At 42.5% G+C, this 70,777-nt stretch overlaps 4 protein-coding genes across 4 annotated transcripts; 2 read left to right on the top strand and 2 right to left on the bottom strand.

Moving 5' to 3' along the window:
* Positions 1-11,311: 11,311 nt before the first annotated feature.
* cpsf2 (cleavage and polyadenylation specific factor 2) lies at positions 11,312-22,493 on the bottom strand. The gene is made up of 15 exons (XM_084001200.1): positions 22,346-22,493; positions 21,800-21,967; positions 20,313-20,472; positions 20,103-20,208; positions 19,874-20,003; positions 19,661-19,776; positions 19,081-19,268; positions 18,675-18,965; positions 18,496-18,596; positions 17,942-18,145; positions 16,989-17,141; positions 16,411-16,633; positions 15,952-16,266; positions 12,984-13,118; positions 11,312-11,590 (listed from the first exon to the last, which is right to left on the bottom strand). Exons 2-15 carry the CDS (start codon positions 21,946-21,948, stop codon positions 11,498-11,500), a joined length of 2,364 nt encoding a protein of 787 aa, XP_083857326.1. The 5' UTR covers positions 21,949-21,967; positions 22,346-22,493; the 3' UTR covers positions 11,312-11,497.
* A 197-nt stretch (positions 22,494-22,690) lies between these two features.
* On the top strand, positions 22,691-25,276 carry ndufb1 (NADH:ubiquinone oxidoreductase subunit B1). The gene is made up of 3 exons (XM_084001208.1): positions 22,691-22,783; positions 24,633-24,780; positions 25,062-25,276. The coding sequence occupies exons 2-3, from the start codon at positions 24,638-24,640 to the stop codon at positions 25,096-25,098; spliced, it is 180 nt and encodes a 59-aa protein (XP_083857334.1). The 5' UTR covers positions 22,691-22,783; positions 24,633-24,637; the 3' UTR covers positions 25,099-25,276.
* A 115-nt stretch (positions 25,277-25,391) lies between these two features.
* On the bottom strand, positions 25,392-31,058 carry riox1 (ribosomal oxygenase 1). Its single transcript, XM_084001205.1, has 15 exons — positions 30,938-31,058; positions 30,658-30,792; positions 30,393-30,559; positions 30,044-30,143; positions 29,526-29,639; positions 29,021-29,127; positions 28,830-28,937; positions 28,580-28,614; positions 27,810-27,988; positions 26,793-26,897; positions 26,546-26,687; positions 26,291-26,411; positions 26,037-26,136; positions 25,860-25,946; positions 25,392-25,560 (listed from the first exon to the last, which is right to left on the bottom strand). The coding sequence occupies exons 1-15, from the start codon at positions 31,022-31,024 to the stop codon at positions 25,501-25,503; spliced, it is 1,647 nt and encodes a 548-aa protein (XP_083857331.1). The 5' UTR covers positions 31,025-31,058; the 3' UTR covers positions 25,392-25,500.
* A 1,039-nt stretch (positions 31,059-32,097) lies between these two features.
* Positions 32,098-68,185, top strand: extl3 (exostosin-like glycosyltransferase 3). Its single transcript, XM_084001199.1, has 6 exons — positions 32,098-32,331; positions 57,117-59,798; positions 61,023-61,150; positions 62,191-62,335; positions 63,379-63,507; positions 65,090-68,185. The coding sequence occupies exons 2-6, from the start codon at positions 57,648-57,650 to the stop codon at positions 65,297-65,299; spliced, it is 2,763 nt and encodes a 920-aa protein (XP_083857325.1). The 5' UTR covers positions 32,098-32,331; positions 57,117-57,647; the 3' UTR covers positions 65,300-68,185.
* The last annotated feature ends 2,592 nt before the right edge of the window (positions 68,186-70,777 follow it).

The following is a 70,777-nucleotide window of genomic DNA, read 5'->3' as shown; positions in this document are numbered from 1 at the left end:
GCCTCCAGGCCTGTCGAGGGTCACCTTAGCTGCCAAGATAACAGAACAGGAGTTCTGCCACCGTCTATACAAACAGGTTGACAAGACAAGGCTGAAACAGCATGTCGACTTTTTTTTTCTTTTTTTTTTTCTGTTGACCGCCACCACTGCGGCTGCTGCTGCTGCCCACTTAAGCAAAAAACTGAGCAGCCTGCAAAGGTCAAAGGCCTCAGACTCCAGCGCAATCTCCAGCAGAGCAAGGTTACGTAAGAACGGGACTGTCCCTGTCGGTACAGTACGAGGCAGAGCTCCAAAATCATTTGCTCCATCATCTCCATGAAGCATCAACGACGTCAAGCGGAGGCTGCTAAGCAAGTACGGAAGGCGTCGCAGGTTATTAGTCAGGGCTTTCTGAATCTGTCATCAGGTCTTGTGTACTGTATATCCTGTGGCTTGGGTCTTCTGCATGCGCTCACACATACACATACACATCAACATGTGTGACCCGTGCCCATGCCAAGGGATTAGTCCCCTCCGGGCCCCTGCCCACACAGCAGGCAGGCAATCGGGGAGCATTGCCAGGGCCTGCTTACAGAGATTTATCCACTGCTTTACACTCCCTGGCTTGGTCAAACATACACACATGGCCTCCTTTGCCTTCTGCAGGACCCAGTGAATGGCTGCAGATCTGCAGCAAAGATAATAATGTGCGTGAAATGTGGTTTTTAGCTGTAGGGAGACGGCGAGAGGTTGGGGCTTTGTGGGAGATTTTACTGTGGGCAGATGTCAAAAGGAGCAGCCAGTGTAACATAAATGTGTTGTTTGATACAAATGCCAAGTATGTGTCATGTCCTTGCACTCGCAGATCAATAATGACTTGATGTCAACGGTGTTAACAATGAACTGCGTGTTACACAACAATTGCCGTTTGACTCAGCGCTGCTCATTTCAACTTCCAACTCCAATTATTGCCATGATGATTCATGTGGTTTATTCACTGGTTTAGCGCAGTAATTAAGACGCAGTCTTTAAGGGCAGTGCGACAGAACCACGACATGGCTTACATAATGTTTTCAAGACTGTGTTGTCATTTTTTTCAATGTGAAGTTTACTACGTGGGCTTTTGAATCAGGCATTGAGAGTTTTCTGCCAAACAATGCAGTGTAAATATATATTTTGATGTAATTTGTATGAAATGGTTATGTACACAGTGAAGCAGATCATGAATGAGCCTTGTAACGTCCTCTCATGATTAAAACATGTAATAATTCAATTTAGTTCACTTTGCTTGTACATTTCTTAGCATCGCAAGAGGAAAAATAAAGAATAAACCCACCTTACGTTAACAGCTGTTGTCCTGCTTCTGGTCCAGTTCCAACTACTCTCATTGGGGCTGCCTGATGATGAGGTCTGAAAAATAATGAATGAAAAATAACCATGAAAAGAATTGATGCAGCATGCCATCTACATTTCCCACAATACAATTTCACAGGACGGTGCGTTATGCTAATAGCAGCTAATAAAGCCTTGAGGTGTTAGCCTCAAGCAGAGATGATGAGTGGGCTACACAGGTCTTTCTTTCAAACCGTGATCCTGATTCAAGTCACATCACTTGAGGTGATTTACTAGATATAAAGTAGCTCCCTCTGGAGCCATGAAAGCCTTCACACAACTTTTTCCCCCCCTCTTTTCTTAAATCTGCAGCAGCACTCCCCAAGACTTGCAAGCAGACGGTTCACGTGAAACATTGGTGCAAAAACTGCTGGTGTTTTCCTTTACTGTGCCCTTTTACTGTAATTACCATTTGTGGTCACAGGGTTTGCTGCTCAGTAAAGGTTACGCAGTCTTGTCTTAAGGACTAAAAATGGAAATTTGAGTACTCACAGTTCACTGACAACCGGGTAAACTACGTACATCTTCTACCTGAACCACTGAATGGATTTTGTGGTTTAACCAAGGATATCAAATATTAAAATCACATTTTCATTTGCAATGCGTTGATGTATCTCATGAATAAGTGGGGATTATGCTGCTGAGGCTTGTGTGTGTGTATTTGTGTGCACGGCGTGGAAAGATCACTATAGGTAACACCACGCCAAAGAAATAAGTGTGACACCTTCCTTTAATGCACTGCTGGCTAATATTCAACTAATTATCTGAGGGAAGTAAGCAGATGGAGGGATGAATACCTCCAGATCTGAACCCCCCTTTTTTCCCCTTCATCCTGCCAACTATCATCCTGCTGAGCCCACTTCAGCCAATGGTTGTTACTAACAGTACAATACAAGCTTGAAGCGCACACACACACATACACACACACATTCACACACACAGGAGATGTCTCTGGAGATCTGGTGATTTTACTCCTTGCAAAAGCTCCTCAGTCAGCTGCAGGGAAAATAAAATATTCATCATGAGTGTTGAGCATTCAGTGGCAGCACCGCAGGTTTATTTGTATGCCTGCTCAGGTGTGAAGAGTAAACAGGGCAGAGAGGAATGAACAGAAAGTCTAATCTGTGTATTCTGAAGGCAGCACTCATCTCCTGTACTGTTCTCTCTTCATCTCCCCCGACATGAAAACTCACCCGTACAGATGTCGACAACATAAGGCAACTCGGTCAACCTCAGTGAGTCAACGATAGCGCAGAACATTAGGAATCGCACGGTGCTTTTTTACCGTGTGTGTGTGAACTACAGGTTTATATGCTCCAGAAAACAACAAATTGATCAATTACGTGTGTTTCATGCCTGCTGACTCTGGTTTATTTCTTTATCTCTCAAAAAAGCCTGTTACATAACTCATGGTAAGTGCCAGAGTGGCATACAATCAGCGCTACAACTGCTTTTCATTATCATTTAATCTACAGATTACGTCAATTTATCATTTTGTTCATAGAATAGTCATAAAATAGTGGATAAACAAACTTCCAGGTAACATCGAAACCCCAAATTCTAAAAGTTTTTAGTTTTAACAAGCTGGTATTGGCAAATGTTTTGGAGTCTTTTCTTAAATTATGACTTGAACTATGGTTAATGGTTAATTTTATGTTTTATTTATCAAGGGGTTTCAACTCTACTACATACAAGACATAGCTTCTCACATCTAGAACTGACTCCTTAGGGGATAAAACCTGGTCTTTATTTACTGTACATACTCGTATAGGCTACTGCAAAATTCAGTCTAATACCATAGCCTTGCATGTTTGATTTAGTCAGATATTGTTTTTGTCAGATTCTTTATGAATTTCCGTGGTAAAATTTGAGGCCTCAGCAGACGGTGTATAGCTCCTCTGCCAAACTCGAGGAAAAAGGTTGGTTTTATCTGAGAGAGTCTTATCCTTTTGTAATGAGCTGCACATACAGAACTTCATTATTCTCCTGTCTGCAGAGCAGAGCAGTAAAGAAAGGGTCGGCCCTTGCGGAAAACAGTGGAGTGGAGAGTCCCATTTAGACTGACCACAGAGGTTATAGCTGCAGAAGCATGCAGCCAATTCATTCTGGAGAGATAGCATCAGAGTTGCAGAGACAGGCTGCAAAGTCTATATTAATACAGCCAGTGCTTTTTCTGAAACAGAGGACAAGTGAGGGTGAGTTCTTCATTCAAGTGGAGGTGGAGGTGGAGGGGAGGAGGGAGCAGTAAAGTCAGTGAGCCAGTAGCTTTCTCTGCTGACTGATTTCATCACCCTCTACACCTCCATACTGGAGACACAAGTTGTAGGCACTGCGTCGTAGGAGGGTGAGGAGGAGTTGTTAATGTCAATGGGATTATTATTCAAGGATTATTATTCAAAAGCAGGCACAATGATTGAAATATATATTTTTTATGGAAGAGTTTGAGTTTCTTTTAAAAGAGCATTTACACACAAAGACAAATCATAGTGGCCCTGAAGGGAGGTTTTTGTTTTGTTTTGTTGTCTTTTGTTTTTTTCAACTAAGGAGGTCTGATAATTAAATCTGATATGGGATTTATGCTATTTCACATTGGGCTTGACATTAAAATTTTAACAGGAAGACTCACTTTTGAACTTGGGGATAAAGTTTGAAAAACATGGGCATTTTTCAGGCAGGAAGACTTAACCCCCAAAAAAGCTGTAGGAATTATAGGATCCAGTGTTCTGGGAGTTTTTTTAAGACTAAAAGGCAAATCAAATAATGCTACAGTGCTGACCATTCTTATCTAAAGCTTTCTTTTGAGAATTAAACTTCATAAAAGTAAAACACTAAATCACTGGAGCCCCCCCTTAAAGACTTAAGTCATCTGAGAAAGGCCCAACCCATGTCTAAAGTGGTCTCGATCCCTGAGGGCAAATCCAAGTACCGGTAAGATCACAAGTCTTCATGATCTCTGAATGATTAGAGCTGTTATTAGCACGTGTGACGAGGTAATCTCAACTCAGACCTCTTGTGATTTTGTAAACCTTTTAGTCACAGTACTTTGTGACTGTGCTGAGGGTCAGGTGTCGCCGGTCGCCGGTGACTAATGAAGTTACAACAAACAAAGGACTAACTAAAAATTAACATATTGCATAGAATGGGTTATTGTGGGTCCACTTCATGTGACAATATATTACTCCTGGTCCATCTGCTGATGAGACTGCGAGCTGTAATTTAAAGATCTGAAGGAATCCAGTGGTCCTTTGAATTGAAATGATGAAGAAATGACACTAGTGTTAAAGTCCCTAAACTCATATATTACCATTTTCTGTATTACAATAGAGCTTGTTTGAATTATTTGAAAAAAGGTTAAGATAATATTACAGGTTTCATTATAATTTGGCACACAACAAGTAAAAGTAATAATATTTCCTATGGAAAGGTAGCGGAGTACAAGTACAATAGGGATATCACTGGTGTATTGGAGTCAATGTTATTGGTTGGTTTTTCACTGGATTTTTGCTTTTAAATGTCAGGTCAAGTTTTAGGCGGTAAAATCTTAAGCAGGTCAAGCCTAATAGCAGCCAGGTCAAAATCAAGTCTCAAACCCTAATTTCTGCGATTTAAGTCTGGCTCAAAAAACTGGAATTAACAGCTCTTAATATTCTGCATTAGACATGTGATTGCTAGAAATAATCTCAACAGATAAGAAGAGTGACAGCAAGTTTGACGAACACTATCCGTCAGGAAAATCGACTGAATTTGTCAGATGCATCAAATCATCCTTATTCTGTGCTACAAGTTAAAGCAAGCAGAATAATTTGGACGTTCTGTTTGACTGAGGTCTGCAGGGCACCACTCAGAGGACCGGACTGCACGAACATAAACGGTTGTTGTAGTGCTGAGTCACTTCCCCGGGTCCAAAACTCCTCGGCCAGCTTTCACATCAACATCATTCATTTCCAATGATGATTCATCCTTATTACATGGCCTGTGTCATGCTAGGTAGTCGCCCTGAGTTTAGGAGAGACGTCTGCAGGGGTAAACACAGGGAGCTTATCCTCATCATGTTTTCCGTGCTCGAATTAATCATCGGCAGGGTCTTCTCACAGCTCTCAAGGTGGTGTCAGCCGTGTCACATCAGATACGGCCGCTTCCCTCTGATGTGCTGAGCGGAAAAAGCAGGCCAGCCAGGTTGCATTTTGCTGACTGGCTGGAAGCACATGTCGGCCTGAATGCAGTTTTGCTAAGAGGCTAATACTGCCCTCATCCAGGAGCATGTTTCCTGATCCTTTTGCCTGCATGGCCTCAAGTTACGGACAACCAACTGGTCAGGTTTGTTTTACTGGGAGCGGAGAAGAATGTGCTGTTTGTACTCAGGCCAAGCAAAACAATCTCATGTGATCTGTCCTAAATATTCAGTCACATACGCATGATCGCTAAGTCATCCACATGGCTCTGTTATAGGGAGCCAGCCAGGATCAGCGCCTGGCATGAATACACCCCAACAAAACGCATTGTTTTATCAAAAAGACAACATTGCAGCTGCAGTATTGTGGACTGTGGATAATCTGGCAGCGAGCGCCTTCGTGGATTTGCGCTCGTGAGCATTCCCGCTTTGTGGACGGGGTGTGAAGAGCAGGTTGCATAAGAGGATCACCTCTGTTATGGTGTAATTCAGGATTCCTGCTCGACGCAGCCTTTCTATGTGTATCTTAAAGAGTGGGTGGGCATAAGTGGATCCTTTACAGAAGGACCATAGCCATGGGAAGATGCTGGCACGTTGAATTTGGGATTACCCAAAGAAGGGGGAATTAGGGAAGGGATGGAAAAAAGGAGGAAGGCCTAGAGGGGAACTGTGAAGTGTAGAGTGAGAAGTTTCTCCCCTAGAATAATAACAACCTATAACAAACCAGCTACAAACTTATATTCTAACTATTGTGTAAAAGTGCACTACTCCACAGGCTGACTTTTGAATAAACACTTTGACATTTTGAGAAATTATCTTTTCGCTGCTGGCTGAGTTGGATCAGAAAATCACTCTCATATATCTGTTCACTATGGAGCTGGAGCCACAACATTAGCTTAGCATAAATAATGGCAGCTAACCTGGTTTTCTCCTTAAAAAACAACAACTCTAATAAACACATTGTATCTGCAGTTTAAAGGGATAGTTCAACATTTTGGCAAATTGGCCCATTGTCATAATCCCTATAGTTTTAGGAGTAGCTACGTTTGTTACCTTACCTCCACCAGAGCGTTTTGGAGTTGTTGGATTGTGTATTTGATGAGTTTGATGAGGGAAACCAAGAAATCTCAGGGCGCATGACGTCTGTCCGACTACCCATTTCTCCGACCATACATTTCTTTATTTTTGCGTCCATTAGTCTGACCTCCCATTTCTCCGACTTAAGTAGCCCTAACTCTTAACCTTACCCTAAGCCTAACCTTAACACTGTAGAATGGGTAGTCAGAGAAATGAGCCGTCGGACTTTTGGGCAGTCGGACTGACGTATGCTCCCCGAAATCTCATTAGCCTCCGTAGCGTAGCTCTGAGCAGCTCGCGGCTCTGCTCCGCTGTCCTAAAGGTAATGAACCTACTGCTAAAACTATAGGGATTATGGCAATGGGACAATTTGCCAAATTGCCAAAATGTTGAACTATCCCTTTAATCTGTATACAGTCTAAGCTGTGGGTTAAATATAAGTGACATGCTTTAGTTTTACAGGGTGATGCCACAGAAAGTGAAGCTAATGTTTACTTTAATTTGACACCAGACCAATGATTTATTATAAGAATAAAAAAAAGAAAAGAAAAAAGATCCATGCACCAGACATTAGCTGTAAGGCAGCTAGCAACAAACACAAATCACCTGTGAGTTGGTTGTGTTTTTAACTCACCTGAACCTCCAGGTCTTCCTGGTTGTTCCCTCCAGTCTCTCTCTCCTCTCTCTTCTGTGTGTCTGAGCGACAACAAAGCAGATTTACAGCTGACAAAGCGACCGATCCAGGCAACATTTTCTTTCATCATGTCAGGTTGAGCTGCTTCCTCCTTGGGCCCACTAATATCTTCAAAAAATTTGCTTCAGATATAAAACAAAACAACTCACCAAATTATTGTGGCTTGGCTTTATACATTTGTCCACTAACTAAATAAATGAAAAATTTGGTCTAAATATTATTTTTTAATAATATTTTTTAAATAATAATAATAATATATTTTTAATTATCTAATGTTAATTCTTCAGGTTAAGTAAATTCAACTAAGCTAAGCTAATGAATGCTTAGCTTAGTTTAGCACAGACTTTATGTGATTATTAGGGTTTCTAAGTTGTAAACCTGAGACATTTTAACTAAATCTCACTCGGTAAGGTAAAGCAGGTAAAGTCAATCAGATTGTTTGGCACTTCTAGGATGTTTGTGGTGATTATTAACCTACGTTACTGCCAAAGTCCAAAACTCACACACAGGTTGATTGACAGCTCCTTCATGTTGGTGTTTAGAGAGACTGGTGATGATCATGTGCTCATCTGTCTGATTAACTCTGTGAAATGTGACTGATGTTGAGGTTGTGGGTTTAATTCCCATGTTGACAGAGGTGACACCCTGACAGCGTCCCCTTTGCAGTGCCAAAAGTGGTTTGGATTAACTACTTTAACCTGCATTAAAACTGTTATCTGATATCAGCTTGACAAATTTTATTTAAAAATTAAACAGTGAACATAAATATTGATAAGTTTTGGGGAATTTAGCATTATAATTTAATTTTTTCAGCATTTTCTCATAGGTTGTGATAATATCATGGTGTAATGTTTATTGTAAAGTAAGGAGGCATGAGTAGTTATTGTCTAGGACTGTAATAGATCTGCAGACATTTAAGTGTGATGTCCATTTGGACATGATCATGTGCCATTTTTAGATCTGGATATCGTGGGATTTTTTTCTTTGCCTTATGCTATGTTTGAATATTCCGAGGTTTCATAGAAATTCGTCCCCTTTTCACATTATTACATTGATGTCATTGGCATTAAGTGGTCTGCTTAGTGAGGAGACCGGGAATTCAAAAGGGATTAAATTCATTCATCCTCCAATCCACACAGATGAATGGATACGCACCACAACCAAGATGCTGCCTTTTCGACTGCAGCCTCGTGCCAAACGAGTACAGTGTGGAAGGCAGAGGGGTGCTCGCCCTGCAGCCAGGTTATGGGTTTATGAATTGACGTGGTGTGACAGATTGGCAGGGGGCACTTGTTGAGCGGAGAGCAGATCTGCCGGTGGCCTCCAGGGGGCAGAGCGGCCTCTGTGCTGCCCCAGGGCGACTCTGCCCTGTGCTCTGGGCTTAGCTGCTCGTTACATTAAAACAGGGGCTTCTGTGACAGAGTCAGCATTATGAAAGCTAAGAGGATTAGCTGATGGACATTTCTGGCGTTGCCGGTCAATTATCAAAATGAAAAGCACTGACTGGGCAGGGCTGGCATGCTCTGTGGCACAGAAGAGCTCGTCTCTCCTCCTCATCTCCACTCCACCTCTCTATCTCTCACTCAGCTCCAGTCTGTCATAGGTTACTGTGGTTCAGGGAGGAGGGGGGGAGAAAAAAAAAGAAATAAATAAAGGAATCATTGGTGCGTTTCTGAACATGAAAGTTTTTTTTGAGTGTTTATATGTGTGTGTGTGTGTGAGCCATGGATTAAAGAAGAGCATTTAAATTTTAATGTTTCTAAAGTGCAAGACTGTATGTTATGCAACTGTATAAAAACAGGCCTGCACGTCAGCCAGCCATCCATGCTCAAGTCTAACTCCTCCAACCATGTGCATGATCACCCCCTCTCACACACACACACACACACATAAACTCACACTCTCCACCTCTGCTCACATTCACTGTCCTACTTTGTGTGTGTGTGTACCCTCCCTGTGATTGTTTAACATCAGTGTAGGAGGAGCCTCCATCCCTCCATGTGTGTGTCGTCACGCTGGCTGTGGGCATGTGTGAGGTTGGAGTTGCGGGGGGAAGGCGTTTTGTTTTGGTATATCCATAAAAGTGGCATTCCACAGCTGCCTGTGTTAAGGATCTACCCCGGGGATTCACACAACGCTGCAAACGTAATCAACCGAGTCAATGTGCCACCACGGCTGCAGCGGACACATCACTCCCGCAACGACACCCTGCCTCCCTCCTCCATCCTGAACGCCAGCTCTTATCACCCGACTTTCTGATACTCCCGTTACACCTCACTGGGGCACGGCAGAGGTGAGGCTGTATATATTCACGTGTGCCTGAAAAAGATAAGAAAACAAACTGCTGAACCGTTATATTATTTCCCCCCCCCCCCTCCCACTCCTCCCCATCCTGTCACAAACAGCCAAGGAGGTAAACAGTTGCCCAAAAAATATTAACCCAAAGTAAAAAGAGGAACGGTAATCCTAGCTCACCACATAGCAGATTGAATTATATTCAGTCCCAGTTATCACTTCAGGGACAATGTCATCTCACGCCTGTATTACAGATGGTGCTGCTGCATGGGCAGATTTGATATGGGCATTCAGAGGCCGGTTAGATAGGATACCGCTGAAAAATGTCTCCATCTGCTGTTAATGCAGTAACCAGCTGACCTGGTAGGAAGTAAAAGCTTGTGCAGGAATGGGTAGTATTGGAAAATGTTTGGTGCAAAAAATATTAGTTCACAATTGCTTTCTTTACACATTCAAATTAATTCAAACTGAATGCATCAGTGTTTAAAAGGGGATCTACACCAATTTTACACATGAGAATGAATTTTCTAGTCATGAGGAATCATATTTAGACAAAAGCTTCCTTAGCTGAGTCTCCTTTTGAATTGAATAATTTTATTTCTCGTCTGTATTTGGCTTGTTTAAAAGATACCTCATCTTTAAATGGTTTTTAGTGTCAATCCTCAGATTGTGACTTGGTTCTTTTTATGTTAAGTTTTCTAATAATTTATTGTTGTGTTTAGTTTGTTCTTGTGATTGTTCTGGGACATCATTAGAAAAGCAGGTGACATAACTAAAAGAGGTTCAGCCTGACATAATTAAGTTAAATATATGCAAACAGATCTCTCCTGTGTAGAAGATATGTAAATTCTAAGAAAATTACTTTTTAACATGTGAAACATTACAAGCTGGAGCTGTGGGAGTTGTCCAGACAGGGAGGGATGATTCGTACGCCATTAAACAGCATTTTGGGAAACTGTAGTATCTTGCTTTTTTGGGGCTTGCTTGACCTACATTGGGGACTAAATCTCAGGAAATCTCAGCCTCTGCTGCTGCAATTTGGACCATTCCTCTTTTTAAGTCTGCCACTTGCAAGTTCTCCAACTCAATAGAAATTGATTGCTGAATTACAGAGAAACAGAAACAGTGGCATAAGAACTGGTGTATAAAATGACCAAATACAACTAACCTGGAAACCTGGGAAGTATATGCATGTGTGTATTTTTTTTAAATACACCTATGCAAACTTACACAAATCAGTAAATAACAGCTCTGCCAAAACATCTAGCTTTACCAAGAGTTATTAGTTACTTAACTGCAGAGTATTGAGAGGTGTTCCTTATCTTTTGATAGACCCAAAGTGAGAAACACCTCTGAATATTATACAGTCCACTGCAACATATCATGGAGAGTTTATGGCAGGACAGTGATGTACTGTATCAGACTGCACAGAGGTGTCTAATACGCTGGTTGCAATAGATATCTGAGACAAACCTTTCACAACGCATTTGTGAAAAAGAAAAACGGTCTTTAATGTAATCAAACAAGGGGGAGGGGCTTGCTGTAGTCCATCCAGTGCATTGGGTTGTTACTGTACAGTAGGAGGAGTTTTAAGTGTATGAGATTCAGTCTGTTCACACAACAGAGAGGTCGATCCAGAGGGAGAGCATCTGCCTCTCGTTCTGGGGAGGTAAACTAACAAACAAACAAAACAAAACACCGTTATCTGGAAAAAGATTATAAAATGGAACATGTACAACAAGGTTTGCAGTAAAACAGCTGGAGCCGCCCATGGGGCAGAGGTAGCCCAAGTGTGGTATTCTCTTCTTGTCCTCTGGTAAAGGATTGTCTCTGTGTTGCCATGGCGTGCTCTGCTGCTGCCATCGCTGCTGCTGCTGCTGCTGCTGCTGCTATACCACGGCGTACTGCTGATACAGCAGCTCCCGGATCTTATAGTAGTCGTCACAGAGGCAGCCTTCCAGCCCGATGCGACCGGCCTCCGTCTGGACAAAGAGCACAAAGACGAACGGGTCACCCGGGTCCTCACAGAACATTCATTAACACTTTGTACAACACGGAGACAGGGTTGGTGCAGCAAGTGTTCGTGCAGCAACACAAGCTGACCTTTAAGATAAACATGCTCCCCATTACTTGCTCCAGACTTGGGATTGCAGTTGTTTAATGAATCTCAATCCATCATGAGTTCCAATTTAAATAGCACAAGTACCCGCACGCTCCTTTAACAGTCTCAGTTCTCTTTGATTTCATTTTCTGGGTTGCATCTATTTTAAGTTCTCGTCAATTATGCATTTTGTTGTTGGTATCCTGGCTCACTCCTACTTCTCCTTTACTTTAGTTGTTAAGTTCTGCCTGTGATTTTATTTTATTTTTTTGGTGTGTGTGTGTGTTTTCTCTGAGGCGAGATGTTTTCATTTGCCTTTGGGTTTTTGTATCCTACTTAGGATGGCTGTGTTTGTTTCTCTTTGTGCTTTAATGTTTCACTTTGTGTAGAATATACCGGTATTTTATTTAATAGCGTGTCAGTTAATGAACTTCGACCTCTGAAACCACCAGAGATCTCACTTGTTTTTTGATCATATGAAGCCGTATATAATGAGAAATCCTTTGTTTTCTTGTTTGATACGTTTTGTGATCCATTCAGTTCTTTTTTTTTTAAATCCAAAACAAAATATGAATCTTGATTTTGGTTCACTGCCAACATCTGTTAACACATACATTATGTACAGCCTACTGCTTCTGCCTGTGTTTCTCTAGCCTCCAGACTAAGCTGCTGTATTTCTTATGGCGTCTGAAGCAACTTTGCCGGCTGCTCTGAAAAATGCTGCTTGTTCTTGACTGCTGCACAATCATCATCAAACAAAGGGAGACAATGAATGTGTCACGCCGCTTCACAACAATATTAGTATGCACTTCTGATGTCTCGCAGTCAACAGATTCTCAGGCGATGAATACTCATGTCGTTGGGAAATGTCTTCATCCTGTTTGTTGCAGTGATGAATTATTTCTCCTCGAGTGAATTAGTGTCGGACCTGAAGGCTGCTGACGGGAGATGTGAAAGGATGTTTTTTAACATAATGAACCGAAGCCCTTTGACGTTGCTTTTCATCTTGTCCGGACATTTAATTCTGAGTTTCATTAAAGTGATGCAACTCCTCTGCTCATGGACCTAAGTATGAATCAGTAGGGAATAAAACCAGGAGCTCAACATTTTTTTCAATGAGTGGTTTTGGCGACAACAAGCCTGCGCCGTATGTCTTCTTGGCTGCTTTCCCTTGCTGATGGGTCGGGGTGACTAGCGTTGCGAGAGATGAGGGAAGGGGAGGGGAGGGCGCTGATGGATAGAGCGCTCTGCGAGCCAGGGGGAAGGACACTCACCCTGCGGACGGCCACCATGTTGTTGCACACCAGCACTCCTCCCACGAACTCGGCCTGGATGCCCTCTCTCAGCAGGACCTGCTTGAAGTCGGAGAGGCGGGGCTCGTTGATGAACACCGACTGATGCCCTGGAATCTGAAAAGAGGGAGAACAGAGGAAGAGCGGATGTCAGAGTGTTTCTCAAAGGGCCGTCTGAGCTGCTATGCGTGTTATCACGTTACAGACCACTCTCAAGGCCCTTCTCTTCACATTTTTACCGTATGCAGCAGAGTTGTGCGATTATCTGTTCTATGAAAAACTGCAACAGTATAGTCACATTTTTTTTTGATTTATATGCAAAAGACGACAAAAAAATCCTACAAAATGAAACCTAATGATCAAATTGCTTTGTCTTACAATGTCCTAAAGTTTAAAGGAATAGTTCACCAAAAAATGAAATTCATGCTGATGAATACTCCGGATAAGTTTTTTATTCCTCAAAGTGCATCTGGAGACCCGGGAGGGGGGTTTGTAGTCCAGAGTTTACTCGAAACAACGTCATTTAGGACATTTTTACATCCTAAACAGTCCTGTATTGCGCTCTGACGTTCATGCACGTGAACACGCCCCACAGGCAAATTCAATACAGGACTGTTTAAGCTGTAAAAATGTCCTTAATGACGTTGTTTCGAGTAAACTCTTGACTATATCCCTTCAGGACACTTGGATTGCAGCGGAGGAGCAGTAAGGAAGAATATTTCAAGGTTTTTGTGTAGTTTTATGGATTTTTTGTGTTGGGCACTATTACTCTCATATAAAGTTTACATTGGACTACGAACCCCCCTCCCGGGTCTCCAGATGCACTTTGAGGAATAAAAAAAACTACTCCAGTATTCATCAACATGAGGGTGAGTCAATAATGACTGAATTTTATTTTTTGGTGAACTATTCCTTTAAGAGAGCATCTTCTTCATCTCATTTGACAGCTACTGTACAGAGAGGGGAGTAGGCACGCACCTCCTGAAACATGTTTTGGATTGAGCACACACACTGGTCTTCCTGTAAAACGCATTATCTGAAGCAATATGTATAATTCAGTGCATTCTCATATTGGTCTGATGCTCTTTGGCAAGACGCCGTTTCCAAAAACACATTTGACAGGATGTTGGACAATTTTTTTTTTCATTCCTCAACGGTGTCAAGAACAAGAAAAAAAGATAATGTTGTTTTCCATACATCTCTATTGACTGCACTAACCATTTTGATAGTAAGTTCAAGATATATAAAAAAAAAAAGATAAGATGTTCCTTTTTTAATCCAATGATGTGGAAAGTTCACCTTCTTTCATTTCAAGTTCAGTTTTCCAGTTCACCTTATCTGATCTGTTTCTTATGTAACTGCAGCAGAGTTAAGTGCCTGCTCCAGTTTGGTGGATTTTTAAAGTTGCTTGAAAAAACATAATCTTTATTCTTCACTTCCAGCAAACAACTTCTTTAGCAGCGTTAATTGGCCCATTAAAGGATTAAGCATTAGCGCTAATGTGTGATTCTTAGAGGTGCTGGGTCCTCTGTGTCATTTGCTGCTTGAAATTTACGTGACTGCAAAGTGTTTTGAAACGAGGTTACCTTAACACCCGTCACCTAAATACTACAGCACCTCTCTAAGCTGAGAGAAAGTGCAGCCAGCACCCTCTTCAGCTTTCTTCCCACTTGTATGAAGCCATCAGTCAGAGATGGGCCATTTCACTAATATGATACTGTTGACCTTGGTTACAGATAGTGTCTGGTCTTCTGTCTACAGAAGAGGATTAGGACCAGATGTAACAGCCTCATTTTTAAGATTTCTGACTTTAAACTCGAAATTCAGAGATTTAACGCTAAAAAAAGTGACCCTAATCCTCCTCTTTATCTGGCAATAACAAAAAGTAATACTTGTTCTAAGTGTTTTTAATATTTTAAGTCACCCTCTACTTAAAAGTGGGCTGTACTTATTATAACTTCACTTAGATGTGGGAGCTTCACTGTGCAGAACAATATAGTATGTGTCTGACATTACAAATCTGTCCATGTTCATCTGGACAAACATGCAACAGTGAGATTAAGAGTGTGATTTAACATGCAGATCCCCTAAAGCACAGGCACTGAGAATGAGCTGTTAGTATATCATCTTGTTTCTAGATTATTCACAGGTCACAAATGGCCACTAAGTATAATATCTGCAGTAGAAAGGTCTCTGCCCCCCTCCCACACTGAAAAACACTGGTGCATCGTGCTGCACCGAGTCACAGGCAGTAAACGGCTGACCGACCAGCTGATGCATTGTAAATTTTAACTTTATATCGTACTGGTGTATTATTTTGAGACAGGACTCCTCATAGGTGGTGAAAATAAGCTGTTTAAAGGAATAGTTCACCAAAAAATGAAATTCTGTTTAGGCTATAAAAATGTCCTAAATGACATTGTTTAGAGTAAACTCTGGACTGTATCCCTTCAGGACACTTGGATTGCAGCGGATGAGCAGTATGGAGGAAGATTAGAGGGTTTTCTTTTTGTGTCGGGCGCTATTGACTCTCATAAAAGGATTTTGTTGGACTACGAACCCCACTCCCGGGTCTCTGGATGCACTTTGAGGAATAAAAAACTACTCCAGAGAGTGTTCATCAACATGAGGGTGAGTCAATAATGACTGAATTTCGTTTTTTGGTTAACTATTCCTTTAATTGTCCCTCATTCACAACTGCGTACTGCCTGTGTCTCGGTGCAGCACGATGCGCTGGTGTTTCTCAGTGGGGGAGGGGGGCAGAGACCTTTCTACTGCAGATATTATACTTAGTGGCCATTTGTACCTCATACAACCCCACTTCAAAAAAACTGAACTATCCCTTTAATTTTCAACTCACTTCCCAAGATCCTCATATTCAGCAAAAATCAGCCATCGGTGTAACAACTTTGCCCGACAGTGTGAACTCTGTGTGAGTGAATCCTCTCACCTCGTGCGAAGGCAGAGGCTCCAGAGTGGGAATGACGTCGCTCTCCTCGGAAAACTCCTTCTCGTCTTCTCCAAACAGGTTCTTCATGGCGCGTTGGGCCGCCACCGTCGTGGCGCTGTGGTCGATGGTGAGTTCGGGAGCCACGTCCATGGCCAGGTCGCCCTCCTCCACCTCCTCCTTCATGCCCTCCTCCAGCATCACGCCCGTGTCCACCTTCACCACGCGCATGTCCAGCACGCCGTCGATCCACGCCAGCTCCGTGTCTTTGGCTTTGCAGAACTGCAGCGAGCTCACCAGGGAGTCTTTCAACCGCACCTTTATTGTGAGGGGACAGAAATAGAGAGGAGTGAGGACACTGGGCTGTCATGGAAGGCTGCTTCTCTCTGCTCTGGCGCAGTAATCCAAGAGAGAAAAAACAAATTCACTCCAACGGAGCAGCGGGGATTTAGCGAGCCTGACCTGGTAGATGTGCGTCTCGCTGGTGGCGTCGATCGTCTCCTGCAGTTTGGGCGTGTAGACTTTGATGTCCTTGCTGAAAGCCTTGCAGGACTCGGCCAGGTCCAGGCTGGCCTCGGGCGGCCCGTGGACAATCGCGAGCTGTCGGGGCTTCATCTGATTAATAATCTTCTTGATGGAGTCGCCATCGGAGCGACCTTCGTAGTCTATATACGTTACCCTGGCTCTGTAAGAGGAACGTGGACACAATAAAGCTTTTTAAAGCTGCTGATTTGTCAAACATTGTTTAACACCGGCGCAGGGGAGGTTTCTTGACATATTTGTAAATTACCCGGGGGGGGGGGGGGGGGGGGGGGTTGCTGACAACACGTTGTCTTTTCCAGCATCACTTAGCTTCACATTCAAACATTTACGCACACCTGGAGGTCATCCAACATGCACAACACTACACTGTCCTGCACCACACTACTGGCCGCTGACCAGCTGTGCAGCAGGGGCCGAGTGGAGGGGAGAAAAGCGATCGGGTCAGTTTAAACCTGCAGAGTTCTGGGAAGCCTCTGTAGCTCGAGATGATCACTGACCTGATTTCAAGGTTTTCTATACTGGAGATGCACTTTGTGGGAACAACAGAGAGATCCTGGTCCATGGGTTCGTCCCCGTTGGTCAGCCCCGCCTCCAGTTTGCTCTTCTCCTCCTCTGTGGCCTGCAGCTCAGGGACCAGGAACTCTTCCAGCCTTTGAAAACACAACATTAGTTTAATAATAATAATAATAACTTTATTTATACAGTACCTTTAAAAACACAAGTTGATAAAGTGCTTCACGAAACAACATATAAGAAACAAGTCACAAATGCCATAAAACCATAAGCAACAGCAACACGGGCAATACGAGAAGAACCCAACAACAAACTGAGACCAGGAGGACTCAAATAAAAATGCAGGACGCAGTTAATTAGATAAAATGGATAAAAAGGGGGGGGGGGGGTATACGTGGTAAAAATAGATAAGATGAGATACAATAAGATAAGAAAAGATGGGATTAAAGAGTTAAAACAGAAGAAGGTGTTAAGTAAAACTCAGAGCATCTGTGAGATAAAATCGATAATGATGATGATGAAAGAAGAAGATGACATCACATAAAGGCAAGTCTGTAAAAGTGGGGTTTTTTTTAGCCGACACTGAGTCCGCACGCCTTATCTCCTCGAGCAGGCTCTGATGGCAAAGGCCCGGTCACCTTGGGATTTGAGCCTTGACTTTGGAACGACCAGGAGAGCCGCTGCCGAGGATCTAAGGCTGCGGATTGGCTAATAGGGCGTCAAGGGGTCTGATATATACAGTATCTTGGAGTCAGATCAGTGTGAGCTTTAAAAGTGATCAATAAAATCTTAAAATCAATTCTAAAACTAACATGAAGCCAGTGCAAGGACGAGTGCTGTGATGTCGTCTGTTAAAACCAGTAAGAAGCCCAGTTTAATGATGACGTCAGAGAAATGTGGACGGGTGCAGCTGATCTCTGATGTAACATCCCAATACCTGATGATTTCCCCGTACTCGTCCCATTTGATCCTCTCCTCGTGCGTGGGGAACATCGGATACGACTTTTTGGCTTGTTTGAAGAAACTGCCCTTGCGGCTCCCCTCGCCCTTCATCATCAAGTCGTGGTGTTTGTTTTTCACCGTGGCGGGCTGATCCAGGTCGTCGTCCATATCGCTCTCATCGCTGGAGTCCACATCAACCCTGCAGCGGCATCAAACAAACATTAAAAAGACACACATACATGCGAGTTACGTTTTTCCAAGGGCAGACGGCAGATTTGGTATAAATGTCTCAACGGGGCCGTGAGTCATCACGCATTCACACTTCTCTTTAAACAGCCGTCTTCAGACTGAGAATCTAGACCATCATTAGCATTTCTAGGTTTTTATTTTTTATTTTTATTACATAATTTACTGTTTTAGTTATCTTCAGACTGTAAAATTAGATGCACAGGGTGTTTTGCAGCACCGACAGGCATAAAAGCAACATCACATAGAGACACATCCCTTAAACCAACCAGAGGAAGTAGTACTATCTCTGCTGGGACTTACTCCTTTGCTTGTTCAAGTTTCTTCGCTGCTTCTTTCTTTACTTTGTCCTTTTCGAGGTATTCCTCCAGCTCCTTGCCTTCGAGCTTCACTCTCTTCCTCACCTGTCACAGGAGAAGAGAGACAGTTAGCGTCCTGTCACAACACTGACACATGATGAGATAAATCACTGCTGGACTCGCCTCCAGGTCCAGCATCTTCTCCCCGGGGTTGTCGATGAGGTAGCGAGCCAGGGTTCCCGGCGTGGTGCGGTAGGTGAGGATGACGGAGTTTTTGGTGTCTTGGCACCACTGGATGAAGAGCTCTCGAGAGAAGCCGGACTCGAGGTCGGGCTGGCTGCAGAGCACCACCTTGGGGCTGGGCACCCGGGCCAGGTCGGCCAGACTGTGGCACAGGGTCAGGTGACGGAACTGGAACGGGTTGTTTCTCTTGTCCTCAAAGCACCTCATCAGCTTGTCACTCATCCATTCAACCTACAAGAGATTATAAATTATATATTCTGACCTGCTGCTTGTCTCTGCACCAGAGAAACCACCAACATTTATGCTGTTTTTGCAAATAAAAACGATTCTGATCAGTGAACGTTACCTGAGACTTGGAAAACTCCACCACGTTGTAGCTGACGTTGTTGAGCAGAGCCAGAGGGTAAACTCCCAGACCGGCATCCTTTGTCCTCCAAATCTGATCCAGGAGCTGAGCCAGCTCCAGCACACGACCGGCTGTATCCACGGCAATGAGGACATTGCCATCGCCACGCAGGGTCTCCATTACATTAGCTTTGAGAAAAAAGGAGAACACAAAGAGAGGATGTTTAAACGTGAGGAAACGTATTATTTACCCATTATATTAAATCTGACATTTAGCTTTCATGCTGAATCAAAGGAGGAGCTGAGAAGAGGAAAAACAATGTGTCCTTTGGAGGAAAAATGTCAAGTTGCAGTTCAATCCTCATTCATGCAGTTCAATCCGTGTCCAACTGAGTTCACAAAACATCACACACTGTGTCGTAATTTTCTGCACAGCATTAACAAAAACAAACTCTCTTTGTCTTAAAGGACAGTCATCAGGATTATACGGTTCATTTGTTTGAGCTTTAGCATGTGTTAGGAAAATTATAAATCACTTGACCGCTGTGCACTGCTTCTATAGTCATGTGAAGATTACTTACTAAGGAGCTGCTCGTCTCTTTGTTTACGTCGTGGCTGCACATACGCAGCATTGAAAGAGTCTGTGATTAGTAAAGAAGGACGACTGATGCTCTCCAGCGTGCAGCCGTTCAGGTGGCTGGAAACAAGAGTAAAGACATTAAGACATTAATTAACAGACAAAATGAAAAACAAAAAAAATTCCACCTGATATATTTATGTGCGTCTGTGCTCACATTTCTCTCTTGTGGTTGAAGTCCACGGCGTAAACCACCTCCTCCTCGCCATCCTTCACAATTTTCCAAATGGTGCCTCCTATCATGTGACCAGCTGGGAGTGGTGTGATGGAGAGACCATGTCCTTTCCCTGTCAAGTTAACATAAAAAATAAAAAAAACATTTAGCTGTAGCTGTGACGCATCATCCTGGGAAACTCTTGGCTTATGAGGATCTACATCTAACTCACCTTTTAGATTCACAATCTGAGAGTATTTCAACTGCTGGATTTTATCGAACGCACAGTCCACGTCATCAAGAGTGAAGAGAGTGAAATCTTCACTGTTGTTTCGAGACTAAAGGGAAAGAAGTTTAAATGATTAAGAAACCAATTATAAGCATGCAATTCAACTCCAATGATGAAAGTAAATGAGTGGCATCGTTCACTCCTCCGTCTTACCTGATAGAGATCATACATGAACATCTGACCCATCTTATAGACGGGAATTGTGGCATATATAGTACAGTTCAGACCCAGTTTGCCCACAGCGTATGGCAGGGCTCCCAGGTGTAAAGGATCAGGGTGGGATAGCAGCACAGCATCAACCTGATGAACATATCTGAGGAGGACAAATGGCATTTATATTAATTCATTTCGCAGGCGCTTTTTTTCCACAGTGACAAACAAAAGAGCTACAATCAAAAACACACATATATAACACATACAGTAAGTGTCTATGGAAGATGAAAACAACTAAAGGGGGATCAACAGATAGAGAGAAACCGGGCACACAGGGTGTACTGTCAGAAGAAGAAGTGGGATAGAAAAGGCTTCTGCTGAGTGAATCGAGTGTGGGGACTCATTTCATCACCAACGAGTCACAAAGCAGAAGAGATTTTCTGCCACACAGTGATGGACGGACCGGGCATCATTCATATCACAGATAATAGTGAAGGAAGAGAGCTCATAAATCTCAATGACTCAGGATGGCAGATGCAGTGCCAGTGGTCACTCTGTAGGTGATAGGCTCAAAGTCAGACTTGAAAAGGTTTTGCTGTGTGCCCATATGGACACTGAAACAGTGCAGCTTTTGCCTGCGATGAACAATTTGCCCCAAAAGCTTTTAAAGTGTAAGTAACGGGAACAAAATCCACAACCCTCTTAAATATTCCAACATACAACCACAATTAAAATGCAACTGCAGCAGTCAAATAAACCATTCCAGTCTTTAATCACAACATAGTGTAATGTTTACTCAACATGTCCCTATATTAATTATAATGTTGAAAAATATTTAAGATTTTGACAGCTGAAGTCACAGGACTATGGATGTTGTCTCCCATCACTTAGTGCTTTAGGAGCAAATCTCTTTATGACAATGAGGAATGAGGAGTCTTATAGCCTATTATTAAAGGTGAGCAAACACAGGGAGCTTCTTTTTTTAGGTTTTTGGATCCCAAGCAGATGTTTCGTTGAACATGCAGACAGAAGGGACTTTGCAAAGGTAAACACGCAGAGATGACTAGTGCCTATTGAGCAGTACTCTCAAGAATGAATCCCCAAGCGGAAATTAATTTGTCTAGCTCATCTACCATTTGCAGAAGAATTAAAAAGCATGATGGCTGAAGGTACAAAGGATCTTCTATATCTCTCCATCCTGTATTTCAACTAATTTGTCCAGTCACCTTGCATTCTCGTGCCTGATACTGCCTCCCAGCAGACTGCAGCATAAAACAACACACTTGCCACCACAGACTGATAAAACATCTGCTCCACCTCGCTGTAGCTGTCAAGAGATCTGAGTTCAAAGAAAAAGAGGCGGCTCTGTGCGTCTGTGTTAAGGGACCAGTCCAACTTATTATCCATTGTAGAGAGGACCTATGCTGTTACAGATGGTCACCAGTGACAGTGAAATTAACACCACACATGTCTTTCAATTCACATACCGTTTCATAGCATCGATAATGTCCATGGAGAAGTTCTCATCCCAGCCACAATCCAGGAGGAAGCGGAATTCATCCACCTGCAGCAGGTAACAGAGGGCCGACTCCTCCTGAACCCCTGACACGGCTGTCAGCTTGATAATGGACGTCATTTTTTCTTCAGTTGACACGCTAAAAAAATAAGAAATAAAGATATAGTTAGCATGGGCTGACCACTATGCAAAACACTCCACAAAAACAACAGTAACTTGCGTTAAGTGCTGTGTGCCTCTTTATGAATGAGCAAAACACTTCAGCGGTTCAATCTACAAAGAAAACTATGGTTGTGACTTTTAAATTAAAATTAAACAGTAACACAATGTAGAACAAACTACATGTTAAATGCAGTTTCGTTGTGGAACAGTTCAATAAAAGTAAACATGATTTGGTTGCTAGCTAACAGTTAGCACACACAACAATCAATGACGCTCATCCACTTAGCATGCTAGCTACAATTTCTGCTAGGGGGATTTTACGTATATTGAATCGACGAATGAACATGTCACACACCATTAAATATGAGATAACACTGTTTTTCTCCCGTTATTACAGAAAAACAGCAAAGTGGGGTTCCTGTAACACCGACTTTAAGACATTTTGGCTAGCGGTTTTCAGCACACTTGACTAGCGGACAGACATATTTGCCGCTGCATCATGGGGTGAAGGGGCAAAGGAGCGTACCAAGTGGAGGGGTGTACGTAACACACTATTTCATCCCAAAAAAACAAAGTGTCATCATTTTATCAAACTATATCTGAATAAAAATGATTTTTATTATTTTATATTCATATTTTAGTGTTTGTGTTCCATTAGTTATTTTGGCAATAATAGTGTTTAAAATAATTTCGTCATTGAGGAAATCACTACGTCCGTGCACAGATAGTAGAGTCCAATGTCCTCTGTCTGGTGAGTGAAGAGCTGAAGGCCGTGGCTAAGTGTAAAGAGAAGGTATTATAATCGATACACCGCTGTCGTTTATATTTATTGTTTGAACTTTTGCACTGTATAATAATAACTAATGACTAACACAATGTAACTATTTCAAGTGGGAGAAATTGTCAATGAAAGCCTAACATGTATTGCTGATGCTACACAGCTAGGCTATCTGTTTAGCTATCCAGGTGCTGGTGGTTGTTGTCCGATCAGCTTGTGTTTAAACTGTGCAAGGTCGTCATATTTCTTATATTTCTTTTTTCTAAGTTTTAATTCACTCTTTGCAAACAAATGCATGGGAACTGTTGTATACGGGATTTGAAGCTTGGGCGGATTCATATAAAGTAAAAGTGGTCATACTGCAGAGTAAAAACACTACCCTTGAGTAATATCAAAGGTAAAAGTACTCGTACAACCGTGGAGCCCTGTCATTAATTCATGGTTATTGTTATTGAATAATGATCAGTTAGCTGTGCCTTGAGGCTGTTGTTTTCTACTTAATTTCTAGTACTGGGTAGTATAATGTTGTTACTTTATATTGTTTGTTTTTTTCCTGTCCTGTCTTGTATTTTTAACTGGACCCAGAGTCTGTACTAATAAATTATCTATCTATCTATCTATCTATAATCGATACATGCTGCATATCTTGAAAAGGGATATGATATATTACAGCAATCTTGCAGTAAATCCAGTTACCATGGTAGTTGTAATTTAAGGTTTTTAATGAAATTAACCTATTCAGCTGTTTGATAATGTTAGACGCTGCAGTTACGTTGCGGATGTGTGTGTAACTCTGCCTTTACCATTCAACGCAGTGAGGTTGGGCTGAATAACATCACACAGGGAGAACTACAGAGAAAACTTCTACCTCAATAATTTATGCAAGATGGGGGTTCAACAAACTATTTTCATGTTGCTTAATTACTGCGGAGGTCTTCATGCATGCATTGGCTATGTTTGATTGACATCTCTGTGACATTTTGTAACTTTCTTAAACCTGACAGGTGCAGCAGACTTGTTCTCTTATCATTCTTAGTGCACATAGTTTGGTGTAATTTGCTACATAAGTGCAGCTAATTCACACCTGACTGTAATCACAACTGTAATCAGCCAGTGTAATTAAAAACACCTGGTGGATGTGCAGACAGAGCATTTAATTTTGCACAGTAGAAAGTCAACTAAAATGGAAATGAAAAAGTAAAGAACCTTGAACTTTGTCTGACAAACATTAGCAACAATGAAGTATGTAACCGGCAGTGTTTCTCAGTGGCCACATTGTCCAATTTGTGTCCACACCAATAAGCTTGTCCATAGGATGAGAACAAGGGTTTAAAGGCAGTCATCTGTACACTAGTTGCTTGTCCTCTAAGGGGAGATACTGCCATGATTTTATTTAGCAATTTTGCAAATATCAGTATTTCAGATCCAGTATGAAACCACTGTTTGCTGAGAATTACATCCCACTGATTTAGTGTCTCCAGATCAAATCTTAGTTAAAACTGATGGATATTTATTTACTACCAGGTAGGACATCCCACTTCAGTGTTAAATGTGGAATCCTGGCCTTATATTGCAAAGATATGTCTATGAATTCAGCTTTCTTTTATGTTGGTCTTTTGTCAGTTGTGATAATCAGACTCAAAAGAGTTTAATTCACTGCCAATATTTTATCGATTGATTTCATGTTCTCACATAAAACTTTTAATGTATCCATTAGTTTTAAGTGTGTGGGAAATAGAAAAGTGACAAGCTTTAGTCACTTTGTACAAGTGCTAATGGAAATACAAGTGTATTTGGATCAGTGACTAAAATCAGTGCCAATGAATTAATGTTGCGATGTGCCTTCTGCTTATTATCTCTGTAGGAACCATGGTCAACTTTGTGGCACTTGCGCGTGAGCACTGGGCGAACATACTGGTGCCCATGGGCTTTGTGATCGGATGGTACTTCGACAGACAGCAGGACCAGAAGTTGACAGCATTCAGGAACAAAAGTCTGTTGTACGGTGGCAGGTAAGAAAAATAAGTATCCTACAAATATATAAGAACAAAACAGGCCAGTAAAAATTGAGTTGTTGTATCAAAATGCTGATTACTGCCTGTTGTGATAGAGTACTGAAAGTGGAGATTAAACAGGCTCAGTTTTACATGTGAAAGTGTAGAAATGGCTTCTATATTTTCACATCAGTTCTTAAGAGTGTTTGAAGTTAAAGCAGATTTATTCTGCCCTTAAAAGGTCATCTGATGCCATGCGTGGTCAAGGCTCATTACGCAACTTTCTCATTTCTCTGCAGGGAGCTGAAGCCTGGGGAGGAGGTGACCTGGAAGTAGACGACTCCTGCTCGCAATGTGTCCTGTCATCTGTGGTGTGAAAGACTGTTGGGTGGCCCACTGATAAAAATTATTTAAGAAGATTCCTATACCTCTGCTCCTGAGTTGTACCAATCAGTAATGTCTCATTGTTTGAGTTGTATCAACCAATAATAAACATGCTCTTTCTCAACAAACTCATTTGTACTTGGGTCAAAGAACAATTTTTGTATATAAATATTTAAGAAAAAAAAGGTTTATTTATTGCAGAACACAAAACGAATGTTCAAGACGACCATTCCAGTACAGCTAATGAAAACTACATGAAACAAGAGAGAGAGGTTTTGAATCACAAATTGTATTTTGTACAAAGGCAATTTGAATAAACTCATGCAGTCAGCATGACTGAAGAATCCGAGGTCATTACAGAGGCTCTGCAGTGTGGAGAACCCCCCTCTCATACAGCAGCTCAGCCAAAGCAACCTGGACAAAAGAAGAAAAACCAGGAACAGATCAAACCATATACTTTTTTTTTTTTTTACAAAAGTATAAACAAGAATGTTTAGGTCAAATACATGACAAATATGTACAATCAATATCTATAAACTGGGATTAGTGAGTTAAAATGAGTACGCTCATTTCTAAAACAGCTGTATATAAACTGCAAAATGCAACATCTCCCAATAACTCAAAAATAAAATGGGCATAAACAGTAAAAAAAAATCCTTTATGTCGAGCTATATCATATCTCCACAAAAATGTAATGTACAGAAACATCATACCCTGTCCTTTGCAGAATCACACGGCAGGCTTCCTACTGTTACAAATTTGGGATAAGAATGGATCAGAAACTCGACGGCGTCCGTGTGCTGAAAGAAAAACAATTATCAGGCGGTGAAAATATTATTAGGACAAAATGTACGAATTATGAGATCTGCACAGATCTTCCCATCTCTCACCTCTGGGTTTATTTCGAAACTCTTGGGCTCCTCTTTGTGGTAAACTCTGGAGTTGTCAGTGGTGTAATACAGATGTACACCGTCTCCATCACTGCACAACCTGGTGAAGAAGAGAAATACTTGATCAATACATATTTCTTTGCTTCAACGAATCAATGAAACAGGTGATCTGAACACTATTTATCTGTATTTTTGGTTAGTCTGCTCTGAACATGTCATGAAGGTGCAGTGATATCTATAAAAAATCCTATTACCGGGCGCATCCAGCACGGAGGACTCTGACTTGGGTCTGGGTGGTGATGCATGCACCTACATCGATAGCTCGCCCACGTTCCCACCGAGCAGGGGCTCCTTGAACACTGGTGGCCAGTTCATCTACAGCGAATACGTTAGTCAGATGTTCATTATTCAGCCACAGGACGACTTGCACAGCTTGAAACGAGGTGGTGCAATTATTCTAACTTCCTTTGAATTAATCGGAATAAGGTGATTGTGTGGACGTTACACACCTGGAGTCAGCACCGGAGGCAGGCAGTCGTGGAGGAAGTCTCTGGCTTTCTGGTCCACGGCAGCGTCCACCGGGGCGTAATTTGTGAGCTTCTTCATCAGGCTGTCGATCCGTGAGAAGAATTTCGACCTGCGGGGGTCGTCCTGCACAAGGAGAACTTGTCTCTTGAGTCGGTAAACAGTGAAAACACAAAGAACTGTGTCTGCAGCTAGAAAGACAAAGTTGTTAAAGAGAATCTGACTCTGTACCTTATCAGAATTCTGTACTCCCATGTACGTCAGGTAGTCCAGAGGTAAACCCTGTCTGAACTCCACGTCCTCCTCCATGGCTATCTCCAGTGCTGATGGAACCACCTAAAAAAAGAAAGTTACAATATAAAAACATTTGGTTAATATAATGTGGTTAGCTGATTAAAAACGGGTGTACTTCCTACTGGAAGGTCCTAGAAGATCAACAATGTCATCGTTTATTACACCAAACCTTTTCTCGCTGGCTTTCAACTCAAGTTGACACAGACACGTTGACTTTTATCCTATTATTAGTATAGCTCTTATTTGTATTTTAAATTATTTTAGTGACTGTTTTTATTGTCATGACTTTTATTGTTAATCTATGTTGCTGTTTTCATACTGTTATTTATATTGCTGGCACTGGATTGTTATTTATGTTGTGCAGCACTTTGGGCAACTGAGGTTGTTTTTAAATGTGCTATATAAATAAAATTTGATTTGAGTTGAGTAGCGTAAACCAATATTTTAATTTTCTTGTACCCTAGAGTTTAATTTAGATTTATAATATTTATTTTAGGAGAGAGAAACAGCTTTTTGTTTCTTCTGTATGTCCTGGACATTTAGAGAATTGCCAGTAACTATCTTTTAATCAAGTATACTCATCTCATCTGCAGTGTGTTTACAATGTACACTCTGCAAAACCAAAACGGTAACACAGTGGGAGTTGAACTAAAGCATTTTTCCCTGGATCATCTAATAGTTTGATTTTATTTTCATTGATTGTTTAAACTGTTTCTGTTATTACAGCCCAACTTCATCTACTTCTTCTGTATTCTTAAAAAACTGCTGCTGCTGCAAACTCAGACGAACTGAATGTGCTTACAGGCCGCTGTCAGTTAAATGACTGTTACTTTGGATAAGTCAAAACAAGAGAGTCAAAGGGGAAAACTGGTCTGTTCAATTACATATAATATTACAATTATTTTAACCCAGTAAAATCCTAAAAGTATCTCACAGGGCATCAGAGAGTGTTACCTTCAGCAGCAGGTCCCCCCAGCTGTTCTTCTGGTGCGAGGAGACGGTGATGTGCAGGGAGTGGGCGTCGGGCAGGCAGTCGCCCTGGTGGATGAACCCTCTGGGAAAGTAAAGGAGGTCTCCGGCTTCTAGCACCACCTCCAGGATGGGCTTCCCAATTTCGGACTGATCGAAGTTCGCTGGGAGAGGAAACACACAGTGATCACCTTTTATGAAATGACAGTTTCTCAGCCTCAAACAAAATACAATAGCAATTTTTTTTAAAGGTCCAGTGTGTAATATGAGGGGGTAACAGTGACATCTAGCATTCAGATTCTATTATTAATCTATTAAATAATTATATTGTTTATTTATGAACGTGAAACTCTTGAACCGTGCTCTCTGGTTGGCTGGATTTTCCATTCTGTACAAACATGGCAGCGCAAGATGGCTACGCTCTCTATACAAGACCCTTGCTTTATGTATACATAAAAGAAGAATTATAAGGCTACGAAAAACAAACAGATTTTATTTTATAGCGATTATACACGTATACAAATATATTCATTGGTAGTATACTCAGATTTTGCCAATAAACCTTGACAAATACTACACACTGGACCTTTAAGTATATTTTTGGGGCATTTTTTTGCCTTATGATAGCATAGTTGAGAGAGACAGGAAATGAGGAGGCAGAGAGAGCGGGAATTACATGCAGTAAAGGGCCACCCCGATGCAGGATTCGAACCGGTCTTTATACGTTTAAAACTTTAAAACAATTTTTTACTCACTGCTTGAAAGAACAGGCAAGACCTCATCATCTGACCTAAAAGAAAAAGTTAGAAAAACAACATCACAATGTGTTTATAGTGTCGGTCTGTCACATATTCAACTGTAAATGCCTGAAATGGTTGTTTATTAGATATGAAAAAAAAGACTAATTTGATATAAAGCTACTTGAAAAACATTGTTCGGTTTGTCATTATCAACATATTGTGAATCTATCTGCATAACTGGATCATCATCCTCGCTGCATCTGACCTTGGGCTGTACACTCTCCAGTGTTTCTTCCCCTCCAGCTGAACCACAAACGCCTCAATGTCGTCGTAATGTGGAGCGAAGCCTTGTGTTCCAGCTGGTGTCAGGTATCTGGTGAAGAAACACAACCCGGTTAAACACAGAAACCAGTTGCAGCTTCCAAGTTTTTGTCTTTTTGTCTCAAAAACACTCACACGTTGGCTCCTGCCATGCTGCCGAACTGCTCCTGGAGGATGGACAGGGCGCTCCACACGGTGGAGGAGAAGGCCTGGGGGTTGAGCATTCGGAGGGAGCAGCCCCTCTGGAGAACAGAGATACAGCACGTACGGTGATTTACTTAATCTGCGGTGGGAGAGCTGCGCTGTGCAGATGGTGCACTGATGTGGGTAACGCACTGAGCAGAGAATGACTTCAGACTCGCACCGCTGAAAATATTAAAATTAATGTATTCCTTAGTAGATAATTATGCATCTAACTGCTTTTTAATGAAGGTGGACCTGGAAAATTTGAAAGTGAGAGGGAAACTTTAATGACCCCTCCCCACACAGAGAGCGTCGATGCATCTAATTTGCAGCAAAGGACCCAGTTATTAGGACTGTAATCAGGCCCATAAAAATGCATGATTATTATCATTTGCATAAGAAATAATTATAGTGTACATCTACGGAGCAACTGCCTGCATCTGTGTGTCCTCTTTACCTTGTAGAAGTTCCACACAGTGAACGGCAGAGCTCTTCCCGGAGGATTGTGCGTCTCCCTCTGGCCGTTAGTGTAGCTCGTCACATCCAGGTTCACTCCGTATTGAACGTCCTCCTGAACATCAAGCAACACAAACATGCAGCTCAGAGTTACATTAGTGAAGAAAGCAGGCAACAAAACAGAGAAGAGTTGTAGCTAGTAGAAATAAATAATAAATACTAAAGCCAAAAGGAAATAAAAAAAATACTATTAAATTGACTGATTTGTTTATTTAAAGGTTTAATAATCAGGGACAATGCACATTAATAAAATATTTTAACAAATGTAAACATGCCAGATTTAGCCAAAAGGCTGATGTTAAGTAGTCACCCTAAGGATAAAATGATTTAGTTATAAACATACAGATAATACATTAAAGGATTAGAAGGCTAAATCTGAATAAAGATTAAAATGATTTGTCTGATTATTCCGGTGGCTGAGAACCATCCCTGAGGTTTGCATATCACTCAGTTTCTTACCTCTCTTAATATGCGATCAAACTCTGCCGTCGAGAACAGGCCCTTGTAGTAATCTGGATTCCTGCGTTGGACGAGAACGGGCTTCTTTTCCCACGTTTCCCTAATGAAAAAAAAGTATACATAATAATTAAAAGTTTTTCTGCAAAAAGAGTGTGTCATATTTTATAATTTTGAATTAAAAAACCTACCCAAAAGAATATAACAAATCTCTGAGTTTGGGTGATTTTTAGAAGGTCTGATGAAACTAAAGAGTAGTTGAAAAACTTTTCCCATTTTATGAGTTAAAAAATACATGATCCATATATTATAATAAACATTTCTGGAATTTCACTTGTAAATGATCATATACCTGAAGAAGGCTTTGAGAGGGATGGGGCTGATGAGCCACTGGAACAGTTTGCTCGCTCTCTCCCTGCTGTTGTTGACTCTTGCCAGGTCGGCCAGCAGAGCATCCAGGGCCTCTCCATCTCCATCTCCATTCACACACTGCTCCTCCTCTCCATCGTCCTCCTCCTGCTGCAGAAACATAAAGCATCGATGAGGCCAAACTGGACGTGGCCACAGACTGACATCTTTGTATGTGTGCAGCAGGTAGGTAGGTAGTTCACACTCACCTGACTCTCCTCTCTTTGTGCAGACTTCACAACCTTCTTTTTCTTCTTCTTCTCAGACTTGATTTGAGTTTTGAGTGCGCTGACCTTACTGACTGCAACTCCATTCTCCTTTTTCTTTTTCTTCTTAGCGGCCACCTGGTGTAACCACACAGGTTTAAGTTACAGTTAACCCAGTTTCAGTGCTGCCACCTCTGCAGCTGTGACATTACACACACAAATACAGCACAACAACCAAAACACTGAGCGAGGGTATGAAACATATCATTTTAATAATGTTTACCTGCAGCGAGGGCTTCTTAGCAGGAGGAGACACCTCCGTTGATATCGTTTGATATAAAGCAAAAGCTGACATGTGTTTTCTCTCCATTTTCCCTCAGCTACGTCATCAGCCTGCGCCTGTAGGCGCAGCTTCTTCTTCGCACTATCTTTGTAGATTTGCTCCCTAGTGAACTCACCACCGCCACCCATAGGCTGGGACCGTAAATTACAACTTGAGGAGTTTGGAGGTTTTACTGTAACTTTTAAAAATTACTTTATTTGTCTCTGATCAGGTTAATACTGTTTATGTATTTAATATGCTTAGAATACAATTCAATTGTTGTACTTTCTTGTTATTGAAACATATTAATACATTGTCATCATTATGTTAAGGGGTTCTTTATTGTCACTTAATTAAAAATTACCAAGATTTTGACTATGAAATTTAGTGTTTTATGAAATTTGGTTTATATCAGTATGTATTTACTCAATTTAACATATAACTGATCATCCTCTTCATCCTCCAGTGCTGAAATGAAGATTATATCAACACATGAGAAGGAAGTGAAATGAAATATTCTTATTCAAAACCAACAGAGGAAGAAACTTTTATATACATTCAGAAACGCAGAATGCAATTTTAAGGAACTTCATTAACATTGATCCAGTTTCGCTTCCTCTTTACTTTACTCACGCTTGACCTTTTTACCCCACTACATTCAACTAACACTTGGCTGGTTATTTTTCAGTCTTAAGTTTTCCTTCAGATTTTGCAAAAACTGTGGTAAAGGGGTGTTGATTCAACTGTGCAAACATTTAAACAACTTACATGTTAACCCATAGACAGTGTAACTCAATTATATACATTGAGAATATAAATTATACAAGTGGCCTACTTCTGTTTAAGTGCTTCTATTTAAGTTATAATGTGGTACTGATACATTTTACGATCCAATCATATAAAATGATCCCAAAAAGTCATAAAGATTATGTTGGACTTTTTACATGACAGTACCGACTCTGACCGCCAGGTGGAGCCATGTTCACCCCCATTTTTCCCCCCTTCCATTTGAGTCACATACATCTAATGAACACCATTTCCCACAATGCTTTGCCGCGGGCTGTCGGCGCTGTTTGTCCGGTCGTCGCTCCAACAATGCAGCTTTTAATGGAGCTGTGAGCGGTGCGGGGCTGAAATCGCAGCAGCAGCAGCAGCAGCACCACCACCGCAGGCTTATCCACTCACCACTCACACAGACACACACACACACACAACACGCACAGACGGACCGTAGCCGCACGGATTCAACTCAACCGTCAGCGAGATTTTAACGGTTGGACCGGACCGAACCGAACCCGACTAACGGCCGTGACTCGGTTCTTTTCGGAACATTCGCGACTACTCTTCGGCTTCGGGTGAGTAGCTCGTGAAGCTAACGTTGGATGGTGGTTGCCTGTGATAGTGAGTGAGAGCAAATACATTTTGTTGTGACCACTGCTGGGCTAGCAGGCTAGCTAATTGGCCAGATGAGACATATGGCCCCTTGTGTTTTTCCCCTGCGACCCCCCCCCTCTCCCTCTCTCCTCTATCTCTCCTCTTATCCACCTTTTAATACAGTAGCCTCATGCCCTCGCGCTCTCGTTGTGTCTTTTTGTAACTGTGACGTAAACGTGAACGTTCTGCAGTTTTTTGTGTGTAAAGACTTTGTGCAGCCGCTGCCTGCCAGTCGTGAGTGTGTTATGCTTTGATCTCGGCTGAGGCGCACACACCACACACACACGTCAACCTAGCCGGTGTTGTATGTACCAGGTGCTGTGCAGTGTACACGACGACTAACGTTACCGGCCCCTCCACACTCAAAAACACCGTGAAGCTCCGTGCACGTTTTCACATTTGGACCTTGTGTTTGTCTGTCAAACCCACGACCCCCAGAACATCCCGCTCATGTGGACTGAACAGAGAGTCAATGCAAAATCCCATTGGAAAAAAAGTGGCAATTTAATCCTCCTAATGGAAAATGACACGTATCTATCACAAGTTGCATGAGTATCTATGGTGAATATATATAGCCTATATAAAACATAGCTACTATGTCCATCCCAAAGCACAGAGATATTGTATTGTTTTGCTATTCTTAGATTTAATGGAATTGTGAAATTAAAGATTTGGCAATGGAAGTTTTCTTAGGTCTCTGTGGAAAAAGTGTCAGAGGTCTCTCAAAACGTACTGGAGCAAAGTGTAACAGCTTGTTTTTTGTGCTATTTACAGTATTCCCATGTAAAGTAGTATGTAAAGTGTTCTTATTTTGCAGCTAGGTACTCTATTATCATCTCATCTATTTACGTGACAACAGACAGACTACACTTTTTTTTTTGCATAACCCAATGCATGCATACCTCAGTAAACCTCCTATATGAGCAACTTAAACTTAATATTTAACCAGATATGGCCCTTTGCAACCTTCTTTCATTGCAGAACTGGTGCATTGCATTGCATTGCATTGATCGCATTAGTTTTCGCTAATTGCACCTAACAACCTGGCAACTCAGCACAGATGTTATGTAATTTGCACTGGGGTGATCAAACAATGACGAATGGGACACGGGGAGTCCAGACAGTACAGTCCTCATGAATCAGTCTTCATCTCCACTGAGTGAGAGTTGAGTGTGGTATTCAAGACCCTTGCGACTCGGGGAAACTTGCCTGAGTCGCCACTATTAAGACGAGGCTCAGCATGTTTGTGGGAGCACCGAGGTAACTGCCAGGGGCATTGCTGCTTTTGAAAACATGTTTCGCTAACAAGCAAAATCAGTTTTCACTCAGATTTCAGCGCCCGGAGTTGATCACTTAATAGCAGCCTTCTAGCCGTGTGGTTGGCCCAGAGATGTGTGGTCAGTTTATTTGTGGCTGCGAGGGACTGTGTGCATCATCAGAGCACGCCTGTGTGCATTTTTTACTTGACAGGATGAGAAATTGCTCAACAAATCATTGTGTGTATGTTATGACACTCAAAGTCTGAGAATTAGCGAGAGAAACAAAGTTGCTGAGCACGTTCATATGCAGCGTCTTGAATCTGATGATGCAGAGGAAACTTTAAAAAAAGAAAAAGGGATTGTGTCGTTTTGGTTATGTGCAATTTACCTGATTTTACAGTGGGAGCAAAAAAAAAATTGGTGTCTGGATTGCTTGGTCTTTCCTCACTTCCAACCCACTCTTCAAACACCCTCTTTTGTTAAATTATCAATTAAATCCGTGATGACTGATTAGATTTCAGAGTCTTTGTGCGAGATTGCGAGGACTGGGCAGCAGCTACCCCCGTACAAAGGTGTGGATTGTAGTTTTAGTAGGTCAGTTCTCACCCGGTCACTGCCATGGTCAGTGAATGTATCACAGCAGATGCGAGCACTGTTTACTGTTTACAGATTGGTGCTTTTATTTGAAGGCATTCTTCTGCCTTGGATGTTTATTTACTGTCCGGCCACAGTTATTTCAGTATCTGTAAACTGTGGATGAAACAATAACAAAAGAGGCTGTTTTGTAAAAAAAATAAATTAAAAAAAATATAATAATGATCAAACACGAACCCTTTCAGAATAAATGTCGCAGTAAAGTCTGTCGGTCCTGCAGTGGTCAGATTGAACTGACACAGCATCTGTTAGTATGGGCTGTACATGGCAGCATGTATTCTCCTGTGGACACAGATATTGATTTATTTATTTTCACAGGGGTGAGGTTGCCACTCTTGGAAATCCACAAATGCCACAATACAGAGCAATTGTAAAAAAAAAAATAATATATTTAATAAAATAAAATAGCTTTCAGGATGTTGCCCTACATTGCAGTTATTTGAAACATTGTGTAGAGGTCATTCATAATGTTGAATCAGTATATAATATTTTTTGACTCGTACTAAGTTTGTAATTTAGAATAAAAAAAAAAAATCCATAATTGCAAATAGCACCCGTGGCTTTTTGAAATGGATTTGTTTGGACGTTACATACAAACAAGTGTTCAATGCTATTTGGATTTCCATTTAACTACACTTTGTAACTTTTTCCCTAATCATATCCCTTTTGCACACAAAACCAAAATTATAACATAGCTGCATTTTTGGTTATGTGTAATTTCATAAGTTGATATGGTAAAAAAAATGTCTTACAATTTAGTGGCCTCAGTTTGTGCCTGGACTGTATTACCAGCAGCTTACATTTGGGTCGCAAGGATAATTGTTGGACGCTTTAAAAGAAGGTTGCTTTAAAGGCATTTCCTCTTCTTCTTACTCTACAGAACTGTACAACAAAACAAAAATGGGGGTTTCTTGTTCTGGTTCAAGACAACATGCGTGACATTATCACAGCAGACTCTCTGACATGTTATACAGCAGGAGAAGTACAGGTGTGAACGAATAACATTACCCATGTGTGACTATCTTCTAGATCTCTTGATATTGTGTGTGTGCTGACTCATCGGCCGTGTTTACTGAGACACATCAGTGCAGTCGAGCCTTTATTAATGTCATTAGTTACACCTGTGTGGTTTCTGTTTTAAGTGTCCCCTGTGGGAGGAAAGAGAAAGTCCTCACATCATCTCTGTGTCCCCAAAAACACAGCTAAGAGCCACCGAGAGAGCGATCTCGCAGAGAGAGAGAACGTCTGGTAATGGAGAAATCACAGGTGTAACTAATGACAGGAGTAATGGCTGCTTTCATTTAGATTCATTCATATTGTGTCAGTCAGTTTAGAGCTGCAGCAATTAGGTGATAGACTGAACAATGTAAAGCTTTCAGTAATCTAATCATTAAAGTCATTATTCAGGAAAACATGGAGAAAAGGAACTCCTCTCAAAGTCAAATATGAGGGTTTGTTAAGGTCAGCTTCTCTGTCTATTTCATAGTCCCAGTTTTATCAAGCTGCTTTGACACAGTTAAAACTGGTTCTTCGGTTCGGGGTCACTTGGCAGCCATGATGCAGACAGGCTGGTCAGGGGCGGTCAGGAGGACACCTTCATTATCCAGCTGGTGTTTTCAAGCACAAACTCATCTACCCGACATCTATTCCTTCCCTGCTTCATCAACACTCCCAATGTTTTTGTTTGCGTTTGCATTTTGGCCTCGCATCCACACGACTCCAGAGATTTCAAGCATTAAAGAGGAACTATGCAGGATTTTTAGCTTAACTGTGCTACATTTTTACCTTAATCTTAACAGCTTTGGAGTAATTGTGATGGTTTAATAAACGACATGTAACTTGTTACAGGGAGAATGGAAGCTCTCTGCCTTCCACGTAGCGTCTCTTGGCTGAAAATCAACTTTGCAAGATCAGCGCCAAAGCCCCGGTGTCCCAGCGTTCGTCTCCGCAACACAAACGCCCCCGTAACCCGTAATCTCTTGTTTATGACAGACAAGACTACACAAACGTACACGTTGTAACATCATATATGATATATAACGTTACCACTCTATTGATTGATTTCTCTCTTTGTTGTAAGCAAATGCACATGGCCAGGAGGAGGGTTAGCAAAATAGCGGAAAAGCGAACAGACTTACATAGTTCCTCTTTAAACATGGAGCGTTTTGGAAATGCTGCCCGACCATTACAGTTTGCAGACCGCTGTGCTGTGTCCAGTCCTCGCCCCGTCCTTGATTTGGTCTCATCAGCCTCAACCGCAACACAGATAATGTAATAAGTGTTACTGAACTTGTCGTCTTTGCCGCAGCTGTTGTCCGGTTCAGTCCGCTACATCTTAACATTGCAGCGCTTTACTGTTCCTATTTGTAGTATTTCTTGCAACTAAACAACTGCAGAATAGATTATCTGCTTCCTGATTACACCTGGTTGGTGTGCGTGATGGCTCAGGTATGTATATATTTCAGGTGTGTCGAATGAATGCAGATCGTTTTAGTTTTTAAAGGCCCTTTCCAAGGCCGTTTCCATGGAGTTTTTCCTCAGTCGATGTGAGGGTCTAAGGGCAGAGGATGTTGTTATGATGCCATGTAAAGCCCTTTGAGACAAACTGTTTGTAAAAACGGGCTATACAAATAAAATTGCCTTGCCTTGCCGTTCGAGAAATGAAAATGCAGTGGTGTATATATGTAGCATCTGTCAGGGAGGTACCTGCTCCTTCCTGCTGTAAGAAACGCAGTTCAAAGACTTCTATTTTGAATTTTCTGGCTGACATGTGATGTGGTCTGGGATGTGGTTTGACAGTGCAGCACACCACCCAGCTGCAACCAACAATTAAAACCCAAAGAAATTCTATTTACCGTCACATAAGACAAAGGAAGCCATTGAAAAAGTTCAACTTTCAAGCTGCAACTCGTGGACAAGTCGCCGATTCATCAATTGACTCATACACTCAGCTCTATGTGCCACTGACTGTACCAATATCGGAGGTGGAGAACATTTGGCAGCCTGGTGACAATCCCACAGTTCACAGTGAAAGAATTTGTTGTTGTGCTGTTGTTGAACACTGAAGATTGCGTTTAATTGGCGTATCCTTGAGATGATGGTGTGGATGAATCACTACATGCAGCCGCTGCCTCTTGACTTGTTGTGTCCTCTGAGAAAGCGCTGAGGTTTTGCTCCACATGAACAGCTGAGTGTTGCTCGGTGTGGAAGAGTGTGGGCTCCTCCACTCTAATGAACATCTGCTTTAAGAGGCAGGAAAAGTTAAGCTACATTAACCTAGGACATCTTGTTCTGTATGTTTATTGAATAACAGCAGGATAGGTTTTTTTTTTTCTTCGTCTTCTTCTTTTTTGCACCAGGCGAGAGAGAGAAATAAATGGCATGAATAAAATTTCTGACAAGAACAGATGTAACGGCTCGTAGCTGTGTGAGAGGAGGAGAAGAAAAAAAAATGCCGGGGAAAGAGTGAGACGGCGGGACTAGTTTTACTTTTGGCAGCGTAAGCAAACAGCAGCTCCCCGTGCCATGCCTGCTAGTCAAGCAGTAGGATTTCTCGGCTAATTCATTTTCCAAGCAGCGATATATCCTTAAATAGAAGCGCCATTTTCCCCTCTCCAGCGGACGTTAGTTAGCGAGTTTGACTGTCAAGCTCACGTTAAGTGCTGTATGTGAGTTGTGAGAAGTAGTTAAAAATAAACCCTTTGTTGCGAGGCAAGGGTGAATATTTGATTGTCAGGCTTTCTTTTTTTTTTCCAGACGAATCACTCAGAACATATCGTCACTGTCACATGAGGACATCACTTTCTCCCATCCTTGTATTTTCTTCCAGATTGTAACAAGTTTGATCAATGCCCCCACTTGTGGATATTGACCCGCCGAGCTCAGGACCTGCGCATTCACAAGACCAGAGCGAGTGGGCTTTAACACCGTGACCTAATGTAGTGCGGATGCCCTACTTTGACACTCAGGTGCAATTTCTTTTGGGGTGGTACACTGCAATAATTCTCCCATGTCAGGGGCTAATCACCCTGGCTCCCCTCCCACAATCCATCAGTGTCTGGAGGACCCAGGCTTGCGGGGCTCTGGCAGCTGTTGTCGGGCTGAGTCAATCTGTTATGGGCTACGCCAGCCTGTGCAGGGGGAGTGGGGGGGGGGCTCTCAGGAGGCCAGTGCGAGCAGGGCTGCTGCCACTGCTGTGGCAAGATAACAAGAGGATTTATTTGTTAGGAGGGCAGGGTTTCAGGGCTTGCGTGTTAATTTTTCTGTTACCCACTAACTGTTTCCACTGTGAAATATTTGCGTGGGTATGTTTGTTACCGCACATGACTAAAGGAGGGAGGCTGGAATGATTCATTGATGGACATGAAATTAATCGCTTTAATAATTGTTTCAATGAGTAATTTATCAACTAATATTACAAAGCACTCTTTGCAGCTTCTGCAGTGTGAGGATTAGCGTTTTTATAAATTGAATAGCTGGTGGTCAGACAAATCAAGACATTTTGAAGTCATCAAAGGCATTGATTAACGGAGAAAACAATCCATAGATTAATAAGGTAATTAAAATAATCATTAGTTTCAGCTATGAATAGCAGAAACAATACAAAATGCTCCAAAACTGAAACTAATGTTGATTAAAAATGCATAGACTTCTCCAATGCACAGCCCATAATATCCACTCCAGTTTGAGCAAATTAGCATGAAGAGTGTCAGATGCATGTTTTATCATTTTAACACAAAAAGCCATACTCGATCTCCTCCAGAGCAGCAGCTTCATATCTGCACAGGAAGTGCCAGTGGCTTTTAAGATATCTGTGCTAACACCATCAAAGTGATATATGTTTAAATTGGTTTTATTTAGGGAACGAGGACAGCACTCCCTGGACTTCAGAGCATTAGCCAGACATTTTTCTATTTTTCTGTGATTATCATGGCTTACAAACTAGTCCTATTTATGGATTTAGCAAAAAAATAAATAAAAATGTTGATATTGCAGGGCTGGCACAGGGTGGTGTTGATGCGGGGAGAGAGGGAATTGGCAGAGACCTCACAATTAGACTCAGTCGTCAAAGCAAATATTTGTAGTCATTCTTCCATTTGCAGAGTGTTGAGAGTTCACGTCTGTTCACAACTTTTCAAGGGCAATTGGAGGGCAAAGTCACACCAACTTCACTTTTTCACTTCCTGTGGCATATGCAGGTGCAAAACCACACTATGCATGATCAGTCAACAAGAGACGGTATTCAAATCTAAACCAATTTAGAAAAACAAAAAACGTGGGAGATGGATATGAATACAGTTTCAACTAATATTTAAAAATGTATAATCCTCCAAAGACACACACTCCTAAACCGTTCAGCCAGACTGAGAGACCACACACATCGTAGTTACAATTTCACAGTGAATGTTCCCAAAACATTAAGTCTGTCTTGCATGAGACATTGTCAAAGCCCTCAAGTTTGTTTCTTTTTTTTTTTCTGGTATGTCGTTTAGCTTGGTTGGATGCCATGTTTGTAAGCTGTAAAAATACACAACATCCGGTTTGCTCTCATTGGACATTGCACAATAGGTATATCTGTTGGAGACGGCCTTATCTGGAAGAGATCGAGGGGGCTGTGATTCATGGGGAACGGTTAAATAATCAAGTTGACACAACACCCTTGAAGATTATTTGGACAAATAATCATATCGGGCCAAACTTTGGCCTGAAACTGGGCCTACAGTCGTCTACTGTGCAGCCAGCCAGCATGGTGTTTCTTTTTACTTGCAGAAGTTGTCATCCCACTTTTCTTACACCGGACTAAATTCAAATTACCAACAGGGGAATGAGTTGTTAGGATCATCCTTAATGAAGACCAGGTGAGGCGCAGCAGGAAAAGCACAGGTGTAACCTTTAAAATTAACGGCTCTGCTCATTTAGGTTTGTCAGTGAGCCGCCCTGTATGTCAGGGTTGGAGGAAGCAGGAGGACCCAAATGCAGACACCAAGGTTTTGGAGCAACAAAAACTATTTATTTCAAAAACCAACGTAAAACACAACACAGGGGTCCGGGGTCCAAAGTCCAAACGAAGGGAAAAACACAAAGTCAACAGGCCTAAGTCCTGGACATCAAAGTATCAAAGTACCAAAGGAAATGAGTACAACACAAAAACAGAAAACCAAGGACTCACTAGGAAGGGGAACATGACACGGAACACGACAGCGACAATGACAAATGAAACGACAAGAGACAAAGGGAAACACAGAGGTTATACACACAAGGAAACGAGACACAGGTGAGATGCATGAGGTAATCAAACAGGCGGGAAACTTAACAGGAAGACAGGACTAAGACATGGATTTCAAAATAAAACAGGAACTAAACTTAACTAAACAGGGACCCACAAAAGGACATAACACTAAGACAAGACAAGGAACACAACAGGGTCATGACACGGTATGCGAAACAGCAGGACCCCGTCACATGAATGCAGCAAAATCCAACTGTGTTTGACAAGTGAGGATGTCTGCAACATTTATTTAATATGGCAACATTTATTTCATGAGGAGTCCAGAGTGGTAAAAGCTGTTGTCATCAAAGGTCTCACAGTTGATCTCTTTCATATGAAGCTTGTTGTGTTTCCACCGCGTGGGGATTCCCAGCCAGGATAAAGTTGATTATATTTGTCCCCCCGGGGCCAAATGGTGAAATTCATAGTTAAGGGCCTGTGACGATTCATGAAGCTCTGCTTTAATCCGGTTGATCTACACAAGGAAAAACCAGATTTGAGTCGGTACTTTCCCTTTCTCACTACTCCTCCCTTCTCCCTGTACAAACCTCTTTCAGTCAGAGTTTTCTTAGGGAACAATGAAGCAGAGCAACTTATGATGCAATTAACTAGTTTATTTTGTTGGCAGAAATCCGTTGACTGTGTGGAGAGAGCCAGCGTTGAAGACATTAGAGGGAAATGGCAACGGAAAGATTTTTTATCAGTTAAGTCAACAGTGGGCCCATCTCTGATGTGTACAGAGAGACAATATAAACGTGTCGTGCATCAGAGATTTTGTCGTACTAAAGGTTTATACTGCGGCAGCCATGTCTTTAATGTTGCTGCTTGTCTTAAGACCACAGTGGGACTGCAGCTTTTATGGCCCTATGCGATGTTTATGTGATTTTTGAGACAATGTGGTAAAATACTTTGACTTTGAGACATTCATAGCTTGTTGTTTTATCCGACTTCAGTGTCAGTTAAGTTTTTGTATAATTTACTGCATTAATATTGTGATACAAAACTACACTCAGTCTCAGAGGATGTTTTCCATCCGGGTGAAACTGCCAAATTCTTTTCCAACCTCAAGTTCAAAATAATAGTAGTAGCATACTGACTTCCTTACTGACCCATGCAGGGAATAAATGTGCATAAAAACATTGAATCAGTGACAATAAATGTTTCTTATTTTATTCTCTAACCATGTTAAACAGGATCTTTCTGAATGAGGAGATACTATGAATGGGGGATAACCATGACATGAAATGATACTAAAAGGGATAGTTCAACATTTTGGCAAATTGGCCCATTGCCTTAATCCCTATAGTTTAAAGGACTAGGTTCGTTACCTTTAATTGTCGGTGCAAGCTATTTTTAGAACGGCGGAGCAGGGCCGCGAGCTGCGAGCTGCTCAGAGCTACGCTATGGAGGTATTCTAGTAATCTAATACAAAAAATGTTATTCATATTTTCAATTTACATAATAAAAATACCAATACTGTATAATATTGTCCACAAAATATCAGAATATTATGCTGTATCATCTTTTTCCCACACCCTTAGGAGATACAGAGCTGCAGCTGTTCAGTTCATACATTTCCACCTCCATGCAGTTCGTCTGAACGTGCTCATAGCAAAGATTTGTCGGACAATAAGCCTCGGTGCAAATCGCTCGAGTACTCCACAGAAGCTGCTCTATTGAGGGGAAGACAGAGGTTTCCTTTGACTAGTCGCTCAAGCCTCTGCTGCAGTCAAGTTGACACGTATTCAATAACTGCTGCAGCGTCCACTCTCAAATACAAAAAGACTTCTTTCCCTCTGTCCTCATTCGTCTTGCTGACTTTAAAAAGCTGGATACACTGCGCTGTCGAAGCTCATGTAGTTTTGTCGACTGGATTCTCTTTGCGCCTGTTAAAGCTTAATTATTTCCCGGGCGACTAATTAAAGATGACCCTGCCCTTCAAAATATATGACATTTCGCCTTGTGAAATGTCCTGGGCTCTTGATTAATGAGAGCAATTTTAATTTAACTCTGCCTAGCTATAGCGATACCTATTTGATATGCGGCAGGTTGGCAAACATCAGACAACCTTTTTAGTGTGGTCACAGATCAGAGTCTGAATATCACGCACTAAATGCTAAACTGAAATCAATGTCTTTGCTGACACAATGTACTGAAGGAGGGGAAAGTGTTGATCTGTGAGATATTGGAATATCATTTACCTAATTTTTTAACACGTAAACACAGATGGTGATGATAACCATATGTATTTTGTAGATGAATTACACTGGATTTATGGGTGCTTTCACACGGGCAGTGCGGCATTTGGACCAGAGTGAAAACAAATATGTGTGAATGCGGATCGTACGAGCTGAAAAATGAAACGATGTATCATTAGCCATGTTTCCATCCAAAAGTGATATGAATCACTGGGAAATGCGCATTAATAGAAATTCTAATCCTGTGTGTTTCCATTAAAAGTACGCTTTACCGCCTTCCCGTGTGGATATCATATCACCATGGAGAGAGGACTAAAAGCTTTAGTGACAATAGGGCAAGTGGATAGCAGTGATGTTTTTTGTCCTCCATCCACACAAATCTTATGTTGTTGTCTTGTGAGTGAACCGCAAACACTGGAAGCAATTCGGGTGAAAGTGCGCTACGTCACACTTAATACGAACATAACTGTTTCCATTCCTTTCGAATCAACCAAAACCTTTAGCAAGCGTATTTTAGTTTGTGCGAATCAGGGGATTTTATAGTTCGAATTATGGCGTTTCCATCATAATTTTCCGATGCGATACATCTAGATGCGCATCTAAACAGGCTGATGGAAACATGGGATAAAGTAGCATCAACAGACATGGAGATCAATATCAGTTTGAGAAGTAAAGTTTGAGAGTAAACAAAGACAATAACATGTTGCTGCCTCGGAGCAGCGCTGCTTTTAGTCTCCGCTCTAGGTGACGATTTACTTGCCTGCGCCAGGGCGGACAGACATGGTGTATGACAGGCTTGTTTGTAGCCTCAGACTTTTCTGTCCCTTTTCATCTCTGCCTAAAGTAATTACGCAGACGCAAATGGTGAAATGAGTACCATGTGGCAGCCTGTAATTAGATTTTTGGTAATGAATGGGTCAAATACCAGTTGCAAGCATTCAGGCACAGAAATTCCCTCTGAAGACACGGGGCGAGACGATAAAATCGGTGCGTCACATGAGACGGGGACCTGCTGTATTACAGGACGTGGACAAGGAGCTTGTTTGAACTTAAGTTTCCTTTAAAAAAAGTGTTTTAGTGTTGAACGTTAAAGAGGCCTTCATATGAGATCGGGGCTGATGATAAATGTGGCATTCAGGGTCTGATTTCAACACGTCAGCTTTTAAATGTCAGTCTGCAAAACCCTTAGACTAAGCTTTCTTCACACTGTGAAAGCCACAACGTTGAGTTAATTCATCGATCAGCTTATTGACTATACATTTTGGAGCAATAACAGCCAAATATTTTCTGGTTCAGATTTTGAACCCATTGTGTCAGTCATACTAAAACCGAGACACTTGAACACATCATCTTGGACAATATGGGGAAATTCCAACAGGTACAGTGGGGAAAATAAGTTTTTCTGCTGATTTCTGCCCTTATTTCACCTGATCAAATGTAAATTAATTAATAACCTTTAAATGATATTATTTCTGGATGTTTTGTTGATATTTGGTCTCTCTCTGTTAAAATAAACTTACCATAAAAACTATAGCCCATCCATTTCTTTGTGGGGAAGCAAACCAATAGGCTTTATGCACAGCTCCACTACTTCCTGAACTTAAACCAGCTCCTTGATTTCCTGTCTTACATTATTGGACAAACTGGTTAATCCAGGTGTGTCTGACCATTCTTGTGACTACTGAGGTCAGAGTCAGACACTGGATTAGTCAGTGTGTCCAATAATGTAAGACAGGAAATAAAGGAGCTGGTTTAAGTTCAGGAAGTAGTGGAGCTGTGCATAAAGCCAATTCAGCAGAGGATCAAATACTTATTTTCCCAACTGTATTTATTTGCCACTGTTTTTGAAAGATGAATCAACCAAACCAACTCATTGAAATCAACACATTTATTGACAATTAAAATAATGACGCCATGCTACAAGTTATTTGATAGTCGATACCAATACCAATCATAGTCTGGATGATAAGTTCCAACAATTTAAATTGACTAACAAGTTGACAGATCTAAATCTTTAAAAAGTTCAGTCACTGATGTTGTGAGTCCAGTCCTGAGACACGTCTGCTCTGCTCACAGCGCTGACGGGCTCGACTCACACAGAGGGGCTGCTGAAGAGACCGATGGTGTCGGCGAAACCTTCACAGATTTAGTTTGACTGATGCGACGGCTCCTCTGGGATCTGTCCCGCTACGCCTGATGCCATCCTGACCGAGGCTGCTCTTGTTCTTACAAGAAAAGTAAAAACTGAATACGGGGAGCTCGCCTCGCCTCCGCCGCCGCCGGCTGTGCTTCATCAACCGTTTTAACCAAACAGAAGTTGCCGGTGAACTTTCCAGTCATTATTTTTAGGTTGTCAGAACAGAACCGACCCCAAATTCCCCGATGCTGAGACCCAACAGGCCGCCAGTCTCTGAATACACTGAAACCCCTCCTCTAGCTTGCAACCCCCCTTACTGCTATTTCAAATGTTTGTGTACTTGGCAAAGAAGCGTAACTAGACAAGTGTTCGCCAGGCCACAGTTTGGACCTCTGGGAGACAAAAGAACATTTTGACTTTGCGCTGTGTTGTTTTTGTTTTGGAGCATTTATATCATCTACCACCGCACAGTGGAGCAGCTTCTTCCCTGATCAGTAAACGGTATCAGCCCCAACAGCACTGATTAATCCAGGAAGCTCATCAGCGCCGACTTTGCAGACTAATCAACAAAGCGAGGCCAGCTAATTTATTTGCAAACTGTGACACACGCGAATACGAACACGCACCCACACACATATATACGCCACACACAACAAGCTACATGTGGCTTTGCAGAAACCGCACAGGACGCTCAGTTTGCGACCACACATTGGATTACTCAAACCAAACAAGGGTTTATCTGCCATCACCGCAGATGTGACTTTCTTTTTTTAGCCCGTTCCTGCAAGACAGTTTCTGCACTGATTAATGAAAAAAAAGCCATGCCTTTTTTTTAATCTTTTTTCATTCATTTGTATTTTTTTCTTCTCTCAAATACTTCACCGTGCCTCTAATATAGGATCTGAAGCACTTTAAAACCTGTTTAGGTGTTGTTGTACCTTTATTTGTTTACATACGGACATGGAAGTAGTTATATTTAAGTGCTGATTTACAATTTCTATTATTGTTAACAATATCTCTATCAGTAATTAAATTCCTACAGTGACGACCACCATGTATTTAGTGTATTCACCAGTCAGTTTACGCTTCAGTGCCACAGCAGTTGTCCTTAGAGAGGGGGGGGTTTGGAAATGCTTTTCTGCAGACATGCATCATGTAACACGTGTTGTAGATGGTCTCATTAGTAATTCATCTCATCGGTAAATAAAGCTGACAGAGCTAAATCAGGCCACACAGGAGGAAGAAGAGTGAGCAGAGTTGTGAAATGCTTCTCATCATCACACGCACAGAAACATATTACAGTAGTGCAGATCCAGTGTGTTACTGCAGTCTGTAATAATGGGGCTGAAGCTAAATTGTAGGGTTTTTTTATTCTCCTTTTTATTAACATAGACATAAAGTCGATACGTTTTTTACTGCATTTTTCAAAAGACTCAGTCCAACATCATGGATGTATCATCGATACCAGTGGAACCATAATTAAAGGCAAGAGGGAAAACCAGCTCCAGATTTTCGACTACCTCCTTTTGTTTTTGCGAGGAGCAAAGCAACAATGCTAACTAACCACTTTTGGGAAGCACAAGGGTACACGATTAAATTTCTGCCGACTGCGGGAGTTTCTGGGAAAGAAAAGCCAAGTAAAAAATTAAAAATGTCAAAAGAATCCCTTTAGAGGTTTCTGGAAGTTGAAACTCATTAGAAAAATGTGATGTGTGGAGGCTGTTGAATGTGTGTGTGTGTGTTGGAAAACCAGAGGAATCCTGTGTCTGTGTGTACGCCTGCATTGACTCTAATTGGCTGTCACACACTCAGTTCTCGCCATCACAGCGAGTGTCTCTCCTCGCCTCACCCCTGTGGGGCACACAGCGCCCGCGCCACAGCAGTTTTACAGCCGAGGCTCCGGTGACAGATTAGCACTTGCTGCAAAGCCACTGTGATGCATTTTGTTTATCACTCTCGCTCTCGCAGCCCTTACACGAACCCACAGCCCTCGTCACCGAAGGAGTCGCACTGATTGGTTGGCAGGTAGAGTTGCCAGACTTTTTTTCTTTTTCAGACACTCTAGAGAAATCATCACATAGGTTGTTGTATTCCTTTTACCTTGGATTGTCTCCTTAAGGACAAACATATGCGATCCTACAAGGACATGGGTGTCTTTTTGTTTTTTTTGAATCGCTCTCCTGTGTAATCTTTGTCATATTGCAGGAGCTTTGGAGGTTGGAAGGCACCCAGGGCCATCTGTCATTATGCACTCATTCCTTCTTTCCCCTCTCTTCCACTGCTTATCTCTCACTCTCTCTCTCGCTCCCTCTACTCTTTCTGTTTATCTACATCTCTCTCGCTGCAGAGTGGTGTTCTGTAAAGTTAAAAATACACATCATCATCAGAAAACTGTGTGTGTGTGATGTTTGTTTCCAAACAACAGGGCAGCGAAGGGCATGTTTTCTTCCTGCCTCTGTTTGTCTCTCGCTTCTTAATGCACACGCTGAGAGATAAAGGTCAGCAATGCGCTCGTAGGTTTTGTTCCGAGTAGGAGGTGGCGGTCCGCACGGAGGGATGATCTTAATTGCTGCTCTGCTGGCTCATCGCCATGTCGATACTCCTGATAGTCTTTGACGGCCTTATTGTGATCTCCTAAAGATAAAGAAGAAAGCAGAACTCACCATAAAGTTTTCAGAGGCCAGACAGGGTGCGGTTCTTCAAGATTGATATTGGTATTAATCACATTATTAACCCAGTGTTGTGCCAGTGCATACTTAAAGGGATAGTTCACCCAAAATTCAAATTTCACTCATTTTCTACTCACCCTCATGTCGACTAAGGGCTGGGAGAAGTTTCAGACTCATCCGTGCCTTCTCTGAGTTACAGCAAGGCTCCGTGCAGCACTGCATGTCCATATGACGGTTGTGAATGGAGCTCACTTTTCTTCGTCCAAAAAGACACACCAAAAAACATCCAAATACCTCCATACTGCTCGTCTGTAATGTCCCTCTTGTATTGAAGCCCCGACATGAGAAATTGTTCCGAAATTTTTTTAAGCTTGTTTGTAGCGGAAGCTCCCAGTGTCTCAGTTCACTGCTCTGCCTGTGTCAGTGCAAATCTTGCGCGACTTGTAACTCCAAGAAGGCACGGAGGACTCTGAAACTTCTCCCAACCCTTAGTCGACATGAGGATGAGTAGAAAATGAGTGAAATTTGAATTTTGGGTTAACTATCCCTTTAAAAAACAAGTGCAAAGTTCAGTTCATACAAGTGAAAATAAACTAGTTCACATTCATTGTTCATTTTTAAAAAATAAATAGGCCGCCATTCTTTTTCAATAGAAACTCCTTCTACCATCCATCATCGCCACTCCCAAACCACATAAAATACTGTACACCACTGAAGAGTTACATTTAAAACTCAAAAAGACCCAGTGTTGATTGAGAATATATATTTTACCACGTAAACAATGTGTCATATTCTGCTGAAAGTCAAAGAATGAGGTGTAGTTATGATGTAGTATGGAAATAACTGGCAGACACAATTTGCTTTTTTTTTTTCATGAAACTTCGGCAAACGCTCAAACAAACTGGCCTCAGCAGCAGTCGTATACATCTGGACTGTTAGCAGTAGTTAGCCATGCTGGGCCGTGTGGTTGGAGACGGCGTGCAGTGTGCTGCGATGTGTAAGAACACGAGCGATGATCACTTCTGTGTTCAATGACCTATGTTGCACAACACTGATTACAGCTAAATAAACATGTCTACTGTAAATAATGTGTCCATACTGTTAATAGAGTGGAAGGTAATGGGCCATTTTGGAGACTGCTGCTAATTAAGCAATTAGCAACTGAGCAATTTGGGTTTTTGGACTAATGTGGTTAATGGTTTTAATTATGTTGGACAAAATCTGACATTTGATCTTTTTGTTTTTGTTTTTTTTACCCCCAAAAAAATCTTCAATTGATCCACAATAGTTACATTTAGATGTTTTGTATTTTGAGATTTCCATTTTATTCATGTTCTCCATCACTAAACCTGCAGTGTTGTGTCTCAGATTGGTATTATTTTTTATTCTCTGTTCACATGCGCCCTAGTGTCTTGGTTTGATCTTAGTGTTGGGAAACCCAGTTGGTAAAATCCTTTTATATGAGATTCTGATACATTTCTCTGAAGTGTCTCTGTCTTTCCTGCACGGACTGAGTTACCTCCACAGTGGGGGAAAGAAGCCAGCGTAGTTTTCTGTCTTCTGGACTCTGTTGGATTTAACGCTCCGCCGGGTTTGTCTTCTCCATCTGATCAGTAATGAAAGGCGAGAGCTTTTCTGCATCGCTGGTGTCAGACATTCACTTTCATTTATGCTCATTGTTCGTCATTACATTGTTAACCATCCTGTTATCTAACAAGTGTGTAACTCCATTTAGCGATACCTCTACACACATTGTGATGAGGTAGTTGGATGTTTTTTTTTTTTACATGACTGAACAACACCATGTCAACAATAATGGTAATATCAACCTAATGGTGAAAATTTAATGGGGGAATTATTATAAAATTATTCATAAGGAAAAAAAGTAAAAGTTCACAGCTAGTGAAACTGCAAATGAACCAACACTTAATTAATCAACAGTTGGAGCACTAAATTAGACTGATCCTGGGTTGTTTTTCTCAGTGAATAACTCAACATCTGAAATGCCTTGAATTTTTCTGACTTTCCCCCTGACCTTTTTTTTTCAAGTGTCACTCCACATCCCTGCAAGCGTCTCTGTAATTTACCAGTGAAAAAGCTCCTTGAGATGGTTCAGTCAGCCGTCTGGAGATGAGCTGTGATCCATGGCTGCAACAGCTGCTCCCCTCGCACAGCCCTGTGACTGTGCCTTCCCCTGCAGCTGCCTCCATCTTTTTTTTTTTCTTCTTTTTTTTTTCCTTTCCCCATCACCTCCACAGGGAATGCCTTACCTCCATCTCCTCCATGAAATCACAATTAATTATGGGGAGAGTAGTGTCCAAGTACAATGAGCCCAAAGCCCTTTTAAGGGGAAGAAATTCATCAGGGTAACCTGAAGTCCCAGCAGGCATGATGATTTTTCTGAAGTGCAGCAGCAGCAGCAGCATCACCTCCAGAGGCCTGTGCTGCTGTAAGACTAGATTTATAGCACTCCCGCCTCAGTTTACACTTTCTATTACTGACTAATATTATTTTTTTGATGATTCTCCATTAAAGGGGAACTAGGCAGGATTTTTAGCTTATCTATGCTGCACTTTTGCCTTCATTTAACAGCTTTGGAGTAATTGTGATGGTATAAATGGATGGAATATATGATTAATTACTTGTTAGAGGGGAAATGGAGGCTCTCTGCCTTGTACGAAGCGACTCTTAGCTGAAAAGCAACTTTGCAAGATTAGCGCTGTCGCCCTAGCTCTTGCGCCGAGTAAAGCGCAATATGTTATCTCTTGTTTATGATAGATGAAACTACACAAACATACACGTCGTAACATCGTATATGATATATTACGCCATGTCCTGCTCTATTGATTGATTCCCCACTGGCTCTGTTGTAAACAAATGCACATGGCCGGGAGGAGGGTTAGCAAAACAACGGAAAAGCATCCAGACTTACATAGTTCCCCTTTAATGGTTTAGTCCATAAAATGTCAGGAAAAATAAGCTTATCTGAAAATCAATTAACTGTCGCATTTGGATTGATAATCGAAATAATGGTTAGTTGAGAAAATCCACATGATAAACGCTCTCTGCCTTTCACATGTATTACATTACTGTTGGTACTGATGGCACAGTTATTTATGGAGAGAGAGAAATAAAACCAGTAAGCCAGTTTTCTCATTGATTTTGCAGGTTTTTTACGATAAGTGGTCCCAGTCCCGCAGTATAAATGACCCTCAGTGCTGCAGGGAGGGGTGGGACACACTGTAAGTTACACTGTAGAAAGTCCTTCCTCCTGTCCTTTGCATTGTGTCCTCTAAGGTTATATAGTATATGTTAGCACGCTTACGTCACAAAGCACCACTTTGCCTGGATACAGCCTCTCAGAGCTCAAGACTCCCTCATCGACTGTTTGTGTTTGGGGTCAGAGCCCCGAAGCAGACTGACTGATAACGAAGGCGTCTGTCTGACAAAAATTACAGATTGCTATATTATATTATTTATTTCTTAATTATTTATGTCCATGCCGATTCAGCAAGTGAGTCAGAGATACATAAAGCAGTGGAAGGGGCCATTTGCAATAGTGTTGAAAATCACTGACATTCTCCTCTTAAGAAGTTTTTTTTTCTTCTTTTTTTCTCTTTTTCCCCGAGACATTAAAAGAAAAATCAAAGATCCATCTTCTTAATATTTCAGTCCTTTGCAGTCGCTACCTCTTGGAAACTTGCTACCGGGGGCCTTATTAAAAATACAGGCTGTGTGATCTTTCTGTCGGTCTGGAATCCTGCACTTCATCCCGTGATGTGTCAAAAACCTCCGCCTGACTTTTTGTAGACAGACAGACAAAAAAAACAAAAAACAAACAAAACCTCATTCTCAACTCTGCTGCAGGATGTTGCTATTTCTCAGAAACTTCAGCTTTCATTCACTCACTCACAAGCTGCTGCTGTCGTCCACACTCTTCACCCACACACTCATATGTGGAGGTACCCTACCCTACCCTGAGTTAACCATGATTGCATCGGAGCACACACACACACACACACACACACAAGCCAGTGCTGGATGTCGATGCTGTCTTTTGCTTCCTGCTCCGTCATAGAGGAATGCCAGGCCCTGTCTCGGAGAGCAAGGCCCAGTGTGCAGAGAGACTGTTCAAACATTTATATAAGCGCCTGCCCTCAAAAGTCTGGGAACTTGGAAGCGGCGTTCCTCACTTCTCCATTCAGTGCTCTGAGCTCAGCACCTGCTGTGGTTATTCTTTTGACATCAGATGAAGCTATTTCGCCTCAGACCTGCTCAGTATTAATCACAGCGTGATGCATGTCTGAGTGCCTGCAAACATTACTGTAAAAACCGTCTCACGCTCCTCAGACTTGGCGCAGGAAGGACATTTTTTTCTGTTTTGATTGACGTTTACAGCCGTCCAACTCCGGAGCACCTCGCCGGTTTGTGCATCTCCCAAATCAAATTAACACATGAGCTGGATGGCTGCAGTCTGCGTTATTCATAGGCCTGAGCGGTAATTTGCTGACTAAGTCGTTGCTCACACGGTGCTCAGCAAAGGGTTGTGTTTTTTTTTTTTTATATCTGGGTCATCAGTGCGGCTGTGGCGGCTTCGCTTCACCGCCTCCTTTCCCCTGAGAAAAACCGCACACCATTTCATTTCAGAAAGTGTAAGATTTTCTTTTACCCTCTGCAAAAAAAAAAAAAAAAAAAAACAGGAGGGGGAGCTGGATTGTGTATCAGATTTGTATTGATTTTCAGTATGACTAATGGGATATTTATGGCAGAAAATACAGAGATTAGTCGCCTGTCAGCATCTGTGAAGAACTATTCCAACATACAAATTGTATTATGAAAAAATAATGAGGATATGATACCTGGTTCCTGCAGCTACACGGCCGGCGACTGTTGCCCAGTAGCTTCAGGCTGTTTAAGGTGAAGTCAAGGACGGGCGTGTCAGTGCCTCTGTGTTTGAGAGACACAGTATTTAATTTTTTTTTAATTTTAAGTCGACTCTAACATCTGTGCTGCCCGCCTTGTGCATGTAAAGCCTACAAGTGAAAACGGCTACATCGGCAGCCCTTTATGTGCTTAACACCAAACCGCCTCGCAGCTCAGCGGTAGGTAATGATGGCATTATCATTGATCCCCCCGGCAAAGTAAGTCCAGAGCGATCAATGCTTCGCTGTGTGTTTCCCATGCAGACAGATTAAGCCGACTGTAGTGGGGAGAAGACATTCTGCAGATTAGAAAGCTGCAACTGAAGAGATTGAGATTTAGTTTCTATCTGGTTTGTTTGTTTGTTTGTGTGCATGTGTGTGTGTGTGTTTGTGTGTGTGTGTCCTGTGTTGCTCTTGTTTCCCAGAAGCAGCCTCACAGGCGGAGCTTTAAACCAGCATGTTTTCTGGCCCCCAGATTAGGCCCAGCTACAGCCGTTTGCCAACATCTGCCTGCCATTACCCCGGTGACACTGGCAGTCATGCAGCAATTAATCAGACTGTTGTGATAGTTTGCCGCTCGTTCGCGCTTCACCTCGGGCGCATCACCGAGCAGCGGGGATGGAGGTCGGTCGGCGTTCAAAGGGCCTGAGTCTCTCTGCTCTGGGACTTTACACTGTAACACGCTCCTTCCTAACTAACTACAGCAGGAGCCGCTGACCTGTAGTTACTCTGCACCGCGGCTAATAATAAACCCAGATGCTCCATTTCCTCATTTGACTGTGGCTTCACAGTTTTGAAGCAAACAATATATACTGTGCTGCATTCACATGCCCAACTCATACTGGATACTCTGGTCTAAGGGCTGTCCCGATTAAAGGGATACTTCGCTCAAAATCGATAATTCACCAATTTTCTACTCACTGTCATGCCAAGGAAGGGTTTGGAGAACTTTAGGAGTTATCAAAACGCTTTTGGAGTTCCAGGGGGGGTCCGGCTGGAAACGGATTTTCATATAATGGCGGCGGATAGTGCTCAGTTTTGAATCATCCAAAACACACACTATGAAACATCCGAAAACCTCCATTACATCATACATCCAATGGTTTACAGCGAACATCTTGCAGAAAATCTAGCACATGTGCACAAACATCAACAGAGCCACTGGGAGCTACTGCTACAACAAGGCTAAAAACAGAGATCAAATTAATTTTTTTCAAACAACTTTTTCATGTGGCGGCTTCAGGACACCTTGGTCAGTATGGACAAGCAGTATGGAGGTATCTGGATGTTTCATAGTGTGTGTTTTGGACAATTCAAAAGTGAGCACAATCCGCTGCCATTATATGAAAATCTGCTGCCAGCCGGACCCCCCCCCCCCCCCGGAACTCCACAAGCGTTTTGATGACTCCGAAAGTTCTCCAAACCCTGCCTTGGCATGACGGTGAGTAGAAAGTTAGTGCATTATCGATTTTGAGTGAAGTATCCCTTTAATCATCGTAATCGATTACATAGGTGATAACATACCGTCGAGTTGTTGTCGATTACGTTGATTACACAATTTACACAGACACGCACAGCAAACGTTGACAATAAATAATCGTCAATCCAAAAAAAAATGCTGAATGAGTCAATAAATGAATCGTTTGACTAATCGAAAAAATCGGGAGAAAAATAATGGTTTAGGACGGCCCGATATGGTCTGATGGTCATTTGGAGTCTGTTTCGGTGGTGATGTATCCAGGTGCTGCTCAATCATGCAGCTCTGTCTGACACGCTGTATGATGATTGAGGATGAGGAGGCAGAAATGAATCTTGACCTTCACATCCTTCACATCACAATTTCCCTCCTTGTATTGAACACTCGAGACGAAATTAGGGCCGAGACAAACTGATCTCTTCGTTATCAAGCGGAAAGAAGTCGTTTCAGTCATTTTTCAAATGCAACGATCGATGATTTACTGTTTCTTTTTCCTGTCTTACATCAAAGCAAATGGAATACGTCGGGTTTTTTACAGAACAAGACTTTGAGAGATTGTGATGAGCTTTTCAGTTCTTTGTTCTTTGTAAATGATGAACCAATTCACTGCAAAATAGCTAACCAATCGGTGCCAACAGTAAATCATCAGAAAATTGGTCACAAAATACTTTTCTATGTGAATATATTGTATTACAGAAAATGTTAAAAGCTTCTCCAATATGATGATTTTACAGCTTTTTTCATTAAACATTAAAGACATTAAACTGAATATCTAAGGTGTCTGGATTATTAAACAGACAGAAATGACATTTGAAGATGCTGCCTCTTTCGGACATTGGATATTTCTCATTTAGAAATGATTAATCAAAAAAAACTAAACAATTAAAACAACAGTTGTGTGTTTATGTGGCTTGTCCATAAGATTTAAGGTGCATTCGGTCCAGACATGCAGCTACAGTGAGACACACAGAAGTGTTTTTATGTGACTGGCTGGTTACCTCTCCTTTCCTCATTCCTCTCCTTGACAGGAGTAACACACACACACACACACACACACACACCAGCTGTACTGCAAGATGCTGCGTATTCAGGAGAGTCGGAAATCTCAAAAACATGAGAAATGCCGGTCACATGGAGGCAGCAGAGGGAAAGGATGAGTGGACGCAGACAGAAGAAAATCCTTTTTCTTTTTTTAAACTGTGTTTGGTTTTAAGATGGTATCTGTCACCCCTCTGTGATCTCGCCGAGCTGTAATGAAAACGTTACACCCACAGGTTTGAGGTTTGAATCCAGAGGTCGCCCAGGGTATAATAATCCTTATCAAGAGGCGCTGTTATGTCGGCACATGGTACAGTAAACACCACCTGCATTCCTTTTCACCTCTGGTTTTTTTTTTTCTGTGCTTGTGTCACTCTCTGAATCGTGCTGCTCTATCAAAGCCGGCTCTCGGTGTTGTTGTGGGTTTAGCAATGCGTTTTGATAAGGGCTGTTTGGCACCTGGCCTATCGGCTGACATCCTCGGGGCCTGCGCTGTACAGCACACACAGTCTGCTGCTGCTGCTGCTGCTGCTGCTGCTGCTGCTGCTGCGTGTGGAAAAGAAACGATCTGTGCTCAAGTTTAGATTAAACTCCAGATGAAGTGATATTTCAAAGGCGTCTTTGCCTCCTTAAGGGGAGTTAATGTAACTTCCAGTGTTGCTATGGATTTTAGCCGAGAGCTGTCTTTTTTTTTTTTTTTTTTTTTTTAACTGGAAAAAGCAGCTCCCAAGGTCTTCACTTTTTTTTCTTTTTATTCTTAAACCATTACCTAACATGAGGTGAGAGTCGGCTGAAGAGAAAGAATTTGAGTTATTCTTGCATTGATGGGAAGATGGGACATAAGCCGCTGTTAGTCTGAAAGCTCAACCTCCAGTGGCCTCGGGATCATCCTGCAAACTCCAAAATAAAACTGGCAGCAGAAAAGCGCCTGCATCAGAGGATGCAGCTGAGTTTTTCTTCTTTTTTCTCTCTCACTCTCTCTTTCTCTGTCTCTCTCCGTGTTTCCTTTGAGTCTTTCTCTCCTCTGGACTCGCGGAGATAATTCTGCATCAGCTCTCTGAGATGGAGCGTTATCAGGGAGGCTCAGTAATTTGAGTCAGTGATGAGGTCGGGATGCAGGAGGAGGCCTTTAATGAGATTTGCTGGTGGTGCTGTTGGTGTCGGGTTTGCCTACTGTGTGTAGTTTACCAGTGATGCCCCCCTCCACCCCCCCTCGAGTTCTGTGCTGCAATTTTGAAAAGAAAGGAAATTGAAAGCGAAAGATATCCCCTGGCATTCATTCAGCAGCACACTGATGATTTTTCTTCTTCTTCCTTGACCGAGCAATCATGTGCAGAATGCAGTGGAAAAACAGGATGAGCTGCCGAGTCTCACTCACTTTTTTTTTTACAGCTTCTGATAGCAGAAAGCCAGAATAAACATCCACTTTGATGGTTTTCATGCACCTTGTTAAACAGTAAAGAACATTAGACATCTTACAACATAAAAAAACAAGAAAAAACGTTCAGCTCCACTTGAACTAGGGATGTCACAATTATACATTTTCTTGGTACGATTATTGTCAGATAAATAATCACAGTGTTACGATTATCATAATTATTATGCACTAATTCATTTCACAACACTATGAATGTGTAAAATCAAATAGTCAATGATATTTTACTAATTGTTTACACAAAATATTTAAAGTACGGTATCTATTTATTACTAATTATTAATCCCCCAGTGGAAGTGTTTGAAATATTCAGGTCATAAATTGCCATCTATACCAAATGTTTCTAAGTTACAAATGAGACTCTAACATTTAAATTCCTACCAATTCAATGTTACGTTAGTTAAATGGACCAGTATCTGAGCATTTACCTTTATTTTGGCGCACATCTGCCGATATGGTTCCAACATCATCTTTTTTAGGAATTGACGGTATTTAGGAAGCTTTACGATTTAATTAATTGTGGCGTTTAACACCACGATTAATTCTGAAAACAATTAATCATGACATCCGTAAGTTGAACAGTATTTGATCTTGCTGCAGATAATCCTTGTCACTCATTGGTTCTTTTTTTTCTCTTCTTCTGTCTCAGGTTCCTGTGTTGAGGAGAAGAAGGAGGAGGAGAAGAAGGAGGAGGAGGAAGAGGGGGGACGACATTTCTGACGCTCCATCTTCAGAGGATTTTACCGATAAGGACTGAAAATGAGCGCATGCAGGATAGAAACACCCGGCGACCTCACTGACCTGTGAGCAGCCATGCGTCGCCCGTCGAGGGGCTCCCCTCCCCAACCGCGGGACGGTTTTCTGACACGTTTGGAAGAATAAGCTTAAAACCTCATGATAAAAAATGGCATCGCTTTGTGGCGGCTGTAACGCACCGGAGTTCGTGTCGGAGCACAGGTGAGGCCGAATCCGTCGCCGACACCCACGACCCACGCAACGCTGAGGAGGAGGCGCGCGGCCTCGGGCGACCTTTTAGAGAAGGACAGAGCTGCTTACACCCCGGTTTTGATGATTTAGTATCCCGCCGCCCTTGCTTGACAAGGTCGATCATGGCTGCTGCTGATCCCCATAGCAACGGTTCCCTGGCGGGGCGAGGAGCAGACTGAGGGTCGAGTCCGCGATGCAGCGTAACGGTGGCGGGGTGGGGGCCGGGGGGCAGCCGTGGGTGCTGCGGCGCGTGCGTCTCACGTGGCTCAGTTTCATGCTCTTCTTCATCCTGGTCTTCTTCCCGCTCATCGCCCACTACTACCTCACCACCATCGACGAGGCCGGCGGTCCCGACAAGCGGATCTTCGGCCCGCGGCCCGGCGGCGAGCTGTGCGAGGCCAAGCACGTGCAGGACCTCTGCCGCATCCGGGAGTCGGTCAGCGAGGAGCTGCTGCAGCTGGAGGCCAAGCGGCAGGAGCTCAACGGGGAGATCGCGCGGCTCAACCTGCGCATCGAGGCGTGCAAGCGCAGCATCGACAGCGCCAAGCAGGACCTGCTGCAGCTGAAGAACGTCATCAGCCAGACGGAGCACTCGTACAAAGAGCTCATGGCGCAGAACCAGCCCAAGCTCTCGCTGCCGGTGCGGTTGCTGCCGGACAAAGAGGACGCCGGGCTGCCGCCGCCCAAGTCCTCGCGCTCCTGCCGCCTGCGCTCGTGCTTCGACTACGGACGCTGCCCGCTCACGTCCGGGTTTCCCGTGTACGTCTACGACACGGGCTCGTACGCGTGGGGGGAGCACCTGGACCCGCTGGTGAAGCAGGCGTTCGCAGCGTCGGTGAAGAGCAACATTTACGTAACCGACAACCCCAGCATCGCCTGTCTGTACCTGGTGCTGGTCGGCGAGCTGCAGGAGTCGTCCTCCTCCTCCTCGCCGCCGCCGTCTCCGTCTCCGTCGGAGCTGGAGAAGCAGCTCAAAGCGCTCCCCTACTGGCGGTCGGACGGACACAACCACGTGCTGGTGCACCTCTCCAGAAAGTCCATGACGCAGAACTTCCTGTACAACGTGAGCACGGGGCGAGCGGCCGTGGCTCAGTCCACCTTCTTCGAGCAGCAGTACCGCGAGGGCTTCGACCTGGTCGTGTCGCCGCTGGTCCACGCGCTCTCGGAGCCGAACTTCCTGGAGGTTCCGCCGCAGGTTCCCGTGAAGAGGAAATACCTCTTCACCTTCCAGGGGGAGCGCGTGGAGTCGCTGAGGAGCAGCTTGCAGGAGGCGCCGCCGCAGTCCTTCGAGGAGGAGATGGAGGGCGACCCGCCGGCCGACTACGACGACCGCATCATCGGCACGCTGAAGGCGGTGCAGGACAGCCACCTGGACCAGGTGCTGGTGGAGTTCACCTGCAAGAGCCCGCGGCCCAGCCTGCCGACGGAGTGGGCGCTGTGCGGGGACCGGGAGGAGCGCATGGAGGTGCTCAGGGCTTCCACCTTCGCTCTGGTGATCGCTCCGGGCGACGGGCAGCTGGTGGCGTCCGCCGGCTGCGGCATGAGGCTCTTCGAGGCTCTGGAGGTCGGAGCGATCCCCGTGGTGCTGGGCGACCACTCCCGGCTCCCGTACCACCAGTTCATCCGCTGGAGCGAGGCCGTCATCGTCGTCCCCAAGCCTCGCGTCACGGAGCTGCACTTCCTGCTGCGCAGCCTCTCCGACAACGACATGCTGGCGATGCGGCGGCAGGGACGCTTCCTGTGGGAGACGTACTTCTCCACCTCGGAGAACGTCCTCAGCACCGTCCTCGCCAGCATCCGGACCAGCATCCAGGTTCCCGCCGCGCCCATCAAAGAGGAGCCGGCCCAGGAGATCCCGCACAAGGCCGGGAAGCTGGCGGGAACCGACGCCAACCTGGCCGACAACGGCGATCTGGACCTGGGTCCCGTCGAGACGGAGCCGCCCTACGCTTCTCCGCGCTTTCTACGCAACTTCACGTACACGGCGGCGGACACCTACAGAGCGTGGAACCGCGCCCCGGGGCCGTTCCACCTGTTCCCTCACACCCCGCTCGACCCCGTGTTGCCCTCCGAGGCCAAGTTCCTGGGCTCCGGCACCGGGTTCAGGCCCATCGGCGGCGGCACCGGCGGCTCGGGGAAGGAGTTCCAGGCGGCTTTAGGAGGGAACGTCCCGCGAGAACAGTTCACGGTGGTGATGCTGACGTACGAGCGGGAGGAGGTGCTGATGAACTCTCTGGAGCGGCTGAACGGGCTGCCCTACCTCAACAAGGTGGTGGTGGTGTGGAACTCGCCCAAACCTCCTTCAGACGATCTGCTGTGGCCCGACATCGGCCTTCCCATTGTGGTGAGAGAAAAAAAAAAAAAAACCCTTTCATTCAACAGTTGTGCTCATATATTCATTGGATGATGTTAGTTAATCTGCAAAGTGTGTCAAAGGTGGTGCAGTTTGCTTAAATACTTCACAAAGAGCTTTTGGCTCAGAGCCTCTTTGAAACTCTCCAGGAGTCTGAACAAATTACAGCAGCTTTACTAGAAGGATGTGAAAAAGTCTGACGCCCATGAATAATAAAAATGTGTGCTTTCGAATTAAGCCTGAAAAATAAAATATTCATCCAGTTCATAATCACACCATTACGTTGTGACGGAGGATCTGTGGACAAGTGGTGAGATGCTGTGGGAGTCTGAACAAGCTCATATGTTCCTACTTTTAATTAATCAACTCCATTAATTGGTTAGTGGATTATCATAAAATAGGTTTACTCACTATGCTCTTCTCAGGTTCCCATTAAAAATTGAGGAGTTGCTGCTTGAGTGTGTATCTTTGTAAACTGAATATCTTGAGTTTTATGAAGGTTGGTTGGTTGGTTGGAAAAGTTATGATCTAACACCAGACCTCATCTCAGTGTAGATTGAGATTCAGTCTGGGAACCACCCGTTCATTTTTTCATATTTGAGGCGTGGTTTACAAAAGCCCAGAGCTGTTTATTGGGCGCTACGAATGTCTATCAAATGCATCTGTACGTAGCTTATAGCCAATCGTATCAATCATCCCCGATCACGTATGTAGAGCGACAGGAATCCGATGAGGAAAAAAGTGCTGAACATCGCTCTTTTTTCGAAATAAACTTGCGGTCTAAACTACTTAAAACACTTTCTAACGCTGCATCGAAAGGTAAAGCATCTGCCGCCATGTTGGATTGAGAAGCTATCAACAAAGTCGCTTCGGTGTGTCGTCGTCGTTCTGTGATTGGCTCCCTCGTTGAGGGAAAAATTGGGTCAATGGTTTCCAGGCTGACTTGCAGAGCGAATAAAATCGCGCGCAAGGCAGCATGGGTAAACACAGGCTCTGAAGTCGATCTTTAAAAAGCACTTAACACATGCATGACATGCAGTTTTTCACCGGCGAATTCAACTTTAATCATATCATCATTTCAGACAGCTGCCTGACAGTTCTGGGACGGCCTTAACCACCAGTGGCTCTACAGAAAACCACCTACTACTACTTCGCTGCTGCTCCTCCGCTGCTCTAAAAGCTCTCACCAAGTTGTGTCTTGTCTCGTCCCTGCAGGTCGTTCGCACGGAGAAAAACAGCCTCAACAACCGCTTCCTTCCCTGGGACGCCGTGGAAACCGAGGCCATCCTTTCAATCGATGACGATGCTCATCTCCGCCACGATGAGATCATGTTCGGGTTCAGGTGAGGGACGGCGACGGAGCGTATGAACTCTGCACGCACTGATGTAATGTTGATTGATAATTTGTATAGAAGGGAAAAAAGAATTGCACAACTGGGAGGGAAGATCTTCACAGGAGATGTAGGGAGAGGTGAACACAGAAACGCCGTAAAATAAACACAGAGATCTTTGTCTGTTGTCAGAAGAAAAACGAAAGATTGCAAAAGCATCACATTCCTTGAAAAAGAAAAACTGAATGAGACGGAGAAAGTCAACCAACCACCGGACCGAAGCAGAGGAAGCAAAGAGGGAAACTTGTTGTCAAGCTTCTCGTTTTCATGATTCATTTGCTAATGTTTTACTTGGATAAGCTGAATTTGAAAGCCGTGTTTAAACCCATTAAAAAAGATCAAGTGGTGCTGCTCAGTTATTTTTGTGCTCCCAGCTCCTCCCTTCACTCAGACTTGTCTACAACTTAGTGCTGCAGCAGCTTGTCCAGGCAGGCAAAAATTGGCCCTGTCACTGTTTGTGTACGGGGTCATTCGTCATGAATTATCTCAGAGTTACCCAGGAATGTTTCCTCATCTCCAGCTCCACCATCTGACTGCTTTAAAGTGATTTCACATGAGCTCGTTTGAGATTTCCGGCGTCTTCTCCGTGTCTGTAGAAGTGTTTTTTTTCTTTCTTGCAGTGACTTGGCTGCTGTCTGTTTGATGTTTTGGTTTTAAATAATGATAGATGATAAAACTGTCACACAATAATAGAAGACAAGAGAATGGTTATTTAATTACTCCCACAAGAAAAACGGTTACCGCTCTGCAAACACAGCTGACAGGTTGAAACAGATGGATGCAGAAGAGCGGCGTGTGCACAGATAGACGAGTGGAATCCAAAGTAATATATAGTAGAGTAGACAATATCAAAGTAACAAATAACCACAATAAAAAGAAAAAAAAGTTTCCCATAAAACATTTGTCAGAGTTGGTGTTAATCAGCCGATTGAAAATGAGGCGTTGTGCTGACTTGCTGTGTGTGTGTGTGTGTGTTTGGTGGTGTTTCGCAGAGTGTGGCGCGAGGCCAGAGACCGCATCGTGGGTTTCCCTGGGAGGTATCACGCGTGGGACGTCAACCATCAGTCGTGGCTCTACAACTCCAACTACTCCTGTGAGCTCTCCATGGTCCTGACGGGAGCTGCGTTCTTCCACAAGGTCAGATCTCGTACCTTTTACGCTCACCAAAAACAACCAACAAAAAAACTAATGCAAAAATAATAATAGCAAAAAAAAAACTTTAATTGGGGATATGAGAGGAGGAGCACAGCCTTCATCTACGAGTTCAATGAAGTAAGGAAGAAATATTTGGCTGGAAACATTTGATTAGTTTTTTCATTACACTTCTTTTAAAAAGCAAATTCTCTCAATCACAAGAACAGCGATGGAAGCTGTGCAGAAACATGAACACAGGTCACTCCCAAGAATTCAACCCTTTTGGGGTCAAGTATGTATGACTGTGGGAAAGATTATGGGATACTTAGTTCCTAACAATGTCATGGGCCTCTATTTTTGTGTCTTAAACAAGAATGTGTTTATTAAAAAAGAAAGCTATAACAAAGTGCTGGAATAAACAGGGTTCCTATGCAAGTATGGAAAAGTATGGAATTTGATATTATACATTTCCAGGTCTGGAGAAGTATGGAAAATGGAAACTATTGTATGGAAATATATTTATTTTAACACTTATCTGGGTTTGGTCTTATCTGAAGTTATTTGGGTTAATTATTTTGTATGGCTATGGCATACAAATTCAGAATAATGAAAACAAACAGTTAATTGCATAATTTATTTACATGATACACATCTAATTAGTCAATTACTTACTGAGAAGTCTGGAAATGAGGGTCTGGACGGAAATGTGTTCAATGGAAAAGATGAGTTTCTCTCTCAGATCTAGAGGAGCGACCTTACCCAGGAAATGGGAGAAATGGGCTGCTTTTATCAAAACAGTAGAGGATGCTACACATTAACATTTAAAGACCCTGGACATTATACATATTATCAACAGAGGAGCCTGCACATTTTTATCTGTTTTCCTTTTTTCTTTCTTTTATTTTCCTTGAGAGCTTGTTGTCAGCTTGTTTTCCGTTAAATTGAAAAAACTAAATAAAAAGTATCAAAAATAAAAAAAACTTTTGCGAATGTATCTTCTAACTGTATCCTAACATTATCACACCAAACTCTCTTTGTTCTTGTAGTACTACGCCTATCTGTACTCCTACGTGATGCCCCAGGCCATCAGGGACATGGTGGATGAGTACATCAACTGCGAGGACATCGCCATGAACTTCCTGGTCTCTCACATCACCCGCAAACCACCCATCAAGGTCAGTGACGGAGCACGTAGCCCGACGCTGCTCCGCGCTGCTCTGCTCCGCTCTGCTCTGCCTGGCTCTGCTCAGCATCGACGAGCATTGTATCTCCCTCAGGCCTTGTGTATTTATATTTTTGCCCACTTAGCTTCACCATTACTCAAACTGACACATCCAATACTCCACACAAATAGTAAATCAAAAACACAAGATCGAATTGGTGCGTTCTGCCTGGTTTTCCTCCTGGATTCTTATTGGAAGGACATTTATTACAGAAGAGCGTATTTATGGCTAGACAAATAATTATAGCAATCAAGCCAGGGAAGCTGTTGGAACAGAAACGCCATTGCAGTCCTCAATTTAAGTTAGTTTTGATTTAGAGGGGTGTTAATATTCAGGGGTGTTTCAGAGGGGAATTAAGGCCGGCTTTGATGGAGCGTGTTGCATGACAGCATTTCGCTGCTAGGAATAAGCCTTGTGAATAATGAATTTGGGGCAAGTTTGAACGTCGTGGAGTCCTAAATGGTGACAGACTGACTGTATTTCCTCTTTTAGTCCAAATAAAGCAGAAAATAAATTGCTTTTGCTGAGCATCACTGATGCTGAATTGACAACATTCAGACTCGGTTTCAGGGATGTTATTTTATTTCTCCAGCATTTCTATTCAGTTGTATGTCCGTTACTAAATTGACCTTGTGCTTAAATCCTTTACGCTCTTGCATGGTGAATGTAACGGTGGCACATTAGCCGTGTTTTAGTTTAAATAATTGGTCTTGAGTCCAGATGGTTGTTTGATAGCGTTTAGAAATGAGAAGCTGAAGCACAGAGTAGTTTGTTAGTTGTTGTTGTTTGTTGAAATAGCAATGTTAGCTAGAAGTTAGCAGCAACTTGTTACAAGTGAATTCTCTCAGTGAGTTGGTTAAATGGCTGTTTTTTTTAGCATTTTCAGCTGGTAAATTTTAAAAGTGAAATTTTTCAAACTTTGCATGATATCATGGTAAACAATTAAGGCTAATGCTACATGTCAAGTCAGCATCACTCACTGTGCAGAAATCAATAATCAGATTTTATTTTATTCTAACATAAAACAGTGCTAACAGTAGATGCTAACAGTAGCCTGAACTCTCTTTTCATCCAGCCAATTACACAACAACTTTTTTTATTTTATTTTTTATTTTCCCCCTTTATTGAAAAGTAAGGAACAGTACAATCATGAGGTCAGACAAAAAGAGATACCATGAAATAAGGTACAAGGCAAGCTGACAAGGTAATATCAGGAGAAATAATATAAAAATAATAATAACAGTAAAAAAACACTCACATATTGGTCACGCAGAGTAGGTTGGCACAGACTACAACTACACGCTAACTACAAGCAGTAGCATCGTGGTTATTGCCTGTGATTGGCTGACCATGCTCATGTCAGTTAACATAGTTACAGCCTCTTGCATGTCATACTCAGGAACTTAAAAAATCCAAAGTTTGAGTGACTTGCTGTGTCTGGTTTGGTCTCTGTGCTGCTCCGCATGTATGAACATCCTAAAATATTTTCCACATACTGCATATTCACACACTGACTGATCTTTGTCTCCCCTAGGTGACGTCTCGTTGGACTTTCCGCTGCCCCGGCTGCCCTCAGGCCCTTTCGCACGACGACTCACATTTCCACGAGCGCCACAAGTGCATCAACTTCTTTGTCAAAGTGTACGGCTACATGCCGCTGCTGTACACGCAGTTCCGGGTGGACTCGGTGCTGTTTAAGACTCGTTTACCCCACGACAAGACCAAGTGCTTCAAGTTCATCTAGCGCTGGGGGCTGAGTCACCCTGCAAAAGAGCCAAGAGCGGAGCGGACTGAAGGGCAGGAAGTATTTAAAGAGAGCAGCAGCTCCCACTGCGAGCGGCCGATGAAGATGGATGGATGGGCTGGGAGAGAAATGCACAGGGGGGGGGTAAGTTTTGGGGTTAGGGTTTGGCCCAGGGGGATAGACGAGTTAACCTTAAACGCTGTTGGCTGGTGGCCTAATCCGCAACTCTACTGAAAATTTTGAAAAATGGAAGCTGAGAGGGACCACTGCCAAGAAAACAACAAGCCTTTCAGCGGACGGCGACGACGATGGCGACAGCGTCACTCCTCCTGTTTCTTGTTCTCCCATCACGCTCAATCATTAACCACTACAGATGTCATTTGCACCTCCTGACAGCCCCCCCCCCCTCCGCTGACGAAAAGAGGGGCAGTTGTACACAGTGTACAGAAAAATCTCCCAGGACAAACTCTACCTGACAACGGAGCGATCGGCTCGAGAATCACTGACATACTTGATGTGGAGCCACGTTCGGCTCAGCAGCCTGTCGAAGCGACGGCGGCACACGGCGGCCGCTGTCGCTTTCCTCTTTTGTTTTTTTTTTGTTTTTCCATTTTACAGTTACAAACTGTACTTCTTGTACATGTACGTGAGAGAAGCACTGATGGTCAGAAGTATTTTATTGAACAAACTTTTTTTTTCTTTTTTTTTTTTTTAAATAATGTCGTTTAAATGTGTAAAATCTCTATGTGGAATGAACATTTTCCAGAAACTCTGCCTGTGGGAGATGAGACAAACATTGGACAGGACCTCGGCTGAAGAGTCAGAACAAGTGGGCCCGATCATGTTTAGTAGTGTCACACGTCAAAAGGAAGGAATTCACTTCAGCAGTCACCATAATGCCTCAAACCTGTCATGAAAACCAGCCACCATGTTGTCGTTTTGTTATGCTTACAGGCACTCGGCTCCTCTTTGATGAGTGCTTTACAAAAGGCCTGTTTTTTATGCTATAGGGTGTTTACTAATGTTTCTATAATTGATCCGAGGTCGAAGTATAGTCATGTCTAAATGTAATAATGTCAACCGCACCACAGCTGCCCAAAACTTCACAAAACAAAAAAAAAAGCTTTTGATTTCTGATTTAGATTGTAATTATGTCTCCAGTGGACAATTAGAGTAAGTGGTTAAAAAGAAAAAATGTTTGAACTGGATGAGAAGATTGAAGATTTCTCACATGTGTCCTTTAAAAGTGAAGCTACAGCCAGCAGCCAGTTATCACAGCATCTTAGCACAAACGGACAGAGAGGGAGATGTTTCACTTTGCTCCCTGTGTAAGCTGTTGTATCTCATGTGTTAAATCCATCGGTCAACAAATGAGGTATAAAATGTTAATATATGAACTTGTAAGTCAATTTTTAGGGTTATATTTGTTTTTTTTGCTAAGTTAAGATAACTGGCTCCTAGCTGTAGCTTTATATTTTAGGAACATGAGAGGAATATCGAGCTTCTTCGCCAGAAAGCAAAATTTACAACATTTTTAGACCTGGCTTTGCATCAGAAGTATTAGACCTGTCCCGCCGTGTTCATGTCACCCTGCTGTATTAAAAAAACGTTCCCAGCTAAAGACAGAAACGTCACTTTACAGTTTCGCCATATTGGTTTGACTTAGTGTTTTGTTTTTTGTTTTGTTTTTTACCATTGATTGATGAATGTTTCCTTTGCCAAATAGGTACGATGTCTGCTGCTTTCCAGCGTTAACTTTTCAGAGTGCACAATGCTTGCTAAAGAGATGCAGTCTGGTACACTGCCCAAGTCCACTCTGCATGGTACTTTACCCGGAGACAGCCAATTGGAGCCCGACCCATCATGTATTATAAATCCAAAGTCCTTTATTTGACCTCGTCAGACTCGAAATTCCTGCAATCTGGGCAAAAAAGATCAGCCTAAAAAGATTCATGTTTAAAATATATATAGATTAGTGTCTTCTTTCCCAAATTATCTTCTAACTGTTCTACAAAAAGCTCCACAGTTCCTGTATATTTATTGAATATATTATGAAAAAAAAAGATTTTTTTTAAAAACGGATAATGACACATGCAATAAAATGACATAAAAGACATCATAGTTTATTATTCGTAGAAACAAAGGGGACCCATTCTGATTGAGCCGTCATCTCATTTTAGAAGGAAAACCAGCTCGTACCACTGAGAACTTGAGGGGGAAACTGAACTGACCTGAGAGCAGATAAAGGCGTGTGTGGACGGAGAGGTCAGGCTATATATGTGCATTGCAAGGTTATAAATTCAGCCTCTGACAGAGCCGGTGTTGCAGGTTGACATGTCTTTGAAGCCAAATACCTGCTCTGAGCCCTCCAGTGATGTATAATAAACCTAATCTGCAACATTCATCTATCTAAGAGCCAGGTTTCCTGATCACCGTGGGTCTGAGGCAGAGCAGCAGCTGAAACAAATCCAAATTCTACATTTTATGTTGCTGGAAAAACCAGTCCGGCCTCCTCTCAAAAACCCTCATCACATCTCAACGCGCTTATTCGGAGCTGCGGGGGCCTCGTAATTACCTGGCTGACTCTAAACCTGTCCTCAGGGCTCAGTTTGGGTCAGCTGGTGCTTTGGAAGTCGACCTCCTCATTCCTCCGCTCTCTCCCTCCCTCCCTCTCCCTCTCTCTATCCACCCCCACACCCTTGAGCGTCCGTGGCACAGCTGGTTTTCCGTGGCCTGAAGCCGGAAACATTTCCCCCGGAAGGCTGCAGTCGCTCTGCGAGGTGTGTAGAGGAGTTTATGGTGAAACTATGTGAAACTCCAGGGTCTGCAGCGCTGCCCGCTCTGTACGAGACTGATGATGAGCGATGACAGCGTTACTCAAACTGCTGAGGGCCAGATGAATGGAAATAAAAAAACTCTCAACATTGTTAAAAACATTATCTGACTAATGTGCTCATTCTTTTCTCCACCTCACTCCTGCACTTTGAATGTCAGTCACACAAGATTAAAGCAACTTTATAATAACTACACATCATTAAGCTTAAATTAAGCCTTAATAAACACTTGATTGACCATTTATAAGCATTCTTTGTACGCTGATTAATATGTAATTTATAAACACTTATAAAACACTACATTGTGATAATGATTTTTATGAAAGTACTAGTAGTAACTACCTGAATTAATCCTGTATTGTAGTATTAGTAAGTGTTTAAAACATCTATCAACACACACAGTATAAGTGCATCTAAATTGTTTATTAATCATTTCCTTCCACTTTATAAATCTTTATAGATCTTATGAACTAATGACATAACTGCTTTGTGATTGATAGATAAGGTTATTTATAAATAATTTAATAAGTATGAAAATACAAAAATTAACCACAATATAGATGATCTTATTAATCCTCAGTTAAACATTTACAACTGTTTATAAATTGCATACTAATTAGTCTCAAAACTCTATAAATTATGATTATAAGTATTACATAATGATCAACTAATGGTTAATAATGCTTAATTAATGCAATATTAAGTGTTGCCCAACTTTTAAGAGCAACTCAAGTGATCCTGATTGGTCACATGCAAAGGAATAACTGATAGATATCGGTTATAGATTCACCCATATCTGTCTTATCATGTACATTCTTTTATTATTTCACTCAGTTGTGCGTCATTCTGCAAGGACACGTATTTATATTTTAAAAAGCCCATTTTATTTGTGAGAAATCAGGAATAATTAACATTGAAAATCAACATTATAATGTATAAAATAGGAATGTATGAAATCATAAGAAACTTTGCCGCAAATGGAGTTAAAATCCTGCTGTTAGCAGAAGAGGTATGTCAGGGAAGAGAGTGATTATATAAAAAAAAATCAATGCCAGATTTATTCATGTTTGCATAACTGGTAAAAAAAAAAAAAAACAGGGAGGAGATGAAAAGGTGGTGTAACACACTGTCAAATAATCTTAATCATACTGCCTCAGCTACTTTATGAATATTATTCTTATCATCGTCAGACAGAAAACAGCCTGTTTCTGCTGCAGATCTGTCCTGAGACCTCAGGAGCGCTCACATCTCAGAGCATTTTAAAGTCAAAAGAAGTTGAATCGTTTGTTTCAAGTTTGTGAGCAGAGCGTCAAGTAAACAATCTTAACTTTTTCTTCTTTTCTTGCTTTGAATATTTTACTCCTAGTTGCACAGAACTTTATTTAAAAGGGTATTTTTACTTCTCTGAGAAACACTCAAGCTGCAAATCTAAAACTCACTAATTTAACACCTCATATCTTGTTCATTTGTTTATGTATTTCTCTTGGGTAAAAAAAGAAGTGTAAAAAATGCTAATTTGTGATTTTTAACGGGGTAATGGGTCAGACGTGGACGGGAACGTTGGTTGGCAACCAGCCTGGACACCTGGCTGAGAAACTGTCGGGCACATAATAATCCCTGTGTAAACACCACAAGATGTAACGTGTGAATCTGTGAGGTTCAGAGGTGCTGGTATAGGCAGATCTGTATAATATATTATTATACAAGTGTTATGTATAATTCATCAGCACATTTCCGACCCACATACAGAGAGGACTGTAAAATATATTCCTTTTTTTTTTAATGGCACCTACTGAGAGGGATGATGCTTTTATTTCATCAGAGATAATTTACCCTTGAATCTGTGCAGTATTTCACACCTCGCATCTTTCCGTGAAATGTGTAGCTTCAAATAAGAAACGAGCACCCCGAAAGCTCACGTCTTATCATGGGATATCTGATTTGTCGAATGAAAGAAAAACAAAAAAAGTGTAAAAAATAACTTAAGGGGAAGTTATGTGCGGAAGTATCTCTTGGCCAGTAGCGGTGAAACTCCCTTGAGTGTCAACAACACAACAGCCCAGATTCAAGTGTGTCTCCCCAAACGTCAAACAGCAGTCCCTTTAATGGTTGTAAATGCTGGTTATGCACAAAGTTTTGCGCTGAGAACAAAATGCAGGCCCCACTTGTGATAAAAGCACTCCAGTGGCTGATATTCCCCTCTCTGCCATTAAAAGCCAATTGTTTATCTGGCATGTAAACCCCTCCCTCTCCCCCCACCCCTCCTTCCACATCTGGTTTCCATTCAACCCTGTGAAATAATCTTGTGAGGGAATAAATAAAAAACTGTTGGGAGTTTTGGCTTTCGCTTAGGGATGAGGTGTAGCACCCCGAACCCAAGAGCGAGGGTTTGAACGTGACATCACTGGGACGGAGGGGGAAAGAAAAACACTCCCCACACCCCTGAACCTCACCCAGCAGACAGAGAGAAGGGGGAGAGGGGAGAGGGTGGGTGTTGTACTGAATCATGGGTGTGGTGGTGGTGGTGGAGTCTTGAGTCGCCTTCTGGGGATTTTCTGACTCATAGCTTTTTCTTTTCTGATGGGAAATAAACACTGGCGCTGTGCCAGAAGAAGACAGTGCAGGTAAAACCAGATTCCTCACA

The sequence above is a fragment of the Trachurus trachurus genome (genome assembly GCF_905171665.1).
Source record: "Trachurus trachurus genome assembly, chromosome: 24".
NCBI lineage: Eukaryota > Metazoa > Chordata > Actinopteri > Carangiformes > Carangidae > Trachurus > Trachurus trachurus.
The sequence above is the reverse complement of the archived record's forward strand: the minus strand, read 5'-3'. Positions and strand labels throughout refer to the sequence as shown.

What these genes read in the sequence shown, in the direction of transcription:
- cpsf2 (XM_084001200.1), bottom strand. Translation starts at nt 21,948, where the DNA reads ATGACGTCCATTATCAAGCTGACAGCCGTGTCAGGGGTTCAGGAGGAG. An exon ending in TTCAACCACAAGAGAGAAAT is followed by an intron (nt 19,777 to 19,873) that starts GTGAGCACAGAC and finishes TCTTGTTTCCAG; the next exon opens with CCACCTGAACGGCTGCACGC. An exon ending in AAACTTGAACAAGCAAAGGA is followed by an intron (nt 18,146 to 18,495) that starts GTAAGTCCCAGC and finishes ATGCCGCTGCAG; the next exon opens with GGTTGATGTGGACTCCAGCG.
- ndufb1 (XM_084001208.1), top strand. Translation starts at nt 24,638, where the DNA reads ATGGTCAACTTTGTGGCACTTGCGCGTGAGCACTGGGCGAACATACTG. An exon ending in AGTCTGTTGTACGGTGGCAG is followed by an intron (nt 24,781 to 25,061) that starts GTAAGAAAAATA and finishes ATTTCTCTGCAG; the next exon opens with GGAGCTGAAGCCTGGGGAGG.
- riox1 (XM_084001205.1), bottom strand. Translation starts at nt 31,024, where the DNA reads ATGGAGAGAAAACACATGTCAGCTTTTGCTTTATATCAAACGATATCA. An exon ending in CCTCTCAAAGCCTTCTTCAG is followed by an intron (nt 30,144 to 30,392) that starts GTATATGATCAT and finishes TTTTTTCATTAG; the next exon opens with GGAAACGTGGGAAAAGAAGC. An exon ending in CTGTGTGGAACTTCTACAAG is followed by an intron (nt 29,128 to 29,525) that starts GTAAAGAGGACA and finishes TCTGTTCTCCAG; the next exon opens with AGGGGCTGCTCCCTCCGAAT.
- extl3 (XM_084001199.1), top strand. Translation starts at nt 57,648, where the DNA reads ATGCAGCGTAACGGTGGCGGGGTGGGGGCCGGGGGGCAGCCGTGGGTG. An exon ending in GAGCTGCGTTCTTCCACAAG is followed by an intron (nt 62,336 to 63,378) that starts GTCAGATCTCGT and finishes TTGTTCTTGTAG; the next exon opens with TACTACGCCTATCTGTACTC. An exon ending in CCCGCAAACCACCCATCAAG is followed by an intron (nt 63,508 to 65,089) that starts GTCAGTGACGGA and finishes TGTCTCCCCTAG; the next exon opens with GTGACGTCTCGTTGGACTTT.